The following is a 72,089-nucleotide window of genomic DNA, read 5'->3' as shown; positions in this document are numbered from 1 at the left end:
AGTTAGACTTTCTTTTCTTTCAGTTGGACTTTCTTTTCTTTCAGTTAGACTTTCTTTTCTTTCAGTTAGACTTGTTTTTCTTTCAGTTAGACTTTCTTTTCTTTCAGTTGGACCAACTGAAAGAAATAATGGGCCAACTGAAAGAAATAATGGACTCACTGAAACAAAATGAAGACTACCTGAAGAAAAATGTAGACTACCTGAAAAAGAATAAAGACTAACTGAAACCCAAGTAAGTCTAACTGAAGCACAAAAACCCACTGAAAAACAAAGAAGACTAACTGAAAACAAAATGAAGACTACCTGAAAAAAAATTGGAACCACCTGAAAAAAAATGAAGACTACCTGAAAAAAAATTGGAACCACGTGAAAGTCGTCCGACCAAAATTATGGTCGGACGAGTCCGACACAATACGTTCTCGAAAATGTATTGGGCTCAGCCCGTCTGACAGTAAACAATACGTCAGACGGTCTGACCCAATACTTTCACTATTATTATTCTATTATTATTTTTTTGTAAATAAAACTAAAATACCTTTCAATAATTATACTCTTTATATTTTCTTAATTATAAAGAGTTAACTCCAAAAATACGGAGTATTACATTAATACCCTAGTTAATTCCTAGTATTTAAAGGCTGTTGTAGTTAGTTATAAAAGGTCAACAAACACAATTAATATAGAAGGAGGAGCTGCTATTGAGCTACCAACCAATCAACCATATCTACACTTTCCTCTTCTACACTATAATTTACTTAGCTGACTTTATGAAACTCTCTACTTTATATTATTTACAATAATATTTTGTTAAAAATTATTCTTGCAATTTGTAAAGTTGAAATTCACTTTTTAATAACTATGATTATTCTTGTACCATGTATATCTTCATATGATCATATTGCGATTGATCTTATAGTGTTAGAGTGCATTTTGAATTCTTGAGTGAACTTGTGTGTTAAGTTGATTTGTGTAAGGTTTGAGTGACCGTTTTATCAGGTCCAATTAGACCAGTTAATGTTAGAGTTACAGTGTAGAAGGAACGACTACCTTTTTCTTACTACCTAGTTTCAAAATCAATTATCTCTATTATATAAGAGAAGGGGGGAGCAATGGTGTCCTTTTTTGAATTGCCTATTTTGCCCCCCTTTCCTTTCTACATTACAAAGGAATGTCAAAATCAAAATCAGCACTCAAAAAATACTACCAAAAAATAATTTACAACATTCACTCACAAATCATTTAAAAGAAGAAATTTTACAAATCACTCATACAATTGAGAAAATCACGTTACGCAAATCACTCAGATAATCGGAAAACTTTATTAAAACTTAAAATTAACATACAAACTAAAACTAAAACCTTGAACGTTAATAGATACAAAAACATTTACAAAAATCTACTTACAAATCACTATTCTCAAGAACGACCATTCACAATTAATGGTGGGTCATGATAAAAATAGAGGTGTATTTGTAGTAAAATTAGAATTTAGAAGTTAGACAAGGAAAAAAATTATATACTTTTTTATAGAGTTCAGAATTTAGAACTAAGTATTGTACTTAATTTAAAAATCAACTAAAAAATTATAATATTAGAAATCATAAATAAATTCAATAAAATTTATATTTTGTTCATAGAATTGAACTTTGAAAAGTAAAAAATAAAGACAAAAATAATGGTGAGAGACTTAAGTGACAGAAACTAAACCAATCAAATTTTGCTACTAAAAACAATTATATTTCATATGTCTAATGTTCAAATTTTGACTCTTACGCTGAAGAAAATCGAGTTTCTGTTTCGAAAAAAATTCAAGCACGCATCGCGTGCAAAAAATTCTAGTATGTTAAGATCCAAAGAGGTGATGAAGTCCCAAACCAAAGATAAGTATTAATTACATAGCATGTAAGGTTCGAATCATCTAATGTAGTTTAGTGATTAGTACTCCTTCCGTCCCAATTTATTTACTACATTTTGCCATTTAGGTGTGTCCCAATTTATTTGCTATATTTGCCAAACTTTCTACAACTGATAATAAAACAAACCTACTAAACTTCAGCCTAATTAAATTAGCCCAAACTAATACCCATCCAACCCACCTAACACCATTTATTACCAACCTCCCCCCATTTAACCCTCCCCCAACCCCCCTATAATTACTCCCTCCAACCCTAATCCCATTTCATCCGTCATTTCTCTCTCTCTCCTTTTGACTCTCTCTCTCCTTCTAACTCTCACTTTCCTCTCTCTTCTTCTTCCTCAAACCCTCAGATCTAGGGTTTGAGAGTGCAAATTTCTCAAAAAAAAAAACTGTAGATTAATTTTCTACTCCTTCCTGCGATCTAACTAAAACCAAAATTTGTGGTTTTTGAGGGAGTTCTAAAACTGAGTCCCCTGTTTCTTGTTTCTGTCGGTTTCCATGGATACACCAAATTCAAAGAAAAGACTCTTTGATTTGCTTGATGAGTTTGATGTTGAGGCTAAAAAATTTAGGGTTTCAAAAAAAACCCTTGGATTTTGGTTCTTTTGCTGGGCTTGTGGCGCGCCTTCAAAAAAACCACCAGATCTTGATTTTGGTGGTGTAGTTCAGGGGAAAAAAACATGAAATTTTGGAAGATCCACCTTCGGAAGGGTTCAAATAAACCATCAAGAAATGGTTTTCGAACGTCCCCTTGTTGATTTTGCGGGAGATCGGTCCACTCCTTAACTTTAATCTCTGTTTTTACATTTTAGGAAGTTTTTTTGCTATGCTTTGCCTGTGGGATTGTGTTTGGTTAGATTGCATGTTTAGGGTTTATGTTTTTATCATGTTTTGGCCTCGATTTGGTTATAAATATGTTATTTTTGCCTTGATTTGTTTATAAATATGTTATTTTTGCCTTGATTTGTTTAAAAATATGTTATTTTTGCCTTGATTTGTTTATAAATATGTTATTTTTGCCTTGATTTGTTTATAAATATGTTTCGGTGGTTTGATTTGATTTTTATGTTGTTCTGTGGTTTGATTTGTGTATAAATATGATATTTTTGCCTCGATTTGTTTATAAATATGTTATTTTTGCCTTGATTTGTTTATAAATATGTTATTTTTGCCTTGATTTGTTTATAAATATGTTTCAGTGGTTTGATTTGATTTTTATGTTGTTTTGTGGTTTGATTTGTGTATAAATATGATGTTTTTGCATTGATTTGTTTATAACAATGTTATTTTTGCCTTGATTTGTTTATAAATATGTTATTTTTGCCTTGATTTGTTTATAAATATGTTTCGGTGGTTTGATTTGATTTTTATGTTGTTTTGTGGTTTGATTTGTGTATAAATATGATATTTTTGTCTTGATTTGTTTATAACAATGTTATTTTTGCCTTGATTTGTTTATAAATATGTTATTTTTACCTTGTTTTGTTTATAAATATGTTTCGGTGGTTTGATTTGATTTTTATGTTGTTTTGTGGTTTGATTTGTGTATAAATATGATGTTTTTGGCCTTTTATTTTATATATGTGGATTTCATGGTTTATGTTTTTTTAAAGGCTCGATCTGTTTTAATTACATGTACTCTGTTTTCTTTCTTGTTTCGCCATGATTTTTGAATATTATTGTTTTGTTTTAGCCTTGATTTGTTTATAACAATGTTATTTTTGCCTTGATTTGTTTATAAATATGTTATTTTTGCCTTGATTTGTTTATAACTATGTTTCTGTTGTCTGATTTGTTTTTTATGTTGTTTTGTGGTATGATTTGTGTGATAAATATAATTTTTTTGCCTCGATTTTATACTTTTGATCATGTTCTGCCTTCTTCTTGTTTTAGCCATGATTTGTTTATGCTTTTGACCATGTTCTGCCTTCTTCTTGTTTTAGCCATGATTTGTTACTTTTGATCATGTTCTGCCTTCTTGTTTTAGTCATGATTTGTTACTTCTGATCATGTTCTGCCTTCTTCTTGTTTTAGCCATGATTTGTTCATACTTTTGATCATGTTCTGCCTTCTTCTTGTTTTAGCCATCATTTGTTACTTTTGATCATGTTCTGCCTTCTTCTTGTTTTAGCCATGATTTGTTTATACTTTTGATCATGTTCTGCCTACTTCTTATTTTAGCCATGATTTGTTACTTTTGATCATGTTCTTCCTTCTTCTTGTTTTAGCCATGATTTGTTACTTTTGATCATGTTCTGCCTTCTTCTTGTTTTGGCCATGATTTCTTGCTTCTTGTTTTTGTGTGTGTATTGGTGTGATCCTCTAGGATGAAATGGGATGTAACATCCAAATTATTACTCCATTTTGCATTTAATCAGTGGTAAAATGAATAGGATTGTAGTATAAATAATTGATGAGGCATGTGTGTTATATATTGGTGTTATGTTGGTTGTCCAAAAGAGTTTTAATGACTTATAATATGTTTACATGAGAGGTGCACTATATTCCTCAATGATGAATGAGGTCTGATGATTTATACTTTGGACATGATGCCTTTTCACACCATTATACTCTTATTGCCACCAGTTATTTGTGCTCTTCTTTTCAACTTTCCCTCTGATTTAATTCATGTCTTGAGTATTATGGATGAGTGGGGACTCTCTGAGAGGAATTTTAATCATATCAAACTTGTATTTTCAAATTGTTTTAATTCATTATCATTTTGTCTTAAATGTGAGTGATTAAAAAATGAAATGTAATTGAATTTATCTTGCACCAATGTATCTTGTGCATGTTTAATTTGATTTTCTTTTTTTGTCACTCATTTGTTTGATTCAATGATACCCTGTTTTGTTTACATAACTTCATATGAATTGTATGTTTGTACTTAATACTTTTTATGAAGTGTTTATTTAACTTAACTTCATATGAACTATTTTTTTAACTTAACTTCATATGAACTGTTTTTTTAACTTAACTTCATATGAACTGTTTTTTCTTTAAAATTAACTTCATATGAACCCAAAATGTTTACATATCATAAATGTAAAGCTTAAATACAGAATGTTTTCATGTACATATACAAAATGTTTAACCAACCTATATGTGGTGTATTTTACTTACAAAAAGTTATGTTCTTCATGCACTCTAATGCCCAAAAAAATGGCCTTCAAATGCCCATTGCTTGCTGTTTCTGTTTATATTATGCCAATACCATCATCTGAATCTGATTCCCCATAGTTTTCTTCTTGTTGTTCATCTTCAATATGACCTTCCTCTGCCCATTTTTTGCTCTCTTCTACTAGTTGTGGGCTGATGACAATACATGTTGGTAACTCACCCTCCTCTCTAGTGATTTCTTCCCCATATGTGGTATGTGGTAATTGTTGTTACCCTTCACTATAAGAGTCTCCTTCATCACTTGTTGTAGAGTTAACCATATATGATTGCATAGCTTAGGATCATAATTGTCGTAGGCCTTCTTCGCTGCCTTGACCAACTGTTTCACAGTTCTAGTTGCAACTTGATCTTTTAATGTTTGAATTGCATTAAAAAAAACCAAGATCCAACACATTCATATCAGGAGATTGTGCTGGCTGATTGATTAATCTTATGTCAAATCCATCCTTTTTTTACTCTAAGTTGAATTGAGCATCATCACTTGCTATGTGTGGCCTTGCATTGTCTTGGACAATCCATATTTCCTTGCATCCATCCTCTGGCCACTTCTCTCTTATGGCTGGCAGTATGTGGTTTATTAGCTTCTCTCTTATGACTTCTTTTGTGATGCTTAGTTGAGGTTTGGTTTCAATGACCCCTGCATCTCTGTTACAACTCTACCTCTTTGCTGCCACCTCTTCTATGAATGGGAAGATTCCTATCTTCCCATCAAACATGACCTCCCCATTAACTGTAATAATTGGCCTTGCTAGTGTAGCTATAAACATAAACTTGATGATGAATCTCTTGCTTTTGCATTTTCTATATGGTTCTGCTTCACCTATGGCTAGGTAGTACCACTGAGAAATTTTGCTCATGCAAAACCATTTCTCATCCACATGAACCAAATTGTACATGTTGCTGAATTTTGGTATTGTTTGGATAGTGTTTGGTATGATGGAACCCAAACACCACAACACCCTTGCAACCCTATGTGTTGGGGTCAGATGTGGTTTGATGGCATTAGTGTGTTTTTTTATAGCCCCCCCTTTTCACCAACCTGTGCAAGGTTGACTTGTGCATACCTAATGCTGCTGTTGTTGATCTTATATTTGTCCTCTTTCTTAGTGGAATTGAAGTTAGTTGTTGAGGATCCAATTGAATTCTTTTTCTGCCTACCCTCCCTGTTTTTTTTTGTGATTGACCTCTATTATTGCATTTTGTTGGAGTTGTGATACATTCTTCCATATTCTACCAACTGTCCACCTTAAAGTCTTCAATTCAATTGCAATTCTTAGTATAGCTCCATGAGGTAAAGTGAAGTGGCCATAATTATTTCTTTGTGCTACTTGTTGTAGCCTGTTTACAACATGACCTCTTGCATGATTGTGCAAAAATTGGGTCCTATTGACCACTTGTTCTGGTTGTTGCTGTTCTTCATGCTCTTCATCTGTTTCACTATCTGTCCAATCATATTCTGTGACTTGGACATCTGAGTCATCACTCTAACCACTCAGCAACAAACTCCTTATCACCATTTCCTTGTTCTATTTCAGTGAAGAAATCTTGTTCTTCTTCTTGAGTTGAAGCTGTTGGTGGTCTGTTAAGATCAAAGACCCCTGGTTGTGGTTGTGGTTCTGGTTCTGTTGTGGTTGTGGTTCTGGTTCTGGCAGTGGATGATTGAGATCAAAAGGTGGGTGAATTTATGGTGTTGGTTGAGCTGATGGGGACGGTGTTGAGGTGTTCAGTAGAACTGTCTAGGGGAGCCATAACTAAGCTATGGATGCCAGACATGTTCAAGCTGAGAATGCTTCAACACTTTCCTCAAGTGAAGCTTTAAAATCAGAAATGGCTTCTAAAAAACTCAATGATGATTTTTCTGAGAGTTAATCTACCCCAAACCCCCCCTCCCCCCCAAAAAAAAGGAAATGGCTGCTGGTTGGTGTCTTTGATGGTGTTGGTGGCTGCTGGTTGATGTCTTTGATGATGAATTTTCTGAGACTTGTTCTGGCTGAAGGCTGTGGTGCAAAAATTTCTTGCAAGTGCAAAATGGTTGTGTATATATATAGTCCCCTGAAATTTAGAAAATTTTTTTCAAGTTTTTGGGGAAAATTTCATTTCCCCCTTAATTTTGAATTTTGGGGAAAATTTCAACCCATGTTCTGTATACTATTATGTTAAATTTTGGAGGGAAATTTTATTTTCCCTTTGGTTGTATATTTATAACTGAAATTCACTTTCTGAATTCTTCCTTGTGAAATTTTGGAGGGAAATGAATTCCCACTTTCAATAAAAATTGGCGCCTACTTTAAAACATGTGGGCCAAGTCCCCTTTTTTTGCCTTTTAATCACCTTTCTCACCATCTAATTAATCACCTAACATTTCACTTAAGCACAGTGAGCCCCACATGTTTTCTTGGTCTGTGTGAAAAAGTAAATGTAACAAATAAATTGGGACGGAGGGAGTATTAGACTAATCTTGTCCCAACTGGGCTTTTGGTCGACCAAGGTCGACAATAATCGCCGAGCCTAGTTAAATAATGAGCTTTTTATTGTAGTTAATCATGGGCTTAACATGTTTATTCCGACCTATTCTAATTTCTTGACATATTAACCAACAAAATTTTATAGACAGTATAGAAGCATCCATGTCTTCAATGTACTAGTACACCAAGAAAAATATGGGAAAAACTTGGGCACTATTTGTTATAACAGATGCTTTAGATGGAATAATAATTTTCCATAACAAATACTCATAAAAATATAAAATTATATACTGTATTAGTTTTTCTTTGTCTTGTTCCTTGCATAATATAACATGGAAGGGAGCGTCGGAAAGAAGTAAGTTGGAAATATGAAAAAAAATATGGCATTGCTTCATTTGATATGGAGAATGTTTTCAATCCTTAGGATAGCTATTATCCATCATTTAAGAAACTATTATGTATAATTTACACTTCAAACATTGGAATATGTGATATAAACACTCTTGTTAGAAGATGTTTTCCTATCCAATAAAAAAAAAGTTTTCCTATCACCAAACACTCTCTTGCTTGACCAGAGATGAGGCAAATTCTTAGAATAAAGCAGACTGACAAATCTAACATTCAAAGACAGTCTATGGAACACAGATCCTAAGTTTTATCCCAAAGAAAAAAAGAAAATCATGTTCCAAGGCAAAAGAAGTGATGCTCGGACTCAGATATAGTCAAACAAAAAGGATATTTTACAACATAAAATATTAAAATTTGAACCAGTTATATTAGTATTGCAAAAGCAGTAAAGTACTTGTTTCGAGATAATGGAGTCAGAGTGCAATATCAGTGTTCAATCTTGGAGTAGGACAGCTTCAGCTTGATTACTGGAACTCTGTTTTCGTTCTGCTTGTAGTGAGCGACATAAAGATTCAAGCTTCTCTTTTTGGTTCTTCGTCTTCTCCAATTGTTTCTTCATGCGTTCTCTCTGCTCGAAGAAAAAGTTATTTGCATTACTTATTGTCATAAGATGCACTATTTTAAGGTTACTAGGTAGAAAATTAGCACCATAACGATAATCATCCAAATTCACGAGTACGACAAATTTAAAATAACTGAATTGAAATAGAATGATGTTTAATAAGTAACCTACATCAGAGACAGTGAAGAAGCCATGACAATGCAATTATTCGGAATCTGAAAGACTTCCATAACAAACTTTATAGACAAACACAACTATGAAGATTTATATCCAAGTTAAAGGCATCATATGGAGTATATTGCAAAGGTCAGCGACAACGCAGTTTTCTGACATTTCGGAAACAGGGAAAAGCATTGCATTGCATGCAATAACTACCTGAATACTTTCAAACTTAAACCATACTGCAAATCAATTCTAATCCACAAATTTACACACTGGGCGGCAGAATTGACTTAGAATGAGAAATATAAAAATTACTTCGTGAAGACAAATAAGTCGGTCTACAGTAACAGGGGAAGTAATTAATAAAACTTTCTAAGTCTAAAACCACCAAATCTTGCGACCTATTATCAGCTATTATCAAACACAACATGAACTTCATTAGGGGACAGTTAACAATGTACAATATCTGATCAGAAACCTTAGTTCTAAAAGAGGAACTAATCCTTTCTTCCACACTAAAGAATTTGCCAAATCATACATTCTCATAATCTGCATTAGAAAGTCCAGTGAAAATGGAAATATGTACATAAACATTATGGAACATTATATTTTAAAAGCTGTCTCAATGGTTTTAGATATAAAAACATACTATTAGGAGAAGAATAAAGGAAGATGAGCAGAAACATAAGACAACACGTCCTCATAAACAGACACCTTACAAAGAAAAACATTATATCGACATCGAATAAGAAAATATTTCTTAATCCCTAGGCCCTCATAATAAATCAGATCAATAGTTCCAACTGAATGAGGGTAAGACATCGGGGGATTACCTCTTCTACGAGTTCTATAAGAGTAAAATCTGATTTCTCACATTTGCTCTTCAAGAAAGTGTTTTCCCTTTTCAGATCTTTTGTCAATTTGGACATCTGAGTAGAAACGTAAAAGAAATCATAAAAGCTAGAAAAAGCTAGTAAGGAAGCCTCAAACTCATCAGGACTGATTTTCAACAACATTTTACTTCTAACACAGGCCATAATTTTCCGAGATGATATGCAATAATGTTTATAGAATACCTTTTCAATCTCTTGCTTAAATGTTTCAAAAACCTCGTTGCTCTTCAGCAGAGCATCCTGAAAAGGAAGTCATATTATATTTAATATACTTCTACCACTGTTGCACTCAATTAGACAAGTATTGCAAAATCTTGAACAATAAAAGGCTTCTCAGGTAGGTCGACTACAAATGCAAAAAATGTAATTTTTCCATGACAACTAACAGGGAGTTATACTCACTTGAAATTGTTGAAACTTTTCTCCATCGGATGTTAATTGTTGACGTAAACTTTTTTCAGTGTCCAAAAGTTGTGATATTTTCTCTGCATATACCTTTATTTGTGTCTGCTCATGAGCCAACTTTTCCTCATTTTGCTGAACTGTAAGTTCGGCAATCTTAAGCTCTAGTGTTTTCTGCTTGAGCTGCAGGACGAAATCACCAAATGATGCAGAATCAAACAAAGTTCCACTTCTGTAAAATTTTGATGTCTGTATGCTTTATTTAGACCATATAAAGTCCCTATAAGATACCTCTTGGGCATACTGTTGTTGAGAAAGTGTGTACTGATCAGCAAGCTGCTTCAACTTGTCCCTCAGCCTAATCCCAAAGGCACATGCAATGATACAAAGGACAAAGAGTTATGGTTCCAGTATACTACATAGAGCAATAGACTATTAAGATTCTACCATCCATCAATTGAACTACCCAGAGAAAGCAGATTTGAGAAACATGTTCATTCCTTTGGCCATATTCTCATTAAACAAGAGCTTAACCTATTCCTTTTCCCTCTACTACTACTACAAAACCAGCCCCATCAACAAATACAAAATGATATATAATTCCTCAATAGCAACACCATAAGCATATTACAGAAAAGAAAACAGAGTGCCCAGTAAGCAAATCTTTCTCACCTTAGCAATGAGCACAATACCCAGCATCACTATGAGATGTTTGAATAGGTGCAAAGGACATTAAGAATTAGGATGCTTAGACTCAGATATGAATGGTGCTCTCAAGTGTGGATCCACAAGTCTGACAAGCAAATTTTTCACGTATCCAAAGTGATAGTATGGACACAAGAATAATGAATACTTTCTTTGTCATATATATAAACACAAGTAGAGAACTATTAATTTTCCCTATTGTGGCCAAAAAAAAACTGTGCATACTAGAGCTGTCAGGTATCCAAGACAGATACTAAAGTTGCAAAGAGTCCAAGCATCATAAAAAGCCCAGCATGAACCATCCATGAACTCAGCATATGTCACATAAGTTAAATCACATGTCTCATTAGAAGGACTAAAAAATTATGGTTACAGATGTCATTTAATGTGAACTCTTACCATAGTAAAAATAAAGGGACCTGGAAGCTCTCTCATTTCCACATATTAATTTCCTTTTAACCTAATTTCCTTTTAACCTAACTTTTAATCCCCAACCCACAGAATACCACAACAGTCGAGTAAAAGCTGCCATCTCTGCTAGAAGCACAAACTTCACCAAGAAATCATTTGGTTATAGAACCTAAAAAGTAATACAAAAGATGACAAGGGCAAAGCAAATCTGCGCAAAAAAGAGCTCTATTATTCTTATCCAAAGCATTTCCGTAGATGAATACAATAGACGAGATCCACTTTCGAACTCCCAAAAGCAGTTACTTTTTAATAGAACATCCTTTGACTCACCCCATGCTTTTAGAACTCTCTTTTCATCATCGAAATGTTTTTAGTCAGAAAATTTTCAAAGATTTAGCTAGCAACAACATGATGGTGGCATGCATGAAAGAATATTCAAGAGTTCAGCGGGTGCTATTTATTCACCTTAAGTTTCTCTTCCTATGAAGCATTTTAGTAGTGCCAAACCAAGATACAAAAAACTATTTTACAACAATGATAGGATTACATAGTTTACCAGGACTTACATTTCGTTCTCCTTAAGCTGAGAAAGGCATTCTCCTTTCTGCTCTTCTAACCTAATGCTTACATCCTACAATAAGCATGTCAGATATCAAGAATAATCAGATTGAAGAATGAGAAACAGCACCAGTTGACATCAAATATTAAAAGATCCCACTGGAGAAAATTTTAGCCGTGCATGATTCTCATCAATACACCAGTAGCCCATGCATATGACCCAAAGCAGTAAGTAACAGGAGTAGTTACTAGCAAACATCCTGACATTCTTTTCCAACCAAGAACCAGGAATACCCAAAAGCCCTAAACATAACCTCCCCTTCTTTCTCAGCAAAAGGAACCTAGACCTGTATATGCTCCCAAAGGGTCTGCAAAGTGCAAATCAAAGCTATTTGATGCTCCTTATTACATATAATTTGTATCCTAAATGAAGCCAACATTACACAATAGCATGATGTAATGAATCAAACTAAGGGGAGGAACTCTTGGTATTGCATAGTTAGTTTGAATAGTAGCTTGAGGAATAAGTTAAGAGTGTTAGTGAGGAAAGAAATTCTACATATATAGGAGATTAAGGAAAGAAATTATAATGAACAGTGATGAGTGTTTTGGTGAGCCTTTGAAAGTTCACTTGGGAGATTATCAAGCCTCTCGAAAGCTTGAATATCTTTACACTTTGCTATAATTTCAGTTTATAAATCAAATATTCTTCTTTTTCCTGAATTTCTGCCATGAATAGTGTCCAAGCTATGTTAATTCATAGCACATGACTCCCAATTTCACACGACACATAAATTATAGGATATACACCACTTAGATATTCAGTTCTGCAGCTTTTGATTATATTCAATATTAAGCCTGTCCAAGCATATCGTTCATACAAAAGCCTTAATTTTATCAGGAGTATGGCTTCCCAAGCCAGACAGTGTTTTATCTTTAAAATCACTGCAGAAGGAAACACCTTAAAATCTTCTCATTGAAACTCTCCAATCTAGAGTCTTCAATAACATACTCAACAGATTGGGAGCTCAACCAAACTCCCAATTTTGCATATATTATCTCATATTCCCGGAATGAAACCTCCTCTTTGGTGAAGAAGACAGAAATCAATGCAGAAGGAAACACCTTAAAATCTTCTCATTGAAACTCTCCAATCTAGAGTCCCCAATTAACATACTCAACAGATTGGGAGCTCAGCCGAACTCCCAATTTTGCAGATATTTTCTCATATTCCCGGGATGAAACCACACCCTCTTTGGCAAAGAAGACAGAAATGGACCTGGAAAAACTTGTTCAACCCAAATTACCGAATCCAGAACCGCATTGTTTTACAAACTAGATTACTCAATGATCCTAACCCACCTCATCCAAACATTAGAGATGAAAAAACGCGGTTGGTTTTCTTAATAGCAAACTACTCTCTCCAATCTCCATCCCAAACTACATTGCACCTCTTCTCTTTTTAACCCGAAATAAATTGCACACCGAATTTTGGAATCTGATATTTCAAATCACATCTACTTTTCTTTCTCCTATATATATTACTCATATCTACTTCTGCCTATGCTTTACAGCACATAGTGTCCCTCAAACTTTGGATCGCGGTTTTCATTCACCAAAGACTTTACTAGGCAGCCTTCTTCACCAAATTCAGAAAAAAAAAAAAAAAACCGTACTGAAAGGGAGCTCACTTTGGTTGTTGGGAATCAAATATCAGCACAATGCCCATGCATGGTCTTGAGTTTACCATTAGACTGCGGAACCTTCCAAATCACCAATTAAAAGTGGTGAGCCACCGCTACCTCATTTTGTACCCAATCATACTTGAGGGTAGCTCAATCATAGGAGAATGGCCACACCGTGGAAATATCAAACTCGGCTGTTCTATTACACAAAACCCGAGTTGTAATGAACTTTAAAGTTGTCATCTGTGACACTTCTTTACGTAAAGCAGCAATAAAAATCAAACCTTCTCACCATGTTATTAGTTACATAATGATGACTCAACACATTCTAACCTTATTTCTCGTTATGTCCATTCCTTTGTCAAATTGTGCAAAAATATTTTATTGATAAATTATATAGTTGATGACCCGTGATTGTACATGATTCTTTATTCAATAATATTTATCCACTTGTATTATGACAGGATTGGTCCTATAATGTTGATATAATTTCTTTCATTAAACTAAAAATGAAATAAGAGGTCTAGAAATGCATGTGGCGATGGGTGAGATTCGTCCCATTCATCCGCTACAAGCCACTTCGTGACAATGCGTTCATAACCGTGGAAACGATTTTTTCCTTGCTTCACACAAAATCAATCACATGGGTTGCACGTCGGATCAACTAAATTTATACACAATCTCTCAGTCCTCTTGTTAGCATTAAAAAGTGAAAGCTGAACACAATCAAACACATATCTAACATCAATCTGCTTCTACCCTATGTCTACATCGGTTCCAAAGAAAGATCTCCGACTTCTTTGTAACTTCTAAAGGCGTACTAACTACTAAGAGATGCAATTTCATGTTAAAAATGTATCATACTTGAGTATTTTACCCTCTTCAACTTCATATATATCCGAGAAGGATATTAGCTTATTTTCTCACAAGCTTCACTCACTTATGATTTCCTAAGGGTTCATAATCAAATTTATGGCTTCACTCACCTTAATTCTAATTTAGGAAGGGGTTTAGATTGATTGTTTTAGCTTCACTCACTAACAAACGCAATCTAGCTTAAATCAAGAGTAGGGGACTTTCATTTACATAAGCCTGATGTAGATAAGTGGTCCATCATTAAGGGGAAGAGGGAGCAATACTTTACTAGAAACATGTAATAAATTTTTCATCCTGATGTCTAAGAAGATCATTAAGTACAGACCTTTATCGCATCCTCAAACTTGGTCGATAAATCTGATCTCAGATTCTGCCCGTCTTCAGATACTCTTTTGAATTCATCCTGCGTAAGATATGAAAACCATTAAGCTTTTGTCACAATGTTGGATGATTATTATTACCAGCACCAACAACATGCAAGTGGTAGAACAGAACTGGGAAACCCCATTGAGCCAAAAGGCATGAGCTACAAATAACCAATTATTTAGCTCCAGACTGGATGTGAGTAGAGGTGAGAAGACATGGTATGAAATGCACATATTAATAATCAATGAGGATCCTTATCCCCCGCGTGCTCAGCTGTGCTCCAAAAGTGGAACTAACAGGAAGGTCCATATAGGAAGCCTCTAAGCACGGCTGCCTCGTAACAGGAGTGAAGAATGACTCAATCCGGGCACAAGAGATAATCATCAATGGTTGGCAAACATCAAAACAAAGATGAACTATCAAAGTGAAAAAGAGCGAATTGATAAAACACACAACGAGGTGGACCATGGGGGGGATAAGCAAACTTAACAATCAAGATATCCTTTGTGAAATACCCAAGTCTTTAAGTCTATCCTTGCAAAATCTCATAAGATTGTTGTAATGAATCAACCTAGGGAGAAGGACACTTTTGGTATTGCATAAATAACTTAGTTTTAATAGTAGCTTGAGGAATGAGTAGGGAATTAGTGAGGAAATATCTCTATAAATAGAATAGATTAGGGAAAGAGAAATCATGTTGAATATGGAGTTGTATTTTGGGTAGATTTCTAAGAGTTCAATGAGAGAACAAGCCTCTTGAAAGCTTGTACTATCATCTTATTTTACTGTTTCCAGAAATTTTCGATCAAAGTTCATCTTATTTCTATATCAGTTTCTTGAATTCAGTCCAAGCTATATCAGTTCATTGCAATTGCTTGAGTACAAAAAAATCCCCTACTTTCAAAAAACTGTATAAATCCCACAATTCCAAAGAATTTGGATTGTTTTTGGTGTATACTATAGTATAAGGTACACACCTAAGTTGGCAAGACACTTGTACAAAATATTGCAATTTTCATTTGCATTATTTGACTTCCTCTTTAACATGAAGAACAGTGTCTAAAAAACCATGTACCAACAGCAGTCGGCGAGATACATTTGGGATGCAAAAACATAACAAAATCCATCCAGATTTATATTCCAAATAATTCATTCAAAAATTGCATCAGTGATAACAAACTATGGGTAACGAGACATAAGAAATAGCAGTGGTAATTAGATTTGTGATAAAAAGTCATCAGGTGTTATGTATCGCTCTATGTCCATCACAGCATGACAAATTACAGAAGTTTCAAATTTATCAATGTAATTCCAATAGCTTTTGGAGCATACTTTACAAAAAAAGAAAAAATAAATAAACATTTCACTTTCAGCAACTTATCTTGTGAGTTTGTGAAGAAATCAAAGGTTCTAAACCATTCTATGAAATATAAGTATAAATGCGCACAACGGCTTTACCAGCACATAATATTAATTCAAGCAGTAACGTAGTGGTCTATAACATACGTATTTCGTAGTGTGACTTTAAAACCGATTTTAGAAACAGCTTTTTGAGGAGCAGAAGTTGAATAACCCTGATGGAACTGCCTAGACTTGATTCCACGGACAGGCCGACACGGTGTTATAAGGTAGCTAAAGCCAAAGGTACCTTATATGTATCAATATCCAAAACCCAAATCAAATGCATGTAGCAAGACAATCATCTCAATTACACATTTGGTGTACAATGTCATATATCATATAGCTTGAACAACATCATTAAGCCCAAGTCCCAACGCCAAAACCAAATATGAAATTGATCAAACATCGAATACCAACAAATGGAGACAAAGTAGTATACCATTAATAACTTATTCTGACGCTGTAGCTCCCTACACAACGATTCAAGCTTGTCTCGAACAGCAATAGCTACAGCACGAAATTTGGTTAATATAGATCATCCATCTGATGAACAACAAAGAGGTACATTTGACACCAAGTGATTCCAATTTTGAAAAACAAAAACAACCTTAAACAATGGACATACACAGCTTCAATTCTATAACACTCAAAATATCGAACTTCATTCAGACTGCTCGGACTTTACCTAATTTTCCATGTTGCATACAGTGAGTACGTTAAACTCTTTGAATCTTTTGTGCTTGGTCAAGTGCCAACTGCATGGCTGCCTTAGACCTAAAGAGAGTGGAGCCTCAGCCTTTGAGCATCTCCATTAGGGGAATTCATGTTGGGGCTTAAGAGAGACTGTGCTACCCAACATAGAGACCCCCTGTTCCCATTGGAAGATTAAGCAAATCAAAGCAATTAGCAAATTTGAGACCCTGATAGTTATGGACACAATGGGCAAAAATTCATTTGGTGAAATATTGAAAATTGACTTATTTAGCTCCTAAGAGGACTCCGATATTGGAAATTTGAGTCTCTGATGAGTCTCCAAAAACAACAAAGAAAGCGGGTGTCACAAATGATTATAAATATTAGATAATAGATACTTTTTAAGACCCAGATTAGGTCTCACTAAAGGCGATGTTTTTTCTTGCAAAAGATTGACCTTGATCCTACCCCTCTACAATGCAGCATTCACATCCTGCCAGCGCCAATAATGTCATAGAAATAATCGCAGGTCTAGTAGCAATCACAATGACAGTCATGGAAGCAATACCTTGCCAGTGGTACATTGCATTTCTCGGCCATCATAACGTTAATTGGCGAATTGGAAAAACTCTTCTTCAACATTACAATTTCCTTTTATCTTATTAATTCATGAAGAAAACAGAGGTTCTAATTAACAGATATTTGTTAATATTAGTGTATGTAATCTGACTTAAAAGTTTCTAAACACATGATAGCAGATGTCTGTATACGCTATACAATACCATACTAATTTTATATAGTTACCTGCATCTCTCTCTGCTAGAACTTGTTTATATTTCAATGTGAACTCCAAAATTTCCTGTTCAGTTTTAAAGGTGCGTTTTGAACTTTTACGCTTCCCTTCAAGTGAATCCTGTAGGAATAATAAAATTGTAATAGCATTCACCATTTCAATACAGCAGAAAGCATTGGAATAGAAAAAAAAGCAGCAAAAATAAATATTAATTACATAGTCATATATACTTTGGCCCAACTCAAACCATTGACACGAACTTGGCAATTTTTTGCAGCTAACAACAGCCCGACAACTCCACTAGAGAAGTGTTGTAGCAGGCATCTTGATACTTTTACGATCTTCTATTCATTTACAAACACTAATTATACCCAGAACAGATACACCACATACACCATAGGATATCCTCATATAAAATTCAAATAGATGAGAAGATAGGCAAATGTCTCTAGATCGGAACCACCAAACCTTAGTAAAAAGAAGTGCTACAACAAGCTCCTTTCCAAAAGAGTTGAAATCTCGCTTTAACAACGAGCAATTGAAATTATATAGCATTCATCTAATCATAGCACTACTTTCATACTAGAGATTGTGTTCAAGCATCTCCAAACGAACAAAACCCAAGACAGCGTGGCATACATTGGTATGAAGGACCTCTAAGCTACTTGAAGAATATGTTATTTATCCTGCATCCTGATTTTACTAAAAGCTAAATGATCATGGTATCAAAACATTATAAGATTGCTTGCTCAAACAGACCCAAAAGTACCAGAGAAGCACAAGATAATCAGGCTAATAATTTGCATTTTCTCCCATGATAAAACTATTTTAACCTTAAAAATATTAGACTGAAAGAACTTTATTATTAGGTTACGATGGCCAGTGGGACATATATTCAGCCTATCATGGCAGTCCCAACTGTTATGCCCATTTATGTACCTATACCAAGATCACACAAGCTCTTCATATGTACAATCTTGTAATGAAGCTGTTTGGTCACCAACCCATTAACGAGAAAATCAGTCAACCCCATCTAATCTCTCTCAATCTTACTAGTGTATCCTACTGTTATAAAAAAAATCAAGAAACTCATACAAGGAGAAGCCTAGCCCTGAAACTCTCGAGGACAGAGTCCTCACCTAGTCAACTCTAGATAATTTTATCAGCATACAACTTACCTCTTATTCATAATAGAACTCACATCTATAAAGGTTACAATAATCATATCATTGCCTAGCAAAAGTAGATTCATTGATTCAAAAGAACATTATATCCCTTTTATTCTCATGCCTATCAAAAAGGCTAAATTGATTATACAAAATACAACCACTAAGGGCTTCTAAGATATAACTGTCAATTTCAGATTTTGATTTTAAGATATAATAAGTCAAATGATATAGGTTCTATAATGAACTCAAAATCAATCAAACTCATTCTAATCATGTTTATTTTGAAAACTCACAACAACAGCAACAAAAAAGTGAAAACCACATTCTTTTTGTTTCATGATCTAGTTTTTAGCTTTAAAAAAACTGAAAACAAAAAACGATAATGATCGGGCCCTTCTGAAAACTACTACTTCCTCCGTTTCAAAATAGATGGTACATTGTGATTAAAACGGACTCCCAGGCAAAATTTCATAAGTATGTTTAAGTAGTATAAAGGGAGGTAGATTAATTCTAATGGTCCCATGTGAAGAGGAGGGAGAAAGAAAAAATTGGGGACCACATGTATTAATTAAGTAAAATGGTAAAAGTGTAAGGCAAAAGTTACTCAATAAGGGAAAAAAAACAATGTATCATCTATTTTGAAACACCCATAAATAGACAATGTATCATCTATTTTGAAACGGAGGAAGTATAATATTTAAAAATGAAGCTAAATTACAATTTACAGCTAAATTGATTATCATAGCTTCAATATCCTTTAGCTTGTCTAATTTCAAATTTTCCTTCTCTATTTGCTCCTTGTTACGTTTGGTGTGGTAAGTCCCCATAAATGAATGATATGCTTCCGTAACAACACTCTAAACCCACTCATTTAAATCACAGCAGCAAACAGAACCTCAAAATATATGCTTAAAAATAGGACTTCGAAGAAAATACGGGATTCAAAATTCACTATAATCGTCATATCAATATTGATTTCTTTTCCCATCCAAATTACCGCAGGTCCATCAAAGCAATAAGGAAGACAATTTGTATGTCAAAAACCAAAAGTCAGCTCCTAGATAAGATGATAGACAGCTGACATTTTGTATGAAAATTGCACGTCACTTGTTCATAGATTCAAAAGCAAATTCCTTCCTTTGTCAAGTTAGTCCCATATAAAGTTTAGGATGGACTAGACTATTAACTGACCTGCCTCTTCTACAAGCAAACATTAATAGTGTTAAATGAATGGTAAGAAAGTTCAAAGGTGAGTGGCCTAGGAAAAATGAACATAGTTTTGCAGTCTCTTAAAGGAACAGCAGCAATTTGCTTTCAATAATCAAGAAAGTAAAAGGAACAAGATTTGCTCATATGACTTCAAATCTCCAAGTATAGATAGAACAAAGTTAAGAACATGTGACATAAAATTACATATTGAACTTTTTCTAGCACTACTATTCAATCTCTAAATGAGCAGTAGCTTTTTGAATCAGCAAGTCTATGATAGAAACTAAAAGCAAAAATGAGAGAGATTTGCTCATACAGGTCGAATACATGTAGCATCCTTAAGAACTAGAGACATTATAGTTAAGAACTAGAGACATTAGAGTGTATACCTTTCGAGTTTTGAGATTCTCAGACGATAGTCCTTCTTTTGCATTGTTTGGTTCATCTGAACCCCCTAAATACGTTGAAGAAGAACAATTTTAGGTAGATTAAAAGAATTCAATATGAGCCTAATTTACTAAAGAAATAGCATTCAGTTGACATTAGATCCTAAAGGAGCATGAGGTGCATTACACTCTTAAAAACACAAACAGTTCAAAGTAATTTACAACAAGTTCTGAACAAAAGAACGTATCTCATCTTCATTCATAAAAGAGCATACAATTCACAATGAAAGAACACACAATAAAGTAATGCAGTAGTATTATTGAAAAAACATGGAGGTATAGTGAAAAGAACATTGACCTGGAGTACATTGCACATCATGCTCTCAAGTGTATAATCTAAGTGCTGTTGTTCAAGGACTCACACAGTCACACTTTAAGCTTACCAGTGTGTGAAGATGAGTGAAAAATTAAACAGGAGAAAAATTATATAGGAAGAAATGTAGAAGCAACAGACATACATTTTCAAGTAATAACTCTAACCACTAAAATGGCAAGCAGGTCAGTTGAGTAAGTATCTAGTTAGACAATTAGAGGTGAGGCCATTTTTGGGTCAGGTCAGACAATGCTTATTCAAGACTAGCAGCCTTTGGGTTCAGGTTGACACAACAGTACATATAGGAATCATCAATTTATAAAACTGTCAGCTATGGGAACACAAAAAAAAAAAAAAAAAAAAAAAAAAAAAAAAAAAAAAACTCTTAACTTTATGATGTAGCCATGAAATAATAATCTCGCCATAATTCACTTATTCACCTCTCGGGTCTAAGGTGTCATCATCAATGTAATAAAAGTAATATACTTCCTCCGTAACAAAAAGATATTACACTTTGACTTTCACGCTTGTCGATGTAGTACTTTGACCATAAATAACTTTAATTGTATATTAGTAAAAAGGAAAATTTGTCAGAAACCATCTTTTATAATCACTTTTTTGTGAGAAACCACCTTTTAAAAAAATTTGGTTAATTAGCCACCTTTTTTGTTCTTTTTTTTGTTGGAAGCCACCACTTGCCGGAATCCAGTGTTGACCTTGATTTTCCGGCGTTGACCATCAGATTTTCGGCATTTTTCCCCCTTTACCTTTCTCCCCCTCCCTCCTCCCCCCTCGCATCCCCGGCAACCCCCCCTCCCCCCTCGCATCCCCGGCAACCCCCCTCCTCCCTCGCAACCCGCCGGCAAACACACCCCACGACCATCCCCACCCTCCCAGCCCTAAGGCCATCACCTCCCTCGCATTTCCCGACATCTTAGGTGGAAGAAATGGCGAAAAATCTGGAAAAAAAATGGCGAAAATCTGATGGTCAACGCCGGAAAATCAAGGTCAACACCAAATTCCGACAAGTGGTGGCTTCCAACAAAAAAAAGAACAGAAAAGGTGGCTAATTAACCAAATTTTTTAAAAAGGTGGTTTCTCACAAAAAATTGATTATAAAAGGTGGTTTCTGACAAATTTTCCTAGTAAAAATTATAAGAAGTTAATATTATAATGGTATATATTGGGACAATTCCAACAACATATCATATAGTAACGGTTGATCTTATCTAAAATTAAGAAATACATGGTCAAATATAGTAGGTAGATTTGTGCAATTTTCAAAGTGTAACATCTATTTTTGTTACGGAGGAAGTATGCTAAATTTACATTATAATTATATATATCAAAATGTCTGTAAAACATGCAATATTTCCACCTTGGTCTGCATATTAGTTCATCTACAGCTAATTATTGCATTGTTAAAAGATAAAGGGCCATGAAATCCACAGCATCACCAAGAAACTGCAAAAGAACGTCACGAATAAGAGGTAATTACACTAATCAAATCTTTGGACTTCTGTTTGACCTTTACCTTTCATATTAATGGTGCTCGTTCTTAAATCAGTTCCTCCTGAAACAGAAGTAGATGATTCAGCTTTGATTACCGAAGTATCTTCTCTCAACTCCAAGCAGCCATCATCAGAGACATTGGCTGATTCTCCAGATGCGTCATAACCATCCTTTTCAGACAATGGAACCGGAAATGTGCGCAATTTGGGAACCTTCTCCCCTTTTCCTTCAACCGCAACGAATCCATTCACTGATGCTTCATAGCTTGAATCATTTGAACTATCCAGTTCCATTGATTTATTTATCTTGTATTCATGTAATGGCTTCTCCTTTTCATTGGATGGTGTCACAGGAGCTATGGAATCTGGAAGGCTCTCAACAAAACCATCTGGCAAAGAATCCACTTCTGGAAGCTGGTTTGCAGCTGAATTCTCCATTTAGACTGTGACACTCAAAAGCATTGAAGATGTCTTCTCATTAACATGTTTCCCCTCATAAGGTTGATTAATCATTCTATAATCTATTATCAGATGATTAAAAATTGGCTATAGAATGTCCCAAGAAGGGTATATTAGGACATATAGGGGTCTTAATCTCACCCTTTTACTTTTCAAGGGGCCTGGTCTATTAACTCTATAGTCTAATATTCATTTTGTATTGGTTGGAAAATTTATAAATTTTACCATCAGCCAATTCTAGCAATTGCCTCTCGGAACTCAATAAGTAACACAATTAATCCATTTCATCTATCATGGAAAAAGCACAAAAGGAGCATCAAAGCCAATCAGCTGAAATCAGAAGAAAGATACTCGGCAATGAAAACAATGAAAAGGAAGATAAACATTAGAGCTTTTCTAAAGTACGCATCATCATGCAATATTATCACTTTCATTCTTTTCCAATATTTGCACCTCTTTAATCCTTGCAGACATATTTACAATTGTCCATTGAGGACTTGAATGGTATTAAAAGATATAGGTTCACAAGTTCATAAAACAATATGATCGAGATAATGTATGATCAAAAGCAATGTTTCAAAATGAAATAAATTACAAATCACAAGACATCTACGAAGTACGAACGGACCGAGTATTATCCAAAAAAAACTATAGCAACAAACTCCTACTTATCAAGGGAGTAAAACTAACACAAAATAAACTCAATGCAATAAACTATTGATATTTTGTATTAGAAATTACAAATTGAATTAACATTTCAAATTAATTTTTCAATAAGTTGTTTCCAACCAATATAGACACAAATACATTCTATCATCACCAAACCAAAATTGCAGTAACATCGATGATGCTTTTAGATTTACTCATTCATTTCAATTACTCATACCAATAGAGCAATAGACAATCCAAATAATTAAACATTGCTAGCCAAAAAGTTGGCCTCCTTTGACCTATAATAATAATAATAATAATAATAATAATAATTCAAATTAAACACTCAACAAACGCAGATTAAACCCATGATTAATCTTCCATATACAATAGTGCTATAACTTGGTAAATACATTAAATTACATATTTGAATCATAAATGAATGTTCATTGAGCACGAAAAAGAAAGAAATAATTTCCGACTGCAGTAGAAAAATTAGTCCTAACTCCTAAACATAGTTTTCTAGTATTATACAAGATTTAATTGAAGTAAAATTTTAGCAATTCTCTTCCTACACGTCTATATATCACCAAAAAAAAAATATGATTACAATTGCATTATCCATGTGAAAAACCTAAATTTTAGATCGAAATAACCTAGAAAAAAAGACATAGAATACAGAAATGGAAATGATGAGAGAATCGATGAACAAACGTACCTCGGCCGACGGAAGAATCTCGACGGTGCTAACGACTGATGATTGACGAGCAGATGGCGGCGCTGCAGACGGCGTTTGTCGGAGAACGGTGGTGGAAGGCGGCGGCAAAAGTTGACAGTAGGAGAGGGTGTTGAGTTCGAGTGTATGAACTATGGAGAATTGCTCAAAGGCCAAAGCATTCAAGTATATGGTACCGTCCCATAATATAGTGCTTGTTTCTTTTTTCACGGTCTCCAAAACGTAACTTTGACCTTCAATATTTTCAATTCCTTATTAATAAAAAATATAAAAAGTTGATATTATGAAACTACACATTGAGATGAATCTAACAAGATCCTACATGAATATGTTTTTTTATATATACAAATGAGAATATTCGGTCAAAGATTTTAAAGTTTGACCACCAAAAATGAAATAGGCACTATATTATGGGACGGAGGGAGTATTTGTTTGCCTATTTAGCTTCCACTTCTCTTTGACTCACTCCCGTCTAGGTGTGAGCCTGACAAGCTCGCGAGCAGCTCGGGCTCGGCTCGGTCAAAGCTCGGCTCGTTGAAGCTCGACTTGAGACTTAAACGAGCCGGGCAAAGCTCGGCTCGTAAAGCTCGTGAACAGCTCGATTATTATTTTATACTAAAAAATATTATATTAAAAAAATATTTTACATTAAAAAAATTTAATACTCCCTCTGTTTTTTTTTTTATCGTTCTCACTTAGAATCTTGACACTATTTATACTTAGAGAGAATCTTCTCAATTTTTTTCAATTTATAAGAAAATATATAGTCATGTGGGATATTGTTTGATTCGTCTCAATTAGTACATTATTAATATTCAATCGTTATAATTTTTACTATTATATGATGAAAGATATTTAAGTTCAAAATATGTGCATTGGAAGATGTGTAGATAGAAAGTGAGAAAGATAAAAAAAACAGAGGGAGTACAAATTTATATTTTAATTTAAATTACAAAATATATATTTTAATTTGTGATCCAACTTCACCTCTACTCCACTCGGCACTAAAGTCCCACATTGGTTAAGAAAACAATGATCAACCTTATTTCTTTATAAATAGTTACTAGTCCTTACTTCAACTTAAAATTTAATTTTGTATCTCCTTGGTTGGAAAACAAAAACTATACTTTATTTTCTTCATAGAGGGAATGAAGTATATTTTTAAATATTTGATTATTTAATACTTAAAATATTTGAAAATTTTTTCTTTAGCAAAACATGGAGTCCCACATTGAAATTTTAACAATCTTACGAGGGATTCCAAGTTATAAAAGCATATGTAAACAAAACAAGGGTAAAATGAGTTTTGTTTTCTTTAACAAACCATGGAGTTTCACATTGAAATCTTAGCAATGCTAAGAGGGAAATCAAGTTATAAAAGCATATGATGGGTGAGTGAGCAAGCTCACCTACTTCGAGTCGAGCCGAGCTCATTAGTCGAGCCTTAACGAGCTCACGAGCCGAGCCTAATAAACGAGCTCACGAGCCGAGCCTAATAAACGAGCTCACGAGTCGAGCCTAAACGAGCTCACGAGCCGAGCTCGAGCCGCAAATTCTAATCATCACGAGCTCGAGCCAAGCTTTGCTCCTCCAAGCTCCGCGAGCTCACGAGCCGAGCCGAGCCCATGAAAAGTTAACGAGCTCGAGCCGAGCCCAGTACTATTCGGGCTCGGCTCGCTCGATAAGCACCCCTACTCCCGTCTGCTTAATAGATTTCTCGTTTTCGATTTGGGCACTAAGAAAATTGTCAAAAACAAATTCTAAGAAAAATATAGTCATAATAAAATTTTCTTTGATTTGTTTCATTATATACATTAGGAGAATAACTTTTATAAATTTTATTAATATGTGAGTGAAGATATTAACAATATAAAACGTACATTAGCTAATGAGAATTTGAGAAATGGAAAATCTATTAACTGATAGAGTAAAATATTGTGAAATTAGTTGTTAGGCTGAGATTAGGGATGGCAACACGCCAAATTCTAGTCGGAGTTTTAATTAGTCTCCGACTCCAACTGTGACATCTAACAAGTATAATCCGGCTTCGAAATCTAACTGCGTACAATTTGAAATTTTCTTTTTTTTCGTCTTGTTAAATGTTCGAGCATTTTATTATATGATGAAAAAGTATTTTCTTTTTTAGTAATGAAGTCCATAATTTACCAAGTAAAGATTGCAATTGATCAATGACCACTCCTATATAATTTTATATTTTGAGGTTTATCTATTGGTCAATTAATAAGGTTACAAAGAATGATGTAAACAGTGATCATTAACTAACGAAAACTATCATAGTTTATAGTAACAAATCTAATAATATATTGAAAGCGAAGTTATTTATGTATTGTGGATATATTACCGTTGTAACATCCGACAATTCTCTATTTTCCAAAATACTTTTTTAACATAAAATTTAGAGAATTATCAAAGTATTATTGCCCGTGTAATAATGTATCGGCTTATTCAGAATTTTGAAGCGGAAATAATAATAAATAACTTTGAGAATAAAACTTAGTTAACCAAAAAGTCAACTCTAAAAGTCAAATCCACATAAGTCAAAAGTCAACCTTAAAAGTAAAAGTCAGCTAGAAAAGTATAAAGTCAACTATAAAATGTAAAGTCAACAAAAGCTCTCCAAATTCCCGAACCCATTATGCATCATCTTCAAACCTGTAAACTACAATACTCTATTGATCCCGAGAGATTGCTCACCAATTGGTTCATCACATGATTAATAAGGCATAGCCATGATCAACACGTACACACAAAACACGTAACTAGCAAAGTTGAGTACTACAATGTAAATAAATATAAAACCTAACATGATACTAATAAATATTAAGCACGGATAAATAGTATTAATTAATTTGAGTTTAGTATGCTTTAATCTAGCCTTAAATTTATTTCCATTGAGATAAGTTCGGCGGTAGCATCCCCGTTGAGTCGAACGCTCGTGGATTCCCCCCACCCCATCTCGAGTTTTATTAAATGAAGAAGGGTTCGGGTGGGCAAGGGTATTATAAAATGGTATCAGAGTGGAGTTTAGACTAACTAGGGGAAGATTAAAATTATTAAAATAGTTTTTAAGGAAAATGAACAAAATAGGGTTATAAGTTTGTTTAGGAAGTCAAGATAATAAAAATATTTAGGAGTAATGAATTAGGATATGACTTTAGGGTTTACTATATGGGTACGAATGAATTATGCCCATGTTTGGTTGGAGTAAAGGAAAGGAAATGGAAAGGAATCCATTAAAGTAGGGGAATGGATTCAACTTAACCCATTCCATTCCCTTGTTTGGTTCACTGTAATTATGTAATATAACAAGGATAATAGTAAAACTAAAAAATCAACCATGATAAAACATAATATTACTCCACAACTATTTTTCTACTATTTTTCTGCATTTAAGCTAGACATAGAGATAAAACCCTTGAACCAAATCCGATTCTGGAAACTTAGAATCTGTCATGATTAATTGTAGAACATAAAAATTAGATTGTCTAAAGTTATAAAAAGAAAATACATCATAAAGTTGATATAAAAGTTTTAGCTCTATTTTTTCCTAAGGAGATCAAGAATGTATTGCTTCTTAAGATTCACAGGAGCTTGATAAAAAATTCTGAGCTTATGTTCATGTGCCATCAGAATTGTTGCTGCTTCCAAGGCTTCAGATGGAGAGATACCTTCTAACTTCATAACCTCCTCCAATATCTTGTTAACTTTTTCATCCAATTGTTGTTCCCTTTCTTCAGCTTTTGACCACGTACTAGCCATGGTTGCAAGATTAGCACTGATGTTCTCGAAAATGGTGCTGAAATTTGTTGAGACACTATGAAGGGAAGCAACTAGTTGATCACCTTCATATAATTTCTTCTGTTCCTTATCCTTAAAGTCCTTCAATTTCTTTGGTTTCTTCAAGGGAGTTGAAAGATCAACCTCTTTCTTCAATGGCCGCTTCCGACTTTGAGTTGTAGAAATGGCATCATCCTCCTCATCACTCTCCAGAGTTAATGGCTCCTTTTCAATCTCAGAATTCATGTTCTTGACTGCTCCATAAAAAGACTCGCTCATATCTCCTGTTGCTTTGTCTTTAGCATAGATTTCAGCAAGTATGTCATAGTGAGGGAAAGGTACTCCATACATTTCCTTCGCTCTTTTATGAGTCTGCATACAGAGAGGGCATTTACAGTGTTGCATTTGATAGATGCAGAAAGAAGCAAAGCGAGGAAAACAACACACAACATAAACAAAGAAGAATAAAATTCCTTCTTGGCTAGGTTACCAGACTGAAAGCACTAGGATTAGATAGATGCAGATCAAAATGTTAGATCCAGCTGTTTAATTTCTAATATTGTTCCACGTTTTCTGGGGCAAACCTGTTGCATAGATGTATCTTAATTCTCTAGGTTGAGTTAAAGAAGCTTGAATCAGATTGGTTCCAAATAACATAGGTTCCCAGCAAACACCAACACTACAAGAGTCTCATACCTGCTAGCAGATTTTTTAATACTTTGCTACTTGTTATATAATGATTTTACATGCAATCAAGCTTGAATCAGAACATTATTGCTACTGTGATGCAGCTGAAAATGCATGTATCATACATAATACTACTAAACAAAGCCAATTAACTAACTTTGACAAGGAGTTATCCAACAAAAGTAAGTAAACAGATCTATTGGTTCTGTTAGACTTATACAGGTAAAATAAAACCAATTTGAGGGCAACAAAACAAGTCTATAATTTTTTTAAAGAAAAGAATTGTTCTTTAGATATGGACAGAGAAGAAAATACATAATACTACTAAACAAAGCTAGTAATTTAGCCCAAATCCAACTGGTATTAAGATGCTAGAGGAAAATATGATGCCCAAAATTATCTTTCCAGTAAAGAACATTAAACACAAATACACCATAGCAATACAGTCAGACTTGGTTTTTTCAGAAGCTTTGCAGTCAATGTCTGCTTCAACCACCAGCAGTAAACCAGCATTCCCCTCACCTCCCCCCAAAACAGCAGCAGTAAATTTATTATTTCACACATCAAACATGCGGTAGCACATATATACAACAAGTAGTACACATAATAACAACACATTTTGTAAAAAATTTCACAAGATAGCTTAAGTTATAGTTCACTTACCTTTGCCCATTCATCGAACACTTTCTTTTCCACTTGCAACATCTTCTTCTCATCATCCCACCCAAATCCCGAAAGAGACAACATCTCTGCTAAGGCAGAGTATTTCTCCGACCAATGCTTTATTCTTGACTCGATGTGTGGATCGGCTCTTAAACCACAATCGGGAAGCTCACGTTTTATCATCTCCTCTAACTTATTCATATACCCACTTTTGAATCCACTTTCACCTTTCCACCTAGGATCACTAGCCAGCTCATGCAATGATTTTATGAGCACATTATCTTCCTGTACGGTCCAAAACCTTTTATTTTTACCTCTCCCTCTACTGCTGCCCTCTTCACTAGCTTGACTGATTGTGTCAGAAACCATCCTATTTATGAAACCATTAGTATATAGTAAAGAATATATTTATAAACAGAATGTAAGCAACCATACTAAAAACAGTGGAGGGATATATAAAAACAGTGGAGGGATATATAAAAACAGAATATTTTTCTGTGTGCTTAGATAACAGCTTCATGAGAAATGAAATGAAATTCAAGCATGTGAAAGTATAACAAAATTTCCATGAACTTGTATTGCATTTTGAATCTACAGTCAAATACACACTGATCATTTATTATAAAATGACAAACCTATGTTACTAGAAGAAAATAAAATGAAATGAACTAAAAATGCTTACATTTACTTGCTAATGAGCATGCCGACCTCGTGCCCTCCATGCATTAAACATATCTTGCGCTAGTGTATTTCTAAATGTAGTCCAACGATCAGAAGTTGCAATATTCGTAATAAACTCAATTTCATCATCAGAATCATCGGACTCATCATCACTTTCACTCTCTACTTCCTCTATATCGTCTGAAGGCATAACTCTCCTAATTAAGTTATGTATTAGACAACAAGCCATAACAATACGACCTTGAGTCCGGATGGGAAAGAAAGAAGGGCTTCTAAGTATAGACCATCTTCCCTTGAGTAATCCAAAAGTCCTTTCTATAACATTCCTTGCCTTCGCGTGCTTCATATTAAAGTATTCCTCCGCACTTTCAGGTTGTCTATCACCCCATTCTTTGAGGTGGTATCTTTGCCCTCTATAAGGTGCGAGAAATCCCTCACAATTTGTATACCCCGCATCAACTAGATAATAGTTACCTTCATGTTTGTCAAAAAAGAGAATTACTAGCTTATCTTACTACCTAAAATATGCCTACTATTAAAGACAAATCACTAACTTTTACCTCGAGGTACCCTAAAGCCATTTGGCCTAGAGAGGGCATTACGAAGGACACGAACATCATGAGCGGATCCTTCCCAACCCGGAAGAACATAGATAAATTCCATATTGGGAGAGCATACACCCAATACGTTCATAGCAACAGTATTTTTTCTTGTCCGATACTTCCCCTTTTCTTGTGAAGACACCCTTACATTAACGTAGGTGCCATCTAATGCTCCTAGACAATTCTACAAGACATAAGAAAACCACATAACTAATTTGCACATGCAAATAATAAAAATTAGCTAGGAAATTGGACATATATGAGGGACTAATACCTTGAATGGTTTCCAATTTTTATCTTCACAATCTTTCAGTATTGGAGTGGGCTTGTGAAGCAAGTGTTCATGCAACTTGAGGACGGCCCTCAAACAAAGGTTAAATTGTCGACTCACACTTTCCCCACTTCGAAGAAAGTAATGTCCAATTGACCTATTCTTTTTATGGTGAGCTAAAGTGTACAAAAATAGCGACTATCTCTTGAAGTGACATATTTCTAGTCCCACTTAAGCCTCCGATATCTCTAAGCATCTCACATATGACATTGAAGGTATGTCTATTGACACGAAGTTCGTTTTTACACTTTACATCACTCTCTCTTACTAGCATATTCAAAATTTTCAAACGTAGTATTTTTCGGTTCTTTTTTTTTTCCTTCAATTGAGTGCACCTAATTGTCGTAACATTCATCATATACCAAACCCAATACATCTTCAAAATCACAATGACCATAATAAATACTAATTGAAGTTGTTTTAGCCTTCTTGACCTTCCTATAGATTTTATCAAGTCACACATGTTTGCTCAATCTTGGATATAGGTAAAACAATAAAAACTAATGTTTATACCTGCACAAAGTTATACAAAACACGCCAAATCAAATACTACTATTGATATCATAAAGTTACAGAACACAATTATAGAAATCTCCCACCAAAAATTTACTATCCAGAAACGTTCCTTGCAACTGTTTTAATAATGGGTACATTCATTTTCCTAAACTAAACAATCTATGCAACAGATACTGTAATTAACAAACCAATACTCCTACATTTATATATACAAATTATTCAGTAAATCAATAACATTGCTGCTACAAATTTCAGAACCCAAATATCATTGTAAATCTGGTGTAGTTTTCAAGATACGCTAATTTTTGACACCAAAATCCTTTCAAACCATCTAAGTACGATCTAGGAGCTTCACCATAATATTCAGTAAATTATAAACAACAAACAAATAACACAATTATTATGTAAGATTATTTGTTATTATGTAAGATTATTCAGTAATTTGACATGAAAATTAACATAATATTCAGAATAAAAATGTAAAACAAAATTTAACAAATAATTAAAAAAAAACTAGCTCAAATTTCATCAAAATGAACGATTCTAATGTTTCAACATCAATAAAAATCGAAGATTGTAGATATAACTTACCCAATTGACGCGAGAGATAGTGAGAGAGAGCGAAAATTTGGAGCTGCGAGCGTGGAGAGATGAGAGAGAAGGTCTGCTTTGAATTTTTTAGATTAGGGTTTTGTTTCCTCTTTTGTTACTCCAAATAAATGACTGGTAACAAATGAGGGGAATGGGTTAACAAAAGAAACGGATTGGGTTTCCATTCCGGCCCAACCAAACAATTTGAAATGGATTCATTTAACCCAATCCGTTTCTGGGCCTATTTTTTCACCAACCAAACATGGGCTATGTGTGCATGTATGAAAGTACTCGTTGATGTGTTCATTATTCATCGATTATTTACTCTAATCCCCTTAGTTTTGATAGTCGACTTGGGCTCTTTTGAGCTCTTTTCTTGTGAATTTGATGTGTTTGGAGTTCTTGTCGTGTTTTACAGGTTTTGATGCAAATTAGGCACTTCTTGCTTTTATCTAAGTCACGACACGAAAGTTCCACAATCACACAAGATCCAAGGAGTGGCTGGAAGATTGCACAAGTGATTCGGTCGGATTTCACGAAGAAAAGGCAAGAAAACACATTCGCCCGGTCGACCGGGCGGTGTGGCCCGACCGGGCGAACTCCCACACTTAGCAGCTAAACAAAACAACGGAAGGAACGCTTACGCGCCCGACCGGGTGGACTCGCCCGGTCGACCGGGCGAACTAAAATACTTGGGATTTTTCACCCTTCATTTCGCCCGGCCAACCGGGCGACCAAACGAAGAATTATGCTTACGCGCCCGACCGGGCGGAATTTCTCTTTCGTCGTAAGTTGTTGATCACCGTCGCCCGACCGGGCTGTTCCTCGGGACGCGTTTTTTCGGGTTTTTTTAGCCGATTTTGTAATTAGTATAAATAGGTTTTTAGTTTTTTCGTGGAGACTACTTTATTTTCTACGTTATTAGAGCAAAATACTTAGTTTTTCTCTCTCTAGTTTTGTTGAACTTTTATAGTGGAAGATTATATAGATCGTCGATTTGCTTTTTCATCGTTCTTCAATCATTTGGTATTCTTCTATACTTAGTTTAATTTTATGAATTCTTTTACTTTGATTATGTTTATTGCGTTTAATATCATCATAAGTGAGTAGTCTATTTCTAGGGTTTAGAGAGGGAAGCCATGTTTATACCTTTTTTATTGTAGTTTGATGTTCTTCAATAATTGGATTGAATTAGAATAATTCATATTGATTTGTTATACTTGTTTAATTCATGTAATTGCGCAATATCATGAGTTATGTTTAGCTAATAAGAATTAGAATCGAAAGATCATATTCATTAGAGGCTTATTACAATAGGTAGATTTGATTATGTTGAGCGACCGTACTGGCATATGTTAATCTAGGAGTTGTTAATGCCTGACCAAGGATTAACGAAATACTTCATTTATTTGAACCTCAATCCAAGTGTTGTTGAACTATATTATATTGATTAAACTGGTATAAGCATGGTGGACCGATCGATTGCCCTAGGTTTTTAATTATTTGATAAATTCCCATTTTTCTGCGTTCTAGTTTACTCTAGCTTAGTTATTAATTCCTCAATTGTTTTTCTCTCTGGAAGTAGTTAGATAATTGAACATAAATCTGTAGAACTCCTCTCCCTGTGGATCGACCCGTATTTGCCAGTTTCTGCCAAACAGACACCGTGCACTTGCGGTATATTTTAAAACACAACACTCGTTAAAGGTACTTATTAATTTTTTATGATATCTTATTAGATGGCCAAGACATATTTGACCGTCAGAAAATGCACTAGAACCCCTTGTCAAGGACCTTACCTTCTAAGGATGAGGGTAGGATAGTCTATTTCAGCTTACATCTACAGGTTGTGATTAACAATGAACTATTACCACCTCAATGAAGGTCACGAGTATTCAGATTACCTCACACCACCTAAACATGCCGATGTTTTGGTTCACACTCTCCCCAACGATGGCTCTTATGCCGAAATCAAGAACGAATACTCTGCTATTCTGAAAAATGGAAGGTCAAACTATGAATGATACACATTGAAAGGAAAGTGGTATCTCACGTTGAGTAACCTGGAGCAAAGAATGCTCGATATTAGAGCCAAGTGGCTTAATGACTACTTACCCACTGATGATGAGGAACCCAACTATAGTGATAATAAAGAAATAGAAAGTAGCTCTGCCCCACCCGTTTAAAACCATGGTGAAAAATGTAAACGAAGATGAGGAAGAGGACCCGTCCGAGTATGAAGAGTGAAACCTTCAACCCTTGTTAGCCGTAACCACTAGGAAGCTAAGTAAACCCGTAGTAGACTTATTAACACTAATGTTAACTTAATTTGCTTTGTGATGCTACTATTTCTTAATTATGGTAACTAAAATAACTCTTATGTAATGAATGAAAAGTGCATGGTACTCTTTTGAGTAATGAAATGATGAACTTTTGGTATATGACCTGAGTATCGTGCCCTTCTTCACGTTTTCTTTCCGTGTAACATCACATCTTTCTAACTTTTCTATTATTGGAAGGTGATATATCTTGAATAATATCATTTAGGATATTATCTACTGCATCCATGGAAGTGTCATGTATGAATTATACTAATCATCAAATGTGGTAGGCGGGTTGGAATTTGACATTCTCGTTTTTCTTAAGTGTGAGAGACTTTGTAGGTTTTTTGATATGAGAATTCAAGCTCTTCAGTGTGATAAATATATAGAGCTGGTGAAACATGATTCATTATTGCACAATATTCACATAATTCAATGACTAGTTCAACAATGCACTTATCTTTGGTACAATAATTAACTGAAGACAATCGCTAATTTAGCATATAGTGTAATAATAGCTAACAAAGTTATTAAAAAGAAAGAGGTGAGTAGACTAGAGCTATGCAACAATCAATTTAAAGTAAGAAGTGATGCACTAATATGGACATGGAATTGACAACCCATTGCATATGCAATCAATTTACCATAATTATTTGTATTATTATTTAACATTTTATTATTGTTACTAGCGTTACTAATAATTACTAATGTAAACAAACTAAATCAATAATAGACAAAACTACGAATAACCATTAATATTAAATGTAAATGAAGTTCATCATAACATAAAAACACTTAATTTAAACATAGTTGAAATAAAAAACACTTAACTTAAAAATAGTTGACATAAAATCACTTAACTGAAACATAGTTAGAACAAACTAATCTCTATTACATAAGGGAAGGGGGGACCTATGGTGTCCTCTTTTGAACGGACTATTTTGCCCCCTTCCCTTACTAAATAACAAAAACAATATCAATACCGAAATGGGGTTCAAACAAAGCCATCGAAAATTAAATTTCAACATCACTCACAAATCACTTATATCAGGAAACTTTACATATCACTCAAAGAATTGAGTAAATCACGTTGAAGAAATCACGCAAATCACTCACATGATCAGAAACTTTACAAAAAACTTAAAATTAACTTACAAACTAAAACTAATATAATAGAACGTCAATACATACAAAACATTCACAAAATTCACTTACAAATCATTGTTCTCAAAAACCATTCACAATTACATATTCACACATTCGTCCCGGCAATTTTCGAACTTTCAAACAGGTACATAATTCTTTTAATCTTCAAAGTTATTTCACATTAGTCGATTGTTATGTAGTTGAAAAAATTGATAATAGCAATTAGTTGAGAAGGACTTTTATATAATTTGATTCATTTTCATATAAAATCAGAAAACAAGATGTGTATGAAATTTGATTCATTTTCATATAAAGTAACAATTTCAGTTCTTTTTTAGTAAAATTCCAATATAAAATTTTTGCCCAAACTTTTGCAAAATATCCATGTTTAGTTAAAAGGGGTATGTACTCTTCGGACCGTAAATACTATTCTCAATTAAGAGAGGTGAATAATAACTTGGCTCTAAAAATTGCTTCCTCTCAAAAACGATGATTAAGAATATTTTTGCAATAAGTATAAAGTATGAATAAAAGGAAATGAAAGAAAAAGAAAAAGTAAAAATAAAAGAAGTAAAAAGTGGGAGAAAATACAAAGGAAAAAGAAAACAAAAAAAACCCGAAGAGTACAGCAAAAGCCAAAAGGAGTGAAAAAAAAGGAAGTAAAAAAATAGAAATAGAGAAAGGAAATCAGAAACTGAAGCATTAGACCTCCTTTTTGCGAACAAGTTTTCCGAAAATTCATTTTCAGAAAAATAAAATTACATTAATTTGCGAAATCAAAATGTGTATGATAAAACCTTAAAATTTCATTTCAAATATAATTGAAACTCAAAATGTTAAAATTTTTAAAAGGAGAAAAATTAAAAATTACCATTTTCATGTGAAAGTAGATTGTGTATGAAAAACTTAAAATTTCATTTCAAATATAATTCAAACTCAAAGTGTTAAAATTTAGAAAAGGAGAAAAATAAAAATGACCATCTCATGCAAAATCAGATTGTGTATGAAAAATTTAAAATTTCTTTTTAAATATAATTGAAACTCAAAGTGTTAACATTTAGAAAAGGAGAAAAATATAATTGAAACTCAAAGTGTCATCGCACGCATCGCGTGCATAAAAAGCTAGTATAACATAAACGAACGTTAATGAGAACATTCAAATATTTCTGCTAGCTAAAATCAACCTAATTATCAAAGTCCATCCATATTTGTCAGCAAGTGCTTGCAATTTTTTTCATGAATTTTCCTTTGCAAGGAAGTCATATTGGTGACATCAGCACAAGCTCTTGCTCTTTTAAATCTGCGATACGACTTGCTGATTCTTCGCGTGTGTCTTCAATACTCCTTGCAACTGATATAGGTTCATTATGATAACTTTAAATGCTTTTTTCCTTCCTTTGAGAATCTAATAGTTTCTTTACAGCTTGTTGAACCATTGGTTTGGGTTCATCAACTTCAATGGAACCCCCAACACCCCTTCACTTCTTTGCTCCTCTTCGATGACTCACTGTCGTTGTGTTTCTTACGCTTGTTTTTTTGTTCAGACTTAAAACTTATCTTCATCACACACAATACTCCACACATGATCGTATGGCTTGAACTTTGACTGGTAGAAACTTTGGTAGAGTGTACGTGCCTTTGAGAGCTTATTGAACCCACTCCTGTGTTCATATTTGGCATAACAACCTGCAAACTTTCCAAACACGCATTAATTGACCACCAATGTTGTTTGCAGGGGTTTACCTCTCTTTTAGCTTGACCTTCTTGTCTATTATCATTAAAGAAAGCACAAATTTTCCCCAAGTACCACATGTGCTCTTTGTGCATTGCCATTATCTTCATCTTCAGTAGTATTAATACATGCGACACCAAGAAATCTTTCATCTTCTATTATCCAAGCTAACACCTTTTTCTCTTTTGTTTGACTTTTCTGACGTGTTGTAGTACGAGTAAGTTCTCGAGTGGTTGTAGTGACATCAACATTTTAAACCTCTTCAATGCCCGCCATTATCTACAGGTTGGTTGTCGAAATTAGATCCAATACTAATGGGTGTAAATAGAGGTTAATCCATATTATCACTTGTGGGATCAAATTGATAATTCGGAGTTTGGAGAAATTGGGTAAAATTTCATTGAGTTGTATTTCCTATATTATTTGGACTAGGAAAAGTCATATCTGATTTTTGGAAATTTTGGTGTTGGTTGTGCTGACCTAAAGTAGAATAAAATTGAGGATTATTTTGCAAGAAACTCATAAGAGAATTCAGATCAAAATTTTAATTTGGATCCATTATAAATAAAATAGATGGATAAATTTTTTGGAGAGGGAAAATGATTATAGAGAATTAGAGATGATAGATCTGACAGAGTATAAAAAAAAACTAAAAACAAGATATATAGAAGACACAACAAAACTTACCGTTGAAAATAGTGAAATGCAGTTCAAACAAAAAAATGTGGCACATTTTTAGAGGGTAACAAAACTTTCCATTGCAACTTGGAATCTTGTGATGAGTCTTGAATTTCAAAACTCAGCTAAAGACTCCCTACAATTTGGTGCTGCAATATCCATGAGTCTTTACAAGACTCAGCTCAAGACTGTCGCTCAAGACTCCGCTTAAGACTGCGATATTCACACCCTTAGCTTCTTGCTAGAACAAATGACCTTTTGTTATCGATACCAATCTTGATCAAGCTAGGCATTCCTATTAGATGCTATTAAGTATAAACGACTTTAAATTTATGCACTTTTTCAAAGTAACAATCATGAAATTTATCTTTAAATAAACAAACTCTATTTTAGCTTTATGCAGTGATGTTCAAAAACCTCAATAAATTATTTTTCTTCAACTAGTTGAGTTGTGAACATAAATTAAAGTGGACCGGATATGGTAACAAAATTACTACTTATAATCCATCTTCCCCAAAAAGTACTTAAATTGACCGCGTATAAATTTTTAATTTCACTTTATCAATATAGAGATCTATGGTTTAATCTTCCACATTCGAGTTGGATCCTTGATTATTGTCTTTCACTATCACCTTCAATCCTTCATGACTAGGAGTGTAAATTATACAAATCTAATTCGAGTTTGGATAAGCTCAACTCAACTCGTTAACATCTCAAGTCCATCACCCTCCAGTCAAGCTTAACTGAGTTTTATCGAGCTTTATTAAGTCAAGCATTTTCTGAATCTAGTTCTAACTCCTAACCAAGTTGATCTCAAATAGCTAAAAGCATCTTAGCCCTCTTAAGGTAAACAATATGTTGGTAACTTTTTGCTTTTAATATTACTTACTGATTGTCGGATTTCTCACTAGTTTCTAGTAGTTTTGCTAAAATGGTAATTCAACAAAAATTAACATATCGAACCGAATTTTGACCAAGTCTATCTCAAGTAAATCGTGAACCATCTTGTCTCATTTACGCTCCTTAATCATGACTTTTATCTAATACCATTTAACCTCTTACTCAAAACTCATTCTCAGAGTCTTACTTGTCACCTCACCCCCACCCCCCCCCCCCCCCCCCCCAAAAAAAAGGAAAAAAAGGAAAAAAAGGAGATATCATCCATATGAACCGGGAGTAATCTGTACAAACCTTCAGATACAGACTAAAAATAAGTTTCTAATCATTAATGGAAGAGCTAATATATATACAAGTTAAAAGTACAATTCTAGGACCAACTTACACATTCTTCTCCGCGTTTCCGTGAACACGGACAACTTTGTAAAGGAACCCATCAATTGTGAGAACCAAGTCACAGCTACCTACTAAATCAACCACTTAGATTTTCTCTTTGATTTCTCTCTTTTGTGATCTAAGAAACAAATTATTCACAAGCAGTTGCTTCATTCCTGCCTTTTCACTATAGAAGTTGGATCATGGCTACTTCGAGAAGTCCAGCACTATTTACTAAGTGCATTAAACTGCATCCTCGTCAAAATACTACTGATGAACTGGAAATGCAACTCAGGTGTTTATAGCCTCAGCAGCAGCGTTGCAAAATCAGTAGTCACCAGGAGCTACCAGTATATGGAAAACCTTCGCCCCCAAGAAAAGAAATCGGGGAAAAAAACCTAATATCAGCAAATCCACCAATGAATCATCCATCGAGCTGCAGCTTTAAGCTACCACTTCTTGATCATAGATATTACGACAGTCAATATCATAGACTTTGGTGGACTATTGGCATCAGCGCTTCCAGTTCTTATTCCTGCAGGAAGAGCCTTCTTTTTTACGTTCATCTCTGATTGAAATCATAAGTAAATTTCTGCTTAGGTGATGCCAGCCGAACAAGGTTCAGATGCCAAACTCTTCCAAAACTGATTCCAGCTTTCCATAGATTTGAAATTGACAAGTTTGCTTCCTCAGACCCGAGATCTACATGTCAAAGATAATATCAGCCACACCAAATAAATGATATTAAGAATTAAAGTAAGAAGTGCATCGGATGGTGTGTGTGTCTGGGGGGGGGTGTTACAGGTAAAACCTATTCCTTGTTCCACAACAAAGACGGCCACATTAACCTAAAATGTATTAAGCCTAAACTAGAAATCGTTTCATGAGATTTAACATGCTAAAACAGATTTCTTCCAGATTTATTAAGAGCAAGTAGCAACTTTCTTATACAAATTAAATAATACCATTGATCAGTAAATTGAATGAGGAACTGCAGATCATAACTACGAACTGATACTCACTCTGTTTAGATTTACTCATTTTGGTTTTCATCTAAAGCAAGGAGATGGGGGGGAAAAGTTGGTCAGAGAAATGAAAAAGGTGGAGGGTAAGCAGAGAGAAATAAGACGTGGTTGTCCTCATGTCCTAAAATAGAATAAGAGTGAGTAAATCTTTGTGAAACATGCCAAAAAGGAAAGCAAGTAAATCTTTGTGAAACATACCAAAAAAGAAAGTGAGTAAATCTTTGTGAAATAAAGGGAGTATATGACACTACACAAAACATCTTTGTCAGTAACTTTCAGTCTCCATGGTGGGATGATCCCCATGGCTATTCCACAGGGAGTCTAGAAAAGCAACACCAACTATAACAATTAGCAATTATAATATAGCGCTAAAATGAGGTGAAAGAAACTTCTACGCAATTAGTAAATGTCAATAGAGATAAATGGCAAGATACAATACATTGAAGTAACCAGCAAACTACATACAGTGTTCTGCATCTGCAGATTCAAAACGTGGCAAACGTTGCATTAACAACCAGCTTACCCACTAATGAAGATGAGACTCCCTAAAGCCAAACATCCAACCTCCCCAACAATACACTGTATACCTAACTCAATGCCTCTCACGAGGAACCCACCTACGGGGAGGTAAGCGAAAGGATCAGATGCATTCCCACAGACAACCAGCTTCACAAGACTGATGCATCAGACACAACAGGAATCACTTCTCTCAACACTCAGGGAGAACACACTAAGAAAATATTTTTTAAAATTATAACCACTAATCAGAAGGAAACTTTGTAGAGGACAGGGAAGGAGAGTAAGTGAGGGGCAGCTTTTTAGAAACAAGCTCTTAATACCTCCATTATTGCTTTGATTAGCAGAACCATTAAAGCAATCTTTTCTACACCCATCTTAACAGAACCTATGCTTATTCTCTTCTATATCCACTTTGCTTTGTAAAGTGCTACTTTCCGACTTCAAGAAGTGATGTGGAGACTGTATGATCTAACATTAGTATGAAACAGTACAGGAGAAAGAACAGTTTTGTGAATTATTGTACTCAATATAAACAAGTCCGTTCCAAGGATATGTAAGGAAATGCCTAAGAGAAAAGGTAGTGGATACTGCTGGGCTTGAAAAGGACAAAGGAAGCACCACATTAATGGAGATTCAAAAACCACGACAAAGTACAACCTAGGAGAAAGCAAAAAGAATTGAAGACTCAATAAGAAGATGATCAACAGAACTTTTTGTTCCAAATTTGACTTATTCTCCATCTGAATTCCTTAGTGATCTACAAAGTCTGGCTTTCTTTTGGTCACAAAAAACATGACTCCTTAAAAACATGAATACCTAAATGTAATTTACCGAAGTTCTGTTAACAAGCCTTTTCCAAAAAAAAAATTGACAAGTGATGAAGATTTGGATGGGAAACACACAAAAGAGATGTCACCCATGTGCAGGAGGGCTAAGCCAAAAAAAAAGAGACTCAAATCCTCACGCTATTATGGTGCAATTTATCTAAAAAATCTAGAAAAATCAATTGATGCTCAAGGAATAAAACTTGACTCCAATTATACAAAAATTGCAACTCAATCTTCACAAGTGGAAGCTAAGCCCTCAAAATCCTTTGGTTTCTTTCTTCCAAGTCAACATCAAATGGCCAATGGAATCATCTTACTTCAGGTTCATGGTTAACCCTCAATAACAAAAGAACATAGCAATTTCTTAGCAACTCCTCCAAAGGTTAGATCCATCTCAGAGTCCATAGCCAAAAGAGACAAGCAATTTCTAAAGCAAAAGCATAATAACTTTCAGGGAAAACAATGTTTCCCTTTGCAGCAGCACCTGTATAGATACCAATTCAGCTCAAAGACTCAGCAACCATATGTACAGCCAAGTTCAGACTTCATAATGGCAGAAGAAATATGAAGTTATCTATCACGGTGCCCACATCAGTATTCTAAAATTTTTCACTACTGGCCCTTCTCACGTGCTTACCTTCTTTCATCAATATGAACCAATGGAAGAAGCTAACTAGTTGACAACTTCTTTGAGCTCACTCGCTGACAACTTCCCATGCACAAGCAAAAGTAGAATCGATAGAAATTAAGCTACTGATCTAGCTAACTCAATTTATTTCAGCTCAACAGCAGTTGTGCAGTACCTGATACATAATTGATAAAATTTGTAATGATGGACAGTCAAACTAACTAGCAGAGAGCACTTTCTGCATCAATTCTCATAGTCAACTCGCACTGGTGTGTATGTGACGGGATTCACTAGTGAGATTAGAGCATTCCCAACATAATTAATAGTAGATAATGTACAGCATGTAACAAAAATTTAAATGGAATTCTTGAGTAACATGTCCAACAAATATTATCTGAATATTATGGGTTATTAGCAGTACAGAATTTCATTCAATATATCAATTATCCTGCCGATTCAATATATTCAATTCATCCCTGAAGCACCCTCGGGATACTTTTCAAAGGTTGATATTTGATATAATGATCCAATTTGCACGAAAACCATACAAGTCTAGTGAGCTCAACAGACATCTCGATTGATCCATGTGTTCTTCAAATAGGACAATTGCCCAGACAGAAGCATCATATAGATGAGTATAAAGCAACATGCAAGTAATTACAAAAGGCTGTCTCTTTATTTTGGACGAATGATTAAATACGATTATTCTTATGAAGTATTTCCTAATTGACATCTAATTGTTTGATACTTTCCTCAAAATATACTACCTCCGTTCCAAAATTATTACAAAACTTGCCTTTTCTAATAGTTCTTTAATTAATGCAACACTTCTATTAAAAAAAAAAAGATATACCCACTCACAGTCAAAATCTTTTCTCTCTCCTGATTTCAACATAATTATCAACACAATACCCTACTTGGCTACTTCCAACTCTCTCCTAAATCTCCATGCCAAAGACAAGTGTTGCATTAATTTTGGAGTGTAGGAAGTACATACTAATTTTGTACATGATATCGAGTGTGATAATACTACTTTCCTAAACTATTACCTCCATTCACAAATCAAATATAATACTTGATTTTTAGTGGTCTTCGATGCACACCTAGCCATTGATATCTTAATTTATACGTTAGCAAAAAATATGAAAATTTCAAAACTTAAAGTACACATTACAACAAATCGAACAAGATCCACATGATAAAACTCTAATTAAAGAAGTAGTTAAAAAAAGAACATTCAAAGCTTGTGAACTTTGACCACCAAAAGGCAAGTGTTTTACCAACTTGTGAATGAAGGAAGTATAATAGTTTCATAATTGACATCAAATACAATACTTTCCTTTTCAAATGTACAACATGGCAAGCCTAGGTGACGAGCTCTATGCTTCTGCAAAAAGCATGCTTGTACATACTACCTCCGTTTCACAATACATGCACCGTTTGCCTTTAACACGTACTCCAACACGCTTCTTTGGGCATCAATATCTCTAATTACGTATAAATAAAAACTACAAAAAGTTAATATTTGAAATCCTCTAGTTGAGACGAATTTAACAAGATCCCACTTGACTATGTTTTTCCTTAGATAATGGTGAGAGAAAATTTGTCAAAGTTGGTTTGATGAATAGTACCCAAATGAGAAATGGTGCATGTATTGTGAAATAGAGGTATTAGATTATATCAAGACAAAGCGTAACTGTTATCACACAACTTAACACTTGAAATAAAACTAGATTAATATTCATTAAAGGTGCTATTGAAAAGAAAGCTTCCTTCATTAAGTATTAGCATTGAGCTTTTATGAAAGCGTCTAGTGGAAAATTCATAATTATGATACTACAAAGATTGCATCCTTACCTGGTATGGAGGAGAGCAAACCCAAGTGGATTACAGGAAAAATCCATGTGATCCTCGAGCAACAGCAGACTTTAACATCGGAAATCTTGTACAGATGGGTCACCATATGAAAAACAGCTGTCTATAGATTATCAAAATTGTGAAAGGTGGAAAAGTGGCTGTTCCCTCGAATAGCATGACAAATCAGCTCTGGAAGGTAAACCCTCAAAGGTCAAAAAGCAGAAGAATCATAGAAATGGAAAGCAAATCTTATGAATAGCCTCCCAGTGTCCCAGGAAAGGCCTATTACATGTCCAAGTATGACTACTACAACTAGCTTTGATATGATGCAAGGTCCTCAGAAGTTTGTATACATGACCGCCTTCTCAAAGATCTTTGCTGGCGAGGAAATGTAAAAGGACCATCAGATCTCTTCTTATCAGCAGTAACATTAGATCCAGAACCAGGCCCAGATTCACCATGAGTCCTTTGAAGCATAGAATCTGGAAAGGCATATTTTAAGAGCATATATCAAACAACACATGAAGATTGGAAAAATATGTAAGCAATGTAGGGTAGAAAATAGATGCTTGTACAGAACGAAGCATATATTCGAGAGTGATAATAGTACCCTGTCTTTTTATATTACAGCAGCATAGGAGGAAATGCATCCATACATCACGTCAGCACCACATTCTACGTAGGAGTAATTTATGTTGCAGCCTCACAGGTCTTTACGTTTTTAGCATTATATTGAACAGCAAAGATACAACGAGATGAAGTTAATTTTACAAATTACTACAGACCACAAAAATAGAGTTGTGACTTGTGATTAAGAAAAATTCACCGTTGATGTGCACCCAATCTTTTGAATCTTCACATATCTAAAATATTCGGTGAATGTACTATATGAGACACAACAGGAGACACCACATTGACCTTCTTTCGTACTCCCTCCGTCTTTATTACTTGCTATACTGTTGTAGGCACAAGTATTTAGGAAAGAAGAAAAGGCGTGGTGGGATCATAACTTTATGGGAAAATGACAAATATTTGAGAAGATGACAAATATAAAAGGGAATATTGGTACTTTTTGGTGGGCCATTGATACCAAATAAATAAATGTAGCAAGTAAAAGAAGACATCCATTTAAGAAAAATGTAGCAAATAGGAGGGAGTATATTATAATTGCCCCAACTTAAAAACATATATGTGTCATGTAAAATATATTTCATTGAAAGAATGTCACAGCTCACAAGATGGGGGTAAGACACTTAATAGAATTCTTACTTATAGATAGATTTTCTTCTTGAAGAAGATTGGTTTCTTCTTCTATTAAAAAGGAACAATACAAAAAACAGAAACCCAATATATCTCAGGAAAAGAAATGTTCAGTTCACTATTTTGTTTGGTCAAGGACGCTTTAAAACAAGATTTGTGTGGCCTAATAAAGTGATGCAACCTGTCTAATCAATGGACCAAGAACTGAGCGTTGCCATAATATGTCACACAGGATGACAACCATTAGCTACAATTGAACTTGCTATGTAAATGAAAATAGCATTACTTTAAAAGCAGAGATGAAGCCTGTTGATAGATTGTGAACCCAGACATTGCATGATCACTCATCTTTATATAAAAACTAATTTAGATAAAAGTGTTGGAACAGGAAACAAGATTGGGAACAAGCCGCCAACATCATCAGATATCACAATACTATCATGGAATATTCTTGATACAGTTAAAAGAACTCAGAAGTTCTTCTTGGCTTTAATGTTGTCAAAAGATCCTTCCCATATAGAGCAGAAAAATCCAATTCTTTCTATCTTTACTCTTTTTTATCCGTCACCTGAAAGGCTGAAACAATCTCTTTTCTCTTTGGACGTGAGTTGTGGATGACTGGATGGTACTTTTTCATGAAGACACTTACACAACAATAGAGACAACTTCGATTATCTAATGATATCTGTTAGTGCAAACGATTATCTAAATAATATTACCTTACTCAACTACTCATCCTTCTCCATCAAACATCAATGACTCATTACTGGTGACATTTGTCTACAAGTACATTACAAAAAAACAAAAAAAAAAGACAATTTTTTGTGCTGGAATAGGTATAAGAAAGATAAGTAATTTGGCCAAATAAATAAAAACCTGATATATGCTATTGCTATTCAGTGAAAATATCTAGCTTCAAATAAATATATCAAACAAAATTAAAGGTTGAATGTATACCTTCTCCGGACCTAAACTGGTTATATAAATTGGGCCCATTTTCACCTGCAGACTCGTGATGAGCCTCCCCATTGCTTCTCAAACTTTCGTTTGCACTAGCTCCTGTCTTCAAAGCAATCCAATCCTCAACAGGACTACTATTTATGATTGGCAGCTCATTTGTGGAAACAGATGGACATGAAACGAGAGCTTCCAAAGGGATATTCCCGTTAGCCGATGCAAACTGATGGTCAAACGAGTTGTTATGGGGATTATATGAATCAATCACGTGATGAACATGGTCTATAGTGGAGTCCGTGGTTAGTACACATTCAATAGGTCCTACGTAAGGTGTAGGATTATGCTCATCAAGCAAGGATCCTGACGTATCAAACATATCAAATCCAGAACCACCTGGCAAATTCGAAGTTGTGGGGGACTGAGATACCAGGAAATCCCCAGCATTCGCACTGAAAACCCTAGGGCCCTCATCAGAAGCAACAGGAGGGTAAGAACTGAGCATTTCTTCTGGGGAAGTAACTAAGCATCCTTCATTTTTGGTATGACAAACCACAGGAAAAGATTCAGGATGAACCAGACTGACATCATCATCTTCTGAATCACTTAAAATAATAATATCAGCACTTCCAGAAGGAAGATTAGAATTCTGGTTGTTAGATCCATATGCTTGGTCAAAATTAGGCATGCCCGAGCTAATTTCAGGTTCATTTTCAGAAACACCATATTGCTCAACATCTTGGTTAATACTAGGGTCTCCATCATCTTGAACATCTCCTGTGGTAGTGCTGCTCATTGTAATAATATTGTGCTCAACATTTTTAACTTCATTACTCTCATGTCCTTCAGCGTGCCAATCGACAACATCATTCTGCATGCCCAATTTTGAAGTATTGCATTCTAATACATTTTCTTGTGCAGTTAGTGATTTAGAAGGAACCTGGATCGAACCATCAGGGCAGTGCCACTGAGCAAGATCCCCAACTTCACGAGCTTTTTTTATTCGCCAATAACCATCAGGCCTCATGTCAATCTCATTTATCTCTTCTCCACAACTTTGCATCTACAATAAACAGAAGAGGTAAGGATTATACATAATGACAACAGGAAGAGACTAAATCAAGTTCTGGGACTACCTTTTTCAGAATAAGATTGAAGAAAGGGTCAATAATAATATCTTCAAGACAGTAGTTCTTCAGACAGATAGGACATTGCCACTGCAACCATCAAAAACAATCCAACATGCATCAGCTTTATCTGTGACAAGCAGATACAAAGAAAATCTGAATATACAGTGAAAATCTTGCCTTCCTAGAGCGTTCATTAAGTCCCACAAATGTTTCAAGATCAAAGCAGCCCATGTGTGCACAAGCTCTGAATCTTCCAGCAGTCCTCATCCTCGAGCCACTCATCTGTGTTTCATGCCCAAAACACCCCCCAAACCATTAAATAAAGGGGAAAAAGGAGAGAGAAAGAGATAAGCTTATTACGAACAATGCATAAAGTTTCACAGTTTTTGTCAAATGCCACAACTAGTTAACCACAAGCAGAAGCTGAGGAAAAACAAAACATCATAATGCACTTTTAACCATTCCCCTAAATTACCCGTAAACGAAACACTTTCTCCATTCTGAATTACTTGCAACACTTTGACCAAAATGTCAGAGCTTTTTAGTCGAAGTGTTGCAAGTAATACGGAATGAAGGAAGTAAGCAGAAGCTAAGGAAAAACAAAAGAACATCGTTATGCTATGTCCTAAAGTACTCGCTGGTCCATTTCCATGATGCGATCTGAAATTTGCTTGCTTCTAGACTAAATTGAAGTGTTAGGTATCCCAAGCTTCAGAGTCTTGAGTACTCAACATGGGTTCTTACATGGGATACCAAATAGCACTATCTTTCCCTCGATAAAAAAACAGCAATTATTATGCAGCAAAAACGACCTTTACATCACATATTTTCAACTTGTTATGCAGGCAGCTACATAACAAACCGTTTCAAACATGCCATTATATTTGGTACAGACTGGCAGAAGTCAGTCATCTATAAATTACAATTTGTTTACTTGTTTTTTGGATAGGCAAGGGGGAGCAAGTATACTTGTTTTTTTTTTTTTTTTTTTGGGGGGGGGGGGGGGGGAGGACTTGGTGATGGTGAGAATCGATCGCTCGACCACAGAGCTCGGAGGTGGGAAATATACCACTGCTCCACGCTTCACTCCATTAAATATTGTTTACACCTAGAGACTATGCCCCACAACAGATAGCACAGAGAAAATGAGCATGGTTAACCTTCATCAACTCGTCTTGAGAGAGTATAGAAGATACCAACTCAAATTATCTATCCATTCAAACTTGAAACACAATGAATTATGTCATGTGAAGATCTCCATTCTCTGACTCTATGACTATTGCCACAATTGCAATTATGGCTGAGATCACAATACTAACTCAAAGTCATGCAATTGATCAATTTTCAGATATCTCAATCGTCTTGCAAGGTAAGCCAAGAACATCTTACAAACATAATCACAGAGCACAATAGCCATATAGCAAACCCCCTTTCCCCCAAATTTCTCATTTGGATATGCCTGTCTACTGTGAAAACTGTGAGGGAAGAGGAAATGTTGTATTTCTCTATACTTTGAAATATATATGGTGACCATGCGAAAATCATAAAACTTTGCTAAAAAAATATCAACCAAATAAAGCTTTATATAATATTATGTTATACTTAGATAGATATACTTGTTTAAACATATCGACTTACAGGACAGCGAAGATTAACAGTGATTGAATCAGCAATGACCTCCAAGTCACTATCACTGTCATCATTGCCTGTTGTAATACCACCACCAATGCAGCGCTGAACCCGAGCAACTGCATCCTCAAATGGTTCACCATCAGATTCTTTGGGAATCATGCTTAGCACCTACACAAACCAAAGACAAAATGATTCCACGATACAATATAATGGACAGGTACACGATCTATACCAATTTGCACTTCCAGGCCGCTAAAACGTATGAACAATGTTGAAGACCTATGCAAGTATCAAAAGAAATAGAAAGATAAATCTCCTCATCTGGAAGATGAAGCTACACCTTATTTACAACATATTAGAACATAACTCATACATGCATAATTCCCATTATATCAAGCAACCGGTCAACTCAATTGATGGAATCGGGAGCAATGACTGAGCTAAATACTTCCCCAATCCCACAATGTTTGCAACATATTTGAATAGCCCAGAAAGTTTGCAAAGTTTTCAGCTTCACGACTATTTAGGCTAATTTGGTTCACCTGAAATAAGGTGATCTCATTAATCTTTTTTAATCTGATATATATTTTTGTTTCTGTTCGAAAATGATATAATATTTTCAAATCTATTCTGAACTTTTCAACCACCACCGCAACAATAAATATAACAATAGTAATAATCTCCATTACTGTTTATTATACTTCATCCATCTGTTACGAACGTTTATTATCAAACACGCTAACACATGGTTCAATATATAAGAGACCTACTGAAATCTGGGATACTTAAATTGCGCAAGCGATTCATTTCAAAGGCAAAAACAGTTTAAGCATTTCCCAACAGAAAACCATTTTGCCATTTCGGCATTTGATATCAGACAGGTTTATCACTAGACAGCATGCGGTACTACAGAGTGTCCACATAACATCAATCCGTCAACAGTGATTTCCTATTAATGAGATAGAAGAATTGGAATATACTTCCTCTGTTTTTCTAGGTGTACTATATTCTTTTTACTCCATTCACATGTTCCACTTTGACCTTATTTAATTATTTATACATAAGGAAAACCATAATCATGAGGGAACTTGCTAGATTCCTCTCCTCATATAGTTACATATATCATCTTTTAATAATATTTACTTATATATGATTAGATATACTTCCCCCATTTCGTTTTAAACGCAACAATTGGAGTGGCACGGACTCGTAGTTGAAATTTCACAAGGGGTGATTAGAAAAGGAGGGGCATGTGATTAACAAAAGGGTTGATCAACACAGGCTCCTACCGCCACCACCTGATCCACCGAGGCACCACCACCACCGAGACTACCACCACCTAATCCACCGAGGCACCGCCTCCACTGAGACTACCATCGCCACCGAGGCACTGCCACCACCACCACCATCGAGGCATTGCCACCACCACCACCTAGGCACTGCCACCACCGAAACGCCACCACCGTCAAAACAATACTAACACCACTAAACACCAATTTCACCACTAACACCATCAAACCGCAGAATACCAACACCACCGAAATCCACCACCAAACCCCAATTTACCATTTGAAACCCCAAATCAACCAAAAAAAAGAAGAGAAGAGATGTTGAGAGATCGGAATTCGAAGGACCCAGAAATGAGTACCTGTTGTTAGATTTTGTTTCTTTTCTTTTTGTTTGGGAGGAGGTTTCAGGATAGGGATAGAGCCAGTTCCTCCGTTATTTCGGAGGGAGTGAAAGGGAGACCAGAATTCGAAGAGAGAGAGAGAGATGGTGAGGACGAATTCCGGCCGGTGGTTGGGACGAATTCCGGCATATGGCAATGGTGGGGACGAATTCCGGAGGGTGGGCGTGAGGAGAGAGAAATTGGTGGTTGGTGGGAGTGAGGAGAGAGAAACCTAAGCGGGTGGGAGTGAGGAGAGAGAAACCTAAGCGGGTGGAAGTGAGGAGAGAGAAACTTAAGGGGGATGATGATGGAGGTCTACATGATCATTAGGTATAACTAAGTGTGGTTTAATTTTTTCAGTAAGGGTATTCTCCTAAATTCACACCTAAACTTAACAAAAATAATAAGTTTGAAATTGTTGCATTTAATTCGAAACTTCCCAAAATGGAAACTATTGCGTTTAAAACGAAACGAAGGAAGTATTAATTGTTCAAAGTTGTGCTTTGGCACATGTCAAAGCCTTTGGGTACAACCGAAAAAAACAGAGAAAATAGTAGTTATTGCAACAAAATTAAACCAACGCAAACATAATTCATAACAAAACAATCAAAGTAAATATTATGGTAACCAAAATAATAATGAAGAAGACAAAACAACTAGAAATATTATATAAAACTTGGTAAATTCACATTATGCAAAATACTAATATCATGATTGCAATAGTTAATTAGTTATTATTAGTATTATCATTATGTGATCACATTATTGTGAATGATTTGGATCGGGTAGTATTAGTATGCTAGTAGCAGTATCAATAATAATAAATGCTAATGAAAACTGAGTTATGGTGTTGACAAATAAGATACTGCGATGATATTTTTCTGGTGTAATTCTAAGTGTTTCTAGTCCAGCCTAATCTGATTTTAAGTAACTGAAGTAACAAAGTCTTAAATAAAGGGTCACTCAAATATAGCCAAAATATTTGAAATTTCCACAACTTTGTTTGCACTGCTAGTTGGACCATTTCTTATTGTTGACGATCTTCGAGCTGTTGCCATCAAATAGGAAAAAAGCTGAGTGCTTACGAGTAAAAAGGACTTAATAGTTGACCTTCTCTTTTTGCCTACACTTGTCATATTTCAACAGTTCATTCTAAGGTTTCCCAATATGTCTACACTTGTTAAAAGTATAGCAAAAAAGAAAACTTACAATTAATGCTCCAACAAAGTTGACCCAACTACAGAAATAAACAAAACTAATCCCAGATATGAACTTCCTTTAATGCTGCTTTAAATGAGGGCAGCAGAATTGCCAGCAAGAACAATTATAGAATGTTAACTTATAAAATCTTCATTATTCTATAATTCTAAACATTTTGGCCTTTACCTCTACTTTGTAGATATGGTATTCCTACAAGAAAACACCATTGCTGATCACAGTTACACATTTTTGTTGACAAGGTTGATTACTGGTATTATTTTCCATATTTATGTAGTTTGATTATAGTTGTTGGACCACCAAATAAGTGGGTTTCTTAGTGTTCAGCATGTAGCAAGCATACTCTAGATCAGATGTATCACTAAACAATCCCTTCTTACCTACCATGAAAATATTCATCAACAGATACCCTTTTGACTAAATGCCTACTTGAAACAACCACATTGTCAACATAGCACATACATATTTGCAATTGTACAAGAAACATTTTATACATCAAACTACCCCCCCCCCAAAACAATCCTTCTAAGTTCTATCCTTGCCATAGCACATGCCTCAGTTAAAAGAGGCATAAATGGTGTGGCAAAGGACTACAGCTAATTACAAAAAACTAAAAAGTTTCCAAGAAAGCTCCGACCAAGGGGATAGACAAACAACAATAAGCCAATACAACTACTTACGGAGATGCTGGGACACAAATGAAGTACGAGTATGGATCCAGGTAATAATTCGTAAGACACAAGGATTCACTTAAAATACCAAACAAGGAAATTCACATTACCACCCTAACTAGACTATTGTCTCATAAATTATAACCACCTGTTATTTAAAATCACCCTTAAGTTTTTTTCCTAGCCACCCTTCACCAAATTTCATCAATTCAACCTTCAACCCACACCCATACAGACCGTTCTCAAATCCCACCCCTTCCTCTTCCACCACCCACAACAACCTATCACCCCTCCACCTCGAAAACACATCAAGTAAACATCGATTGACCGTTGCAACCTTTAGAGATGGAAACCACATCACCTTACACAACCTTCACCACCTAACCAAGTTATAAATGATTTGTAACAGCATACTAAGTTCAACTTCAAATTGATAATATCAAAATTCAAAAGAATAGAAGATACCTGCTCAAGTGTACGCCTTCTCACAAGTCTGACTCCAAAGCAGAAAGTACGGGCATCAACACATGACAAAGAAATCTTGTTGACTCCTTCCATGACGTATAGAGTAATCTGCAAAATTCACTGTTCAGTGTAGTTTCTAATTTTGACAAGTGAATGCATGGATATAAAGGGATCATGAGAAGCAAACGACAAGCAATAATGTCTCATGCCATATCAAGTATATTGTCTCTCAAGGTGATTGATTCACCATCGGTTGCATTAGCAGGGGGTTTAACAGGGAATATCTATTTTTTTAGCAGCTGCGTGCAGCTGCAGAGACAAGACTTGCAACGAGCAGCTAAATGACCCGGCTTCGCACTTGGCTGATGCAGATACTAGAACTGATCAGGGAGGCCATCTTTATCCCTTCTCCTCATGTCGCACTTCTTCAAAGCCTCATGTGGAAAAGTTCGATCATGATCTCTTCTTCATTATGAGTTTTTGAGAGAGTTAAGATGGGGTTTTTTCCTTCAAAACGGGCTTTGGATGTCTTTGGTTATGTAGGATAAGCAGGCTTTAGTCAGGGAAATCATAATTAGGGATAAAGCCTGCACTTTATTGCCTTAAACTGGCCCCTTCCAGTCCTGTATTTTTAAATGTTCAAAGAAAGAGGGTTTTGGTGGATCACTTGATATATGGCTCATGTTGCAAATCGAGGCACATATTTCTCCTTTATAAAGAAAGGTTTACATTTAAAGAGAGTACAAAAAAAAATAGAAAATCTACCCTCAAGTTGAAAAGAATTCTACAGAAGGCACTCGTTCTTTGAGTCTATGGAACCAAAAAAACTCTTGAAAGTCACAGCTGCCTTAAGCCATACAAAACACTAGAAAAGTCTGTCCCACAAAATATGATACAGAAACTCGGAAAACGTGAGAGTTACACTGCAACCACACAGGCCAGAAAATTCCCATAGCAGCATGGAACCACAGCAAATTTGACGGAGAAACCTGATGCAGTAGCAGCTCTCTATCCTCTGAACTAGATTGTGGAAGGTGACTTCAAAGTTGTTTAGTACACTATGGAGATATTAGTTTGTTCAGTGGACAGATAGACATGAGAGAGTTTGGGCTTCATTAGCGATTCTGAGCTGCAGGATCCGCTGTTAGGAAATGCAAAATATGGTCGCCTGGTCGGGCTCGGCACAGTGAGTGCTATATGTTTGATTGTTTATTGTATACTTAGTTTTAAAAGGCACAAGGCGCACCGAGGCACAAGGCGCAAGGCGACGGAAGGCGCAAGGCGACGGAAGGCGCAAGGCGACGGAAGGCGCAAGGCGACGGAAGGCGCAAGGCGACGGAAGGCGCAAGGCGACGGAAGGCGCAAGGCGACGGAAGGCGCAAGGCGACGGAAGGCGCAAGGCGACGGAAGGCGCAAGGCGACGGAAGGCGCAAGGCGACGGAAGGCGCAAGGCGACGGAAGGCGCAAGGCGACGGAAGGCGCAAGGCGACGGAAGGCGCAAGGCGACGGAAGGCGCAAGGCGACGCATCTCGTAGGCGAGGCCCACCTTTGGTACTAAATCCTTAATAATCAATAATAAAACATGTTACATAATCATTATAATAAAAAAATATAAGCTACTGTCCATATTTTTTATTCGCTATTTTGTAGATTTTATGATTGCTTATTTACAGTATATCAATGAAATTAAGTTGCTAGTTTAAAAAAAAAAAACCTTAGGTTAAGAAGAACAAAAATCAGTGATTTGAATCATTTGATATTTCAAGAAAAACAAAAGGAAGGCAGAATAGAAGATTAGAAGGACTAGGAAAGGAGAGGATAGGGAGATAAAAAAGATCAAAGAAACAAAAGAGAAAGAAGTCACGTGAGTGAACAACTTCAGTTATAAAGGGCAAAAAAAAAAACAAAGATAAAATCTGGTAAAGAGGAGAGAGAAAAACAAAGGCTGAAAGCCTCGACAGTTCCACCACCACCAAGAAAGAGAGAAACTTTTAGAGAAGAAGAAAAGAAGAATAGAAGAAAGAGAAGATCGAGAAGAGAGAGAGATCAAAGAGAACTTACCTCAGATCTGTTCACCAGCGGCGACCACCGTCCATTTGTCGCTAAACATCAGGCGAGGATGCCTGCCGGCTTTGTTTGTCCAGTCTGGGAGTCCGGCGACCACTCAATTCAACACAAATCTCAATTTTGCAAATTAGGGTTTTTTTGTACCCAAATTAGGGCTTTTAATTTTTAGTTGAAATTTGAGATATTTCATGCAATTAGGTGAGGGCTTTTGCTTAAAATGTGTGATTAAAAGCTAAGGTAACATTTAATTTAAGATTTTCATCGTCTTCTTCTTTGAATACAACCAAGATCGACATTTCTGCACCTCTTCCCTACAAGCGCGGGCCTCGCTGCGCGTCACCCAAAGGCGGCAAAAGGACGCGCCTGGCTTCACCTCTCGTCGTGCGCTTCGCCTGACTTGGCGGATGTGTTTTGGCTCGTGCCTCTACTCGCCTAGCGCCTAGGCGCGCCTTGAGCGCGCTTCTTAAAACTAAGATCGAATACTTGACGAGGTTGAGGAATAACTTTGCAGCCACATAATAGGAGGTATTCAACCATGTCCTAATCACTTTCCTCATTCTCCCCTTCAGTGTCATGGTATTATATCCGGGCTGCGTCTCCGCATCGCAACCACTTCGTAAAGGTTTTTGGGCTTACAACGACCTCAACATAAGGCCGCAACAATTGCAAAAGATCAGCATTGCCTGTGAAAGTGGTTTCGCAATCGAGGTTTAAAATCATGTTCAGCGTGCTCCTCTTCAGTGAAAACCGATACAGTTCTGTGTCAAAAGACTCAAAACATGTGGACTACACACATGGATAAGGAGGAGAAAGTAAACGATATTTGAGGGTTACCAGGGAGGATATTTACAAACATTGGCGATATTAGACCATTAATGCAACTTGATAGCACTTTGGTTCATGAAAGTGGTAGAGAGGCCTAAGATTCAGGATTTGCATTCAGATCCAATTCATTCTCATTGGGGAGTATGACAGGACAAGCCCTCAAGGAGATGAGGTAAGACCAGCAGTTACTGAAATAACTAGGCATGATGAAGCTGTACGAGTATTGATCATTTCTTAAAGAGCGTAAGAACAATAAATAAGGGACACATACTTACTTTTGCACCATCATCACGTCCATTAGCTCCTAATATCTGTGAAGCAGCTCTACTCACAGTCCTGACTGCAACACCTAATAACATTAAAACCAACCAGTAAGCAAACAGACGACAGGAATGATGAAGCTGTACAAGTATTGATCATTCATTAACGAACATAAGAACAATAAACATGATATAGCATTCTCTACTACCAGCTTAACTCCATTAACTTGAAAAACAATATCATCCATCATCTTCACACTCCTTCCCCATTTTCGTTAGGTTTTGGAGCTTATGTAGTTATGTGGTACTTCAATTTGAGGAATCCGATCATACTGAGAGTAAAAGAGGTCCTAATCGTCATATCAGTGGTAGAAATGTCACCAATAGTGTCCCATCTTTCATTTTACAAAAGAGCTGTGACCCACAAGTAAGTTATTTAATGGAACTTCTTTTCACTACTGTGCTAACTGCTAAGAGACTAACATTTCTGATGTGCGTGACAGACTTGTTTGTATGAGAAATTCTTCGGCTGAATTTGCTCTTCATTAGGACCAAAGCTCCAAAAGCAACACTTTGGGAACAGGTTTGGGAGAAAACTGAGCTCTCTCATTTAGTATGAATGTGACCAATAAGGAACATACTCAAACATGAAATCTTGAATTTTTGAGTTGCAAAACATAAAGTATGCATGACATAGGATGTATAAATAAAGAGATGAGTCACAACTATAAAAACTTCAATAAATCAATAGAATTTAAGTTTTTTAGCATCTCCATCAGGTAGTTTAGAAAGTTAACTTTCCCACACAAACTAACGCTCTTGATTTCTGTATACAACACATTTATACAATAACAAACAGCACACACAAAACACACACATAATAAAAGAAATGAGGAGCTTGGATTTTTTAATTCTTTACTTTAGTAATTTTCCAAACCATGTAAAAAGGGATCACACTGCATAACTCTGCTAATAAATCCTTCCTCAGGAAGCCAAGCATAATTGACTTGAAATTCAGTGCTTCTGGCGGAAAATGCAGCCGTTCTCATAACATGGAAAGGCAACTAAAGCAATTTGACAAAGAACAGAGAGAAGCTACATCCGGCCAGTGGAAGATTCTCATTCTAGTCAATTGTTTGGACATCCAAGGACCAAAGTTGAACGATCAAGTTTCTTTCATATATAAAGGAAGCAATTGCTATGTGGTCTCTTCGCTTAACCACTAACAAGATGCAACCCAAGAAAGGATTTATTCACTTCTCTTACTTCTAGCTTCATTAATCACTAGCCTTATATGCACGCTATGCGTGCGAAATCATATATTCTTTAATTACTTCTAGTAATAATTTTCGTCAAAATTGAAAAGGGAAATTGTAGTGTCAATGTGTGTTTTATTGTTTGCAAATGATGAAGAAGATAATATAATGATGAGGAAGAAGATGTAGTGTAACTTGATTTAGGAGTTGGAGATAGATTAGGGATTTTTATTTGTTTTTTTGTGTAGATATGGTTGGCAGTTACCCTTCTCTTTTTATTTTTATTTTTTTCCCTTTTCTTAATTTTTGGTGTCCCCATGTGTTGCCTTATACAATAGAGATTTGCCCTTCTTGCTTCACATTACTTAACCTTTTGGGATCCTACAGGCCCTCATGGAGTACTTGCATTACATTCCAAGCTTAGAGAAATCAATTCATATAATAAGGTTGAACAGCATACTGACAGAGAGCTTGAAGCAGTCACAGAAGGCGTCAGAAGAAAGAAGTATTTCAGTTGATAATTCAGTAATCATCCAAAGTGCATAATAATTCAAACATTAGCATACCATTGACCTGCAGATCTGCATGTAGCGGCCATTGCATCCTAAATGGAACACCGTCATTGAAAAGCATGCACCAAACCTGAAAAAAAAATTGTATACTTAAAAATTATCAAGTAACAGGAATTCATATGCTCTCAGCAAGCAGAGTGCAGAAGATAACCTGAATATCATACTCTGTTTTATGCAGCAAATCCCTATCAGCCCTTGTCAATTTGAAGCTCTTTTCGACAGTTACATGTGGGTTTGTACTGAACAGCAAAGATACATGAAGTTAAGTATACAGATAACAATCTAATTAATCACAAAGGCAAACATCACCTGAAAGACAGCTTAAAAACTCAAGAGCATCAAATAGAACATCCTTTACACTTGAAACAACACAATGGCTCCATAATAATGAGATTGAGTGATGGATGTCATGATTCTTTACCTTCTTGTAGCTAGCACTCGCTTGGTGCCCCTTTTACATGCTATCAAAATTAATATTCCTTTGCAGTTTTTGGCTCTCGTATGAGCCTTGGAAAGAGCTTTTCCTCAAACCTTATATATCTCCAGCTAACCTCACATTACTTTCCTGTAACTATTGAAAACCAAAGCTAAATGCAAAAAGATAAATGAAACTCTCCATAACAACTCAAGTTTGTGCTAACTTCAAATCTGACTATAGCATTCTGATACACAAATTATCACAGTAACCCCCTCACCAGTTTTGGATTCTCCTATAGACCTTGATAGGCTAACTTCAAGTCTGACTATAGGATACTTATACACAAATTATCACAGTAACCCCCTCACCCATTCTGGATTCTCCTATAGACCTCGACAACTTGCCTCATCTATCTAAATCTAGAAACAATGGGTCTCTCTTTATCTCTCTCTCTCTCTCCTCTTCACATGACCTCCTTAAATTGTGTGTCATCCCTGTAGTGTTGCAATCAATATGAACTAGAGGAAGTATGAATACAAAAGAAAATTGAGTGACGACTTGAGCAAAATTATAAATGTCACAAAATACCCATGAGAATCTCAAATGATTAGCAAACAATTAGAAATAATAAATATGAGCCTTTATGGGCCTGAAATTTCGAGGCTCTGTTATAAGCAACCCTGAAATTTACAAACTCGAGTCTACCGTATTTATGCGCTTGAAACCACACCCACACACATAGAAACATGTATAAATATAAAAAGTTCCGAGGGGGGGGGGGGAGAAACAAGCAAACGTCTCATATCCCGTACAGTAAAATGCTTTCTTTTCTATATGAAAAAGACCGAAGGGATATATAGTGCATAAAACAACTATTTATAGCAACTAGCAACTAGCAACTAGCAACTAGCAACCAGATAGAAGCACCAGAAAACTGGAAACGCACAAAAACAACCAATAGTACCCAAAACATTTGAATCCCCTATAAAGATCAGCAACTGTCAAGTGGAAAGCAAGAATGAGATGCTCGGAAATAAGCTTTCTACAACAACAACAACTAAGCCTTATTCCCAAGGTGATTGGGGTCGGCTAACATGAATCGTCAACTGGAATCGTGACCAGAGGAGATGGCATCGTCAAGAGTGATAAAAGTTTTTTTTTTTTTAAAAAAAAAAAAAACAAGGTTTACACCAAAAAGTGTTTAGAAAAGGTTTTAGGAAATAAGCTTTCTAAAGAGCTTAAATTCAGGTTATAGTGGGTCAAGGAACTCAAAGTCTCAAACTAAGATTAGGTGTTTGGGAAACAAAGAAAAAGGTTAAAGATTGAACACCTTACTAATAATCAGCCAATTCTGTAAACTGTAACTATTACCTGCTCAGGTCAGGTTCTATAGTCAACCAAAAACTTTTTGCCAAAAACACAACGAAACATTGAAAGAAGAGCTCAACACATATTAGAAGTATATAGTAAAATAAGAAGCCTCTAAATGACACAATATAGAAGATGAAGCAGATGTTGATCTAAAGATTTAATCCCTCTCTTGTATAAGCACAGAGTTGCACGTACAAATACTTTGATTATACACCATAAAAGATTGGATCATAAGACACTGAGAAACTTTGCATACCCATCAACAGGAAGTGTGGAAGATCCTAACTTGACAGGGTACAGTGTATGAGCCATAGTTGCCCAAAAGCTGCATACAGGCAGTGAAATAAATGAGAAAGAGTTGACAAAAAGAATTAAAGTTTAACCACACAAAATATTACGTACTTTTCTGGTGAAACTAGAAGAATATATTACAAGCATAAAACACAAGAGAACAGTCTACTACTTCACTACCCAGTGGCTTCCAGCATCCAGACAATAGATAATGAGAGGTTCAATCAAAAGACTCTTTCCTCTCAGTACTGGCAGAAAGTTACACACCAAATCCAAGAACTGCTATCTAATGCCCTATCTTTGTTCGGAATGGGGCGTATCAGAATCTATCAAATTGCATCAATATCAAGGCATAAATTTGCAGCCCACTTCAAGGTTCCTATCCAGCTCAAGTTTGTTCAAGATTTTGCATCAACGCATATGTATGTATGTCACAGTAAACTTCCTCTAAATCGCAAAAAAAAGCTGCCATGTGTAGCTCATAATGAACTAATGATTTATTAACTTCTATATAATTAGAAGATTAGTTTTGCAACTCACATTCCAAAAAATAACTTAGATGAAGCTGAAATGCTAAATGATATAAACTTTGAGTAATGAACAAGTATTATATGGTTTCTACTTTCTAGGCTAATGACTATAAATCTACAATACATCTAACAGTAACGTTTGAGCGCAAAAGAAGGCGCATAACATGGTCATGCTAATTATTGAAAGAATATGCAAGCCGAAATGCAGAATTATACAGCTTATGTAGACTGACAAAAAAGCTTTCAGTACAATTGTATCTCGTAATATCTAACATTTCAAGTTTCTGGTTATCATCCTTCAAACAATTACTGCGATTTTATAGCTAACGGCCAAAACAGCATAAAACTCCCTCTGTTTTATTGTTCCCCTTTGTTTTTCATACATACCAAAAAAAGTAAAATATTAACAGCGGGGTCATTGGAGTCACTTACGTAGTTTTTGTGTGAGAAAGAACGCAAAAAAAGGAAAAAATGACATAATTATCTAATTTTCACCCGTCTTCTCAAATGATCCCAACTTTGAATTATTTTAAAATAATCAAAAATTTAGGGGGATACCTTCAAGAAAAAAAACAGTTCGGATTATTTTGAGAAAATCCCCTCAAAAGGTGGGATTATTCTAAAATAATTTAATGTTGGGATTATTTCGAGAAAACTGGTGAAAGTTGGGATAATTCATGTCCATAAAAAAGAGGGAGCACTAAACAGATAACTGCATATATATAGGGGGCAGAAAAAATTTACATACGGGTCAGCACGTTTCACTCGACAAGTTTCACATAAAAACAGAGTTGGAATAGGCATCTTCTCCGTAGGCTTCTCAGGCACGATCACACAACTGTTATGTTGCCATACATTGCAATCTGGATCCACACACTGCACCGGCAACAATGTTATTAAAGCCCATTCCCTTTACATTTTTTTTGGCAAATGAGAGATGGAGAACAGACAAAAGAAAATCACACCGAACAAAAGAGCTTTATAGTTTATGGAAAGAATTTTAAAACCTTGCCCTGTTTGGCAACTAGAGTGTAGAGTTTAGAGTTTGTTGTTAGAGTTTTAACTTTTTGTTCAGCAGTTTGACAACTTTTTTTATAAATGTGTTTGGTAACAATTAACTGATTGCTAAAAGCTTATTGTCCTTTATTTGTGTAAAATGACATTTATAGACATTTTGATACATATGGGTAGTATTATTCTTAGAGGCAAAAAAGTCATTGAACATATTTTTACCTAATCCTCTAAAGAAAAAGCTCCTATTAGGAGCTTTTTCATTTTGAGATTTTTTATTCCAAAACTCTCTCTAAAACTCTCTTTTACCAAACACCTCTTTTAGAGTTTTTAACTAGTCAAAATTCTAAAAGTGGTCCAAAACTCTCTTTTTGCTCCAAACCTCTGATTGCCAAACACCCCCATATACTCAATTATTTCGGAAAATGAGTGTCAATTCAATGCAGGCATGGTACAACTAATTCATAGGTTGGAAAATTTGAAGGGCAGCAGCCAGAAGAAACTTCATTGCAGAGGATGTGCTAGAGTACATAACTTAGTCTTGCTAGCAGGTGCAGCTTTTGTGCCGAAGAGTAACACTTTGTTTGGTAATTTTTTAAGTAAAGGAAAGGAAAGCAAGGAAAGGAAGGGAGGAGATGGGAAAGGAGGGGGGGAAAGTGAACTAAACTTCCTAATGTTTGGTTAATAAACAAGAATTTAATCAATTATCTCTTTCCTTCTGAATTCCTTCAATTTTGGGAGGAAAGGGAAAAGGAGATTTATTAGGTTTTTTGTCCTCTCACTTCCTTTCTTTTCCAATTGAATCCTTATATTTTTTTACCAAACATAGGAAAGTCTCTTTTTTCTTTCCATTTCCTTTCTTTTCCAATCCAGTTCCTCCCTACCAAACACACGGTGTAAGTCTGTAAACTCATTATGTTTAATAATTTTTGAGCGATGGGAAAGGAAATCAACATTTATCAGCTGGTCCCTTGACATCAATGTTGTGCTAGTGAATCCGAAAGTAAAATTAATGAGGGCTTGGATCACTGGAAATGTGGAATCTGATTCTTCTGGTAATGCATGTGGAAGGCAAGAGCCTAGTTAGTATTTACAGGCAAAGCTTCTTAATATTGCATTTTCAAAATTTCGCTTATATATTGTTAAATGCTTGGAATCAAACCTTGATTTTGTGGATAAAATTACGTGTTAGCCTAAGGGGAAATGTTTATCATATCAAACCCTCATTTTTTCCTAATAAACACCAACCTCAATGAAGTCTTGCTCTTTATAATTCGTCCTGTTTGTATAACCGATATCAGATGTCAATAACCTAATAGCTTCAATCCAGCCAACAAATAGTACTAAAGAAAGGTGCAGATACAGGGGCAATATGAGGAAGTAAGATTTTAGCACTGGAAAATTCTTGATTAAAGGTAGTACTGTATCTTTTTTTTTTTTTGGTTCTTCAATCCAGGTCCAGCATCAATGTGTTTAGAAATTAGAATAAAGCTTATATTATGAAGGCTAAAAATCGACAAATAATATGCATGTTAGCGTAGCAAGCCATGTATCCATAATGGACAGAAAAGGGTGGCCAACTCCCATAAATGACTACTAATCAAAAGTACACAGAACTTCACCTGAACCAGCTGGCCACCACAGGGCACTTCACTACCACAAGGACATCGGATTTTCTTTTCCAACTCAAGTGATTCTTCTGCTTCCTCTTTAGGCTGCATTCTGCTGCTACTTGAACTATTTTGTTTCTTTGCATTTGAGCCATTAATTAATGATTCCATCTTTCTGACCTCCAAAGAAAAGCACAATTTCAAAATAATACCAGAAAAAGTGTACGCATTGGAACAATTGGGGAATCCATAACCTCATAATCAGTAATACGGGGAAACAAAAATGGTTGCACATAACTATACATTATCCCTATGAACTCATTCGTTTTTGTTCCTGATCACCTTAGTCCTAGATGTGTGCCTCAGAAATACCATGTAGAGGCAATGACCTGCGATGAATAGCTGTCCACCTCGGCAAATGTGCAAAGGGCTCAGTGCATCAAACAAATCAGGGACAGTGCATCAAACAAATCAGGGACAGAGACTAGCCATTGACCTCTTGTCATTTTCTTTGTTTCATTAAAGAAAAGCACAAGGCCAATTAGCTTCTGTTGAACAAACCCAGAGGCTGACAGGTAACTCAAAAATGCAATATTGCCTTAAGAGTCGGGTTTTCGAACACAATGGTCATGAACATACGTATTGTGAATAACAAATGGGATGAGAGGGCCTGATTATATACACATGAAAATGAGATGTTGTCTCAGGTCTTACACCAAAAGATACCTGAATCCCAACAGTCTGTTGGGCTGTGATATCATCGAGCATACTACAAAGAAACCAAAAAAGTACAGAAAAGAGCCACATGATGTTTATTATCAGGCATTACCCATCCCATTAGTTATTAAATAATAGTCATTCACTATTTCCAAGGTCAGGTATAACTATAGGCTAGGCATGAAGCAAACTGGAAATAGCTTTTAGTGTTAAAAAATAGAAGGTCTGCTGGAAGAAGAACCCTTTTCCTCAATGTAAGACTCTAAAATTCTACATACACAACAAGTGGAAAGTAGTTCACCTGTAAGCATCATCAATAATTTCCACCAGTCTTTCCTTCCCACCGACACTATTTTTGAGCAGACCTGGAGCTGTATATAAGCAGCTGATGTAAATATTTTCTTCTAGTGTATCCATCAAAACCCATATAAGCGTATGCAAAGAAAAAAATCCATCCAAATACATTAACATGTGAAAGCAAGCAGGAAATTGATGAAAGATGTAGAAGACACATATATTGGACAAAATCAATTTAAATGGTTTAGATTACCTTAAAATTTTAAAAAAGATGGGCATGTAGAAGCCAACCTGTGGCCTGTCTTTTCAGAATAAGTTACCCTATCGATTAACTCAGAATAAGCTTATCTTGTAGAGATACCTACTTTAATTGGGTCAAATGACCTACGACCTAAAGATCACGTCACCACCACCTATGAAACTCCCAACCTACCCATTAACACCATCCCACCCACGAAACCACAACCTCACCTACCCAAAAACCCTCCACTACCCATAAAGCCCCAACTGCACCCCTGAAAACGCTCCACCGCCTACTCGAAAAGTCATCCCACCTGTGAAACCCCTCCACCACCACCCCCAAACACTCCACAGCCACCCTTTTTTCAATTATGAAAAATTAAGGATTTGCAGTTGTCTTGCGTCGATATGAGATTCGGTGCTGAAATTTGGAGGAAGAAGTTTTCAGTTTTGACAGGGGAGGGGAGGGGGTTGGCCAGGAGCGTGGGTCGGGTGGTGGTTTCGAAGGGTGGGGGAATAGTGCAATGGGAGGGGTGGTGGTTGGGGGTGGGTTAAGAGAGGACAGGAAGAAAGCATGGAGGTGAGGGAGGAGAGAGAAATCAGCGGTGGAGGAGGGAGGAAAGAGAAAGTGGAGGAGGGAGGAGAGAGATAAGGTTTTTTAAATAATAGAAGTAAGAAAATAAGACCAATTTACGTATGACATGTCTCATCCTTAACCTGTTAAACATATAGCAAATACCCCCCCGGCCCCCCCTCCAGTCTCAACTCAGGTAGTGACTTTTAACCGTACCTAAATATAAAAAAATTAAACAATCAAAGGAGGGTATCGTACAACTATATATGACAAAAATAAAATAAAGGTTGAAACTCACTGCCTTCATCATAAAGCAAAGCCACGATTCTGTCCATAAGATCCTACATACAAGAAAATTTGATAAACGAAACTCTCTCAAACCAGGATAGAGTAAACAGACAAAAAAATATCTAGAACAACATTGTATATTATGCAAAAGCAATACAACAGTTAGTATCTCCAGATTCTGTATTAATATATGCAAGTCTTACCTGCTTCTTCCCTTGCTTCGTAAGGCCTACTTGAGTTAGTACATCTTTGAGCTCTTTGATCCGGAATTGTAGCAGCTTCTCCTGCAAATGCAAGAGGGATTAGGGAATGCATATTACACAAGGCTACTTCATTACAAAGTTATCTTTAAACTCTGAAGATTTTCTCTCAGAGATGCCACTGGAAAATGCCAAGAAAATTCTTCCATATACTATTAGAAAATGGCGCATGAAATGGAAAGCATAGATAATAGAAACATTCATCATATTTAGGCTACATAACTCAAGAGAAAGGACACTGAATTTCTCAATAGTCAACATCACGCCTCAAAAATACAACAATCACAAAACAGGAAATTTAACAAGATAAGATCAGGCCCATAAAAAGAATTAATATCAGCATTCATTGACACAACAAACTGTCTCTTTCTCCACTGATTATGAAAATCATTTCAGCAGTAAGACCTTTCTTTTACCCCCCTATACTTGTCTCTCTAAATGGGCAGTAAGAGAAACTTATATTAACAACCAACTGACAATCCGGTTTAGTTTCAAGCATGATTTAGTTGCACTGCACACACCATCACCATAAGAATGAGAAAGCATACAACTTTCTGCTGATGTAAATTATTTCTAGATGAGGAATGGACAACAGGAATAAGTTGGAGCAGCTAATGTCTCTATAGTCATCTACATACGAACGGTTGCTACATAATAGCTAGTATAGGGCATCGATGATATGAGACAACAATGTTAATTTTCAAGCCATGTCCAGCTTGTCTACTTTTGGTCTTCAGGATCCAAAAGAGCCATTTAAAGATCAAAACCAAAAGTTAGTCTCTAGTCTCTCCTTCCCTCCAATATAACATACCAACCGGCTAATACCATGCCTCAACAGCACCTACAGCTAAACACATGCTTACACGTAACAAAAGATAAGATAGATTGATGTCTACTCTCCATTGTTCACCAGAATGCGAAAGAAACAAATGAACAAGCATCACATCACTTGATAGAACAGGAGTTTATCTTCCACACATCACTTAGGAGTCAAAACCAATGCTTATATAGAGAGCAACATTAGAAACAAACTTGGCGATGAAAAGTAACCATCTCACAAGCAAATCTAATAATTTTTAAAGTTTTAACTTCTTAAAATTACAATCCTTACTTCCCTAATAAATAAAAAATCCGAAAGAAATAACAAATCATGTCAGTTTACTATGAGATTCTGAAGTATGGTCCACAACTTCCCGTTTATATGAGAATAAGAGAAGTACATAGTGGATAATTCGAATTCCAACAATCCTCAACTAGTAAAACAACTCTTTCATCTTACTCTCCCTCTCTAGAGGGTCGTTTTACCCAATCGATACTCCTGCAGGCTATAATCTATTATGTCTGCGCAATATCCATAGAGAAAAGGCCAAAGTAACATTGAAATAGAAACCCTTTTGAGCTAGTTCAGCAGTAAGGCCCATCCCCACCACGCCCTCCACTTCCCATTTCCCTGGTAATTGACATATACACTACAATCCCATTATAGATGGCTAACCCAACTAATTGCAAAAAATGATTTAACCTTTGTTATCAATACTAAAAACAAATACTTTTATCACGGATCACCAGCCTCTCAAACAACAAAATTCAACGTGCAACAGCGAAAAAAAAAAGTACCTGAATCAATCCAATAAATTCAAATGTGCAAATTGTGAATTAGAAGAATCTCCACACAACCCAAAAAAAATAAGAACTAAACAACTTAATTATACAAACCTTGCAAGCGGTGATCAAATTTTCATCCATCTCCATAACCCTACTCGCTGACAATCACCCTTATAATAACTGATCGACAGAAAAACTCTGCCAAAACAATGAATTTGAAAGGAATTCACAGAATACCCATCCTTATAACTCAGAAAGCACCACCTACAACAAATTTAAACCAAAAACCATAATCCATGCAACTTTAGAATGTAAAAAAATTGACAGACCAAATTACTCGCTCAACATAATCAATAAAAAGTAAATTGCACACAAAAATTGGGGCAAAAAAATCCAAAGGAAAGAGAAGAACAAAAGGGCATTACTCAAATTGAAGAGCAAAGAAGACCCAAAAATGGATTCTTGCAGAAACCCAAAACAAAGGTCTCTCCCTAAATACGGGTAATTGTGAATTGTAAAAGTGGGTGAAGTGTGAGAGTACTAGGTTTTGAAAGAGTGACTGACAGGTATCTTTATTAGTTCTGGACTTCTGGGTTTGAGCTGTGTTGTAGAACTCAATTTATGAGAAAAGTTGTTTAGTTTTTTGGGGTTCTTTTGCTTTGTGTTCGAGAGACGAGAGTTTTTAGGCAAAGACGTTGTTTCCTATTTATTCCTTCTAAATTCTTTTTGGACGGGAGAAGACTAACGGAATAGACTCGAGTCTAGAACCCATCTTCTTTGGCTAAGTTCGTTAGTAAGGCTACGTTTAATTCACCTTATTTTTGCTTATTTCAGATCTAATCAGATCAGATCAAATCAGAAAAAATAAGTTCAGATCAGATCAGATCAGATCATGCTTATATTTTAAAATCATTTTACTATTAAATATCTTTCATTACATATTAGTAAAAATTATAATAATTGAATATTAATAAAGTATTCATTGAGACGAATCAAACAAGACCCACACATGACTATATTTTTTCTTATATATTGAGAAAAATCTAAAAGATAAGATCTTGTAATCAGATCAGATTAGATCAGATAAGAAAAAATAAGTTCAGATCAGATCAGATAAGTTCATATCAGAAAATTTCAGGTGAACTAAACATAGCCTAAGTGTATGCATCACGTGTCATTCTTCCTTTAGTTATTTCATTCTATGTCATCATTATGCACATTAAAAAAAATTAGAAATATGCTCCATATAAAATTCGACCATGTGATCTCAAGTTCATATATTAAAGCTCTAACCAATAAGCTATGCAGCATTAGATGATATTTTTTACAATATTACAAGGAATAGTAAAGAAGACAAATACAAAAAAAAACTTTCTAAGTTATAATCAACTTTTAGAGCGGGAAAGTTCTATTTTTCTTTTCGATAATTCTTCTTCTTTTATAGTTGTTGAAGTTGACCATTTTCTTCCTTAATCTTACTCCTTCATGATCTCCTTAATGAGTGCATGTAAGATCGTGTGAGTTGTGGCCCTAAATTGGTTGTGCATAATCCACGAGAGTAGGACAGCTCCCACTATCCGTTAGTGGAACTAAAATCTAGTCGGCAGTTGCCTTGTTTTTGGCCGGTTAGTTTTGAAGGTTGGACAACTTATAGAAGGTAGTTTCTCCTTTTGCGCACCACTTTAGCCAACCAAAATCCTTGAGGACCGGTATTTTCCCACGCACGTTTTAAGTGCACTTTGACACCAACAACAATATCTAATAACTAAGAATCTTTAATAAAAGATTCTAAGTTAATAGAACATTAAATATACCTCATAATTCCAAGCGAATAAAAGTAATATCTTGACTTAGATTTATGAAAAAAATTCCCTTCAAGATACATCAAATAAATATGACAAAATTTTTGGTATTTTATTTTTTTCCGAAAATAACATAATATTTTTACCTAAGTATTTGGCATCATCAAAACATGAAATATAACAATATTCCCCCTTTTGATGATGGAAAATATAAGGCATAAATAAAATAAAATATAAAATAAAACAATAGCAAAAAGTAAAAGAATTACTCCCTCCTTTTCAAAATATAAATGAAAATTTGCTTTGACCAGAAATATTTCTCATAATATGATAAATAAAAATTATAAAAATTATACCGTTGGATTCCTCATGAAAAATACTATAATAACATTAATTTCTTAAATTTTTTATCCACGTAAATTGAGAGTAATTAACAGTCAAATTTCGACCTCGAAAATCGTGTATGCCTTTGACACGGAGGGGAGTAAGAGCTATGAGGTTTAATAAAATAAAAACAAAAACAAAACAAAACTAACATAGCATTAAAAAAACGACACTAACTAAATACAAAAACCAACATAGCATTAAAAAAATGACACTAACTAAAGACAAACAAGTCTACAACTAAAAAGCATCAAAGATCATTATTTGTGACAAGGGACTAGAGACTGTTAAAGAATTAGTCACTAAAAATAAGAAATCATTAGAATGTTATTTTATGTGCCACAGTCTTTTTCCCCCTTTTGTCATCATCAAAAAACAATAAAAGAATCAGGAATAAGCATAGAAGACATGATATATTTAGCAGTATATCATAGTAGCTCAAACATGATATCTAATAATACTAGCCATCCAAGCAGTTAAATGAGAAAAGCAAGATAAGAGCAATGCAACATACCAATAAAAATGCACAAGATGAGTTCAAAGAGAAAAGGAAATATGAAAAGAGGAAAAGAATGAGGTAAAGGAAAAATCAGTAGCAAAAGAAGGTGTGCTCAGCACAACCATAGAATAAGAAAAATAAAAATAAGTCACCAATATTTAGTACAACCCAAAAAAATTGTTTAATAAGATTAAGAGATAGAAAATTGAAATGGGGATTAGGGTTTGGGACGGACAGAGAAAGAAGAGACCACATGGACAATATTCTCTCTCACTGCAGCTTCACCATGCCTCACAGCAACAAGAACCGTCTCATGTTGGATGTCAAGGTGTGCAACTCGAGATTCCATACCCTGGACTCTAGCATGTAGGAGAGTCAGAGACTCTTGTAGTGTGCGAAGAATCCCAAAGAGACCAGTGGTGGATAGTAGAGGATGATCAACTGCCTGAGATCCTGAAGGAGCTTGATCCTCCTACAAGTGAATGTGAACTACCACTAGTAGAATAAATGCTATTTGCTGCGGTGGTATTGCTGCGGTTTTACCCATACGCATCAATATATCACGTCAAAAGAAAAGGTAAATATAAAATAACCATATTGTTGCGGTTCTCAACAGAAACCGCAGCAATATTGTTTCAACGGAAAAAAGTTTGAAAAGAAGTTGACATTTGACCAGATATATTGTTGCGGTTTCTGACAAAAACCGCAGCAATATATTAAAAAAATTATTATTTTAATATATTTCTGCGGTTATTATCACTAACCGCAGCAATATATCTAACAAAAAAACGAAACCCTAAATAATCTAAGTTAAGTGCGTGGGCGCCTCTCTCCCTCTCAAATATCCCTCTCTCTCTCTTAAACCCTAAAAAAAAGCTCCAGCCGCTCTCTCTCTCTCTTCCCTCTCTCTTTTTTCTCCCTCTCTCTCTCTCTCTCTCCTGTAAACCTCCGGTCATCATCCCTCTCTCTCACTACCGGAAATCTTTCTCTCTCTCTTCCTTTTCGTTCGTCCTTCGTTCCACCAAACTTCATCGACCGTTTGTTCCACCAGCCACCAAACTTCAGCGTTCGTTCGTTCCACCAAACTTCAGCGTTTGTTCGTTCGTCGGTCTTATCAACGGACCAACGCCTGCTGCGGTCCTACTTCGCACACCGACGATCCCCTCCTTTGCTAGTTTGCTTCTTCAATTCAAGAACGATGCGATTTTGTGAAGCAACGAACATCAGAGTCCAAGTAACCATTCGCTCGTTTGCTTCTTCAATTCGACGATGACGAAGACCAAGGAAGTGGAAATGGGTTTGGCGACTCATTTGCCTCTTCAGTTCGACTCATGAAGATCAGATCTTCCTGAAATTTGAAGGTTATTTATGATTAATATTGATATAAGTTTTTAGATTTAAAGTTTGGATCTTGTATTCGTTTTATATAGTTTGGAGTAAAGAGTATTGTTGTGATATTCTATTTTAGTTGTTGTATTTTTTGACTTGCTGATTCAATTGAAGTCAAAGCTCAAAAATTATTTTGTGTATAATGTGAATGGTTTTCCTGTTACATAGTCTGTTGCTATGAAAATTCTGAAGTCTGAAAGCTATGTAATTTTGTTGTTATGGAATCGCTATGTTATTTCATGGTCTGTTGCTATGAATTTCTGTCGATAACTTCTAAAAAAATTCTGTTACCCGTATGGACGACTTCCTATGTAATTTTCATAGTCTTTTTTACCAGATTTAGAATTTTTTTGTTAGTTTATATAATTTCATAGTCTATTTTTTCATCTTTTAGTTATTTTTTTGGATTATAAGTTATCGACTTATTTCATCTTTCTTTTTGTCTGTGGATTGGGTAGATAGTGGATGGATTAATGGCTTAGTTTTAATATTTCAAATTTAATTACAAAATACAAAAAAAAAAAATTTAGCTGTACTATGACCTATTGCTGCGGTTTTTAACCAAAATATGCAGCAATATGTCTATTTTTTATTATTAAATACAACATATTGCTGCGGTTTCCCATAGAAACCGCATCAATATGCTTTGTAAATCTGATATAAAATAAATATATTGCTGCGGTTTCTACCCTAGAAACCGCAGCAATATGTTCAAATATTGTTGCGGTTTAAAACCGCAGCAATATAATTAATACCTATTGCTGTCCCCTTAATTGTTGCGCGCCCAACACCGCAGCAATATGCCTCTTTTTGACCGCAGCAAATAACATTTATTCTACTAGTGTACACCTTGTCCCGGATCCCAAGGGGTCTTGGTCTCAGCAATTCTTTGACTCTTTCGGACTGACCGAGGACCTTCTGTACTGACCTCCTCCTCCATCTTCCTCTTCGAACCAACTTCTCCCTTCCCCTTTGTCT

The 72,089-nt window shown here is 35.4% G+C and overlaps 4 protein-coding genes across 9 annotated transcripts; all 4 read right to left on the bottom strand.

The window, feature by feature from the left end:
* Positions 1–8,282: 8,282 nt before the first annotated feature.
* LOC104886825 (uncharacterized) lies at positions 8,283–24,155 on the bottom strand. Of its 2 annotated transcripts, XM_010671348.4 has the most exons (12): positions 23,955–24,154; positions 22,150–22,569; positions 20,246–20,310; positions 17,490–17,598; positions 16,432–16,499; positions 14,551–14,628; positions 11,673–11,737; positions 10,282–10,348; positions 9,991–10,173; positions 9,772–9,828; positions 9,529–9,624; positions 8,283–8,539 (listed from the first exon to the last, which is right to left on the bottom strand). In XM_010671348.4, the coding sequence occupies exons 2-12, from the start codon at positions 22,562–22,564 to the stop codon at positions 8,405–8,407; spliced, it is 1,338 nt and encodes a 445-aa protein (XP_010669650.1). In that variant the 5' UTR covers positions 22,565–22,569; positions 23,955–24,154; the 3' UTR covers positions 8,283–8,404. The 2 variants fall into 2 exon arrangements, with proteins under 2 accessions (XP_010669650.1, XP_057248581.1); XM_057392598.1 differs by lacking the exon at positions 9,529–9,624 and having other exon boundaries at positions 23,955–24,155.
* A 3,232-nt stretch (positions 24,156–27,387) lies between these two features.
* Positions 27,388–29,489, bottom strand: LOC125495195 (uncharacterized). The gene is made up of 2 exons (XM_048639870.2): positions 29,121–29,489; positions 27,388–28,142 (listed from the first exon to the last, which is right to left on the bottom strand). The coding sequence occupies exons 1-2, from the start codon at positions 29,487–29,489 to the stop codon at positions 27,531–27,533; spliced, it is 981 nt and encodes a 326-aa protein (XP_048495827.2). The 3' UTR covers positions 27,388–27,530.
* Positions 29,490–29,811: 322 nt separating this feature from the next.
* On the bottom strand, positions 29,812–37,141 carry LOC125494841 (protein ALP1-like). Its single transcript, XM_057392971.1, has 4 exons — positions 37,052–37,141; positions 33,746–33,835; positions 30,362–30,587; positions 29,812–30,275 (listed from the first exon to the last, which is right to left on the bottom strand). The coding sequence occupies exons 1-4, from the start codon at positions 37,139–37,141 to the stop codon at positions 29,812–29,814; spliced, it is 870 nt and encodes a 289-aa protein (XP_057248954.1).
* A 1,775-nt stretch (positions 37,142–38,916) lies between these two features.
* Positions 38,917–67,726, bottom strand: LOC104886826 (E3 SUMO-protein ligase SIZ1). 5 transcript variants are annotated; one of them, XM_019247866.3, is made up of 19 exons: positions 67,463–67,726; positions 67,149–67,301; positions 65,376–65,456; positions 65,183–65,225; positions 64,075–64,144; positions 63,069–63,231; positions 61,184–61,311; positions 59,871–59,939; positions 57,977–58,064; positions 57,820–57,895; positions 56,013–56,086; positions 52,846–52,953; positions 48,829–48,990; positions 47,368–47,472; positions 47,197–47,277; positions 46,064–47,123; positions 43,847–44,328; positions 41,999–42,164; positions 38,917–39,692 (listed from the first exon to the last, which is right to left on the bottom strand). In XM_019247866.3, the coding sequence occupies exons 2-17, from the start codon at positions 67,182–67,184 to the stop codon at positions 44,159–44,161; spliced, it is 2,514 nt and encodes an 837-aa protein (XP_019103411.1). In that variant the 5' UTR covers positions 67,185–67,301; positions 67,463–67,726; the 3' UTR covers positions 38,917–39,692; positions 41,999–42,164; positions 43,847–44,158. The 5 variants fall into 5 exon arrangements, with proteins under 5 accessions (XP_019103411.1, XP_010669652.1, XP_048494928.1 ...); XM_010671350.4 differs by lacking the exon at positions 41,999–42,164; XM_057392597.1 differs by lacking the exons at positions 38,917–39,692; positions 41,999–42,164 and adding an exon at positions 44,457–44,802 and having other exon boundaries at positions 44,188–44,328.
* Between the last annotated feature and the right edge of the window lie 4,363 nt (positions 67,727–72,089).

The sequence above is a fragment of the Beta vulgaris genome, chromosome 2 (assembly GCF_026745355.1).
Source record: "Beta vulgaris subsp. vulgaris cultivar EL10 chromosome 2, EL10.2, whole genome shotgun sequence".
NCBI lineage: Eukaryota > Viridiplantae > Streptophyta > Magnoliopsida > Caryophyllales > Amaranthaceae > Beta > Beta vulgaris.
This window is presented reverse-complemented; position numbering and strand designations above follow the sequence as displayed.

Excerpts from the sequence above, each read along its gene's own strand:
- LOC104886825 (XM_010671348.4), bottom strand. The coding sequence starts at position 22,564 with ATGGAGAATTCAGCTGCAAACCAGCTTCCAGAAGTGGATTCTTTGCCA. Across the intron at positions 10,174-10,281 it reads AACAACAGTATGCCCAAGAG|CTCAAGCAGAAAACACTAGA; the intron begins GTATCTTATAGG and ends TTCGTCCTGCAG. Across the intron at positions 8,540-9,528 it reads TTATAGAACTCGTAGAAGAG|AGAGAACGCATGAAGAAACA; the intron begins GTAATCCCCCGA and ends TTCTTCGAGCAG.
- LOC125495195 (XM_048639870.2), bottom strand. The coding sequence starts at position 29,489 with ATGGTTTCTGACACAATCAGTCAAGCTAGTGAAGAGGGCAGCAGTAGA. Across the intron at positions 28,143-29,120 it reads TGTTCGATGAATGGGCAAAG|ACTCATAAAAGAGCGAAGGA; the intron begins GTAAGTGAACTA and ends CTCTGTATGCAG.
- LOC125494841 (XM_057392971.1), bottom strand. The coding sequence starts at position 37,141 with ATGGCAATGCACAAAGAGCACATGTGGTACTTGGGGAAAATTTGTGCT. Across the intron at positions 33,836-37,051 it reads AAGGTCAAGCTAAAAGAGAG|AATAGCAGAGTATTCGTTCT; the intron begins GTAAACCCCTGC and ends TCCATTTTTCAG. Across the intron at positions 30,588-33,745 it reads GCATGTTTAGGTGGTGTGAG|AATTGTCTAGGAGCATTAGA; the intron begins GTAATCTGAATA and ends TATGTCTTGTAG.
- LOC104886826 (XM_019247866.3), bottom strand. The coding sequence starts at position 67,184 with ATGGAGATGGATGAAAATTTGATCACCGCTTGCAAG. Across the intron at positions 64,145-65,182 it reads TTTGCTTTATGATGAAGGCA|CTCCAGGTCTGCTCAAAAAT; the intron begins GTGAGTTTCAAC and ends GCTTATATACAG. Across the intron at positions 44,329-46,063 it reads CCAGTTTAGGTCCGGAGAAG|ATTCTATGCTTCAAAGGACT; the intron begins GTATACATTCAA and ends ATGCCTTTCCAG.